Below are 72,089 nucleotides of genomic sequence, written 5' to 3'. Positions count from 1 at the left end.
AGAAAATCTACTTAATGAACACTGCAAGGAGTTATAGCTACAAGACAATATATAACTCCAAATGTAACACTAAAGCTTATTTAAGAAATACAAAAGAAGTCAAGAAAAGAGAAATAAAGGACGGGGGGGAAAAAAAAAAGCCAGCATGGACAAAGAGAAAACAAATAATAAAAAGGGGCACCAAAATCCAACCATATCAACAATTACATTAAATGTTATTGGATAAGTCATTTCAAGCCAGAATGAATAAAAAAGCAAGTCCTAACTATATGCTTCTGTAAGAGATATATTTTAAGTTTGAAAACACAGAAGAAAGTAAGTTAATGGAAAAAGATATACCATGGAAAGAGTAAACAAAAGGTGGCTGGAATGGCTATATTAGTATCACATGAAATAAACTCTACTCTCTCAGTAATTGATAGAAATTGTAATTGATAGTAATTGATAGAAAGACCAAAAATCAGTAAAGATACAGAGGATCTGAAAAACACTATCAGCCACTTTCACCTAATTGTTATTTATAGAAGAAAAACTGCAGAAAGCACATTCCTTACAAATACCATATACTAGCCATCAAAGAAGTCTCAGTAAATCTACAAGGACTCAAATCACAGTGTCTTCTCTGACTACAATGTAATTCAATTTAAAATCAATAATAGGATGTTTAAGGGAAACTCGGATATTTAGGAATTAAAGAATACATTACTAAATAATCTGTAGGTTAAAGTGGAACAAAAGTATTACAGAAAAAACACAAAAAACCAAACCCACTGCTGTCCGGTTGACTCTGACTCATACAGACCCTATAAGGACAGAGTAGAATTGCCTCGTAGGGTTTCCAAGGAGGGCCTGGTGGATTCGAACAGTCGACCTTTTGGTTAGCAGCCGAACTCAACCGCTACGCCACCAGGGCTTCCCAAAAGTATTACAGAATATGTTTAACTCAAGGCTAATGAAACTACAATATACCGCAATTTGTGGGATACAGCTAAAGCAATGCTTAGAGAAAATTTTTATGGCTTTATATGGTTATACTGAATAAAAAAATATATATATTTAAAATCAACGACCTGTAAGAAGCTAGAAAAAGAAGAGGAAAGTAAATCCAAGGAAAAGGAAGGAAATGATAAATATAAAATGAGACATTAATAAAATGGAAAACAGATAGACAATAGAGAAAACTAATAAAGTCAATGCTGGTTCTTTGAAATGATCAACAAAACTGGTAAACCTCTAGATAGGCTGACCAAGACAGAAAAAGAGATAGACAAATTATCAATTTTAGGAATGAAAAGGGATTATTACTACATATCATATAGGCATTAAAAAGATAATATGAAAATATTATGAAAATCTTATTCCAACAATTTTGACAACTTAGATGAAATGGAAAAATATCCTTAAAAACACAACTTAACAAAATAGACACCAGATGAAATGGAAAATCTGTATAGTTCTGTATCTATTAAATAAATTGAATTCTGTATCAAAAGTCCACCAAGAAAATCCCAGGCCCATATTTTCAATTAGTAAATTATATCAAATACGGAAGAAAAATAACACCAATCTTATACAAATACTTCCAGGAAACAGTAGAGGAGGAAACACTTGCCATCCATTTTATAAGGCCAGCATAACTCTAATACCAATACTTGATAAAGATATTATGAAAAGAGAAAATTCCAGATAAATAATCTAAACAAATGTTACAAATCAAATCTTGCAATGTATAAAAGGAATAATACATAATGATCACATAGCGTTTACTCCAGAAATGTAAGGTCAATTTAACATTCAAAGGTCAATCAAAGTAATTCACCATAGTTACAGAATAAAAGAGAAAAATTAGATGATTATTTCAATACATTCAGAAAAAGCACCTGAAAAAATTCAATGCCCATTCATAATAAAAATGGTACATACATTCAAAATAAAAAGGGTCAGCAAACTAGAAATAGAAGGAAACTTTCTCAATCTGATAAAGGGAATCTCAAAAACTCTACAGCTAAAATCTTATTAAATGGTGAGATATTGAATGCCTTCTGCCTAAGATCAAAAACAAGGTAGACATGCCCATTCTCACCCTTCTATTTAACATTGTACTTAAGGTTCCAGCCAGATGTCTATCTGCCAATTACATAACTGCTGAGTTACAAAATCTTAAGAAATCCATAAAACCACTATCAAAGCTCATGAGTGTACTTATCAAGGTCATAGAATACAAGGTCAATAAACAGCAATGAATTAATTGTATTTTTATATACTAGCAGTGAACTGAAAAATGAATTTTAAAAAATTCCATTGCTAGTTTTAAATACAAAGAAAGCAATCACAAAGACATGTCAATCAAACTGTAATCTACTACCTCAAAACAAATTTAAAGAGATTAAGAAAATGATAAATCCCAAAACGGACTGCCATCAAGTTGATTCTAACTCATAGTGGCCCTACAGAACAGAGTAGAACTGCCCCACAGGGTTTCCAAGGCTATAATCTTTATGGAAGCAGACTACCACATTTTTCTCTCACATTGCCACTGGGTGGGCTTAAACTGACGACCTTTCAGATAGCAGCTGAGCACTTAGCCACTGTGCCACCAGGGCTCCTTAAGAAAATAATATAAGGCATGAAGTAACAACGAAAATCAGATTTAAAAACTCCTAAATAGGTGACAGAACTCAAAAAAGTTAGAAATTAAAAAAAATTAATTCAGAAATAAAGACTACACAATGAAAAATGGAAGAATAAATAAAAACAGATACTGCCTTAAAAGAAAAAGAAGTGACTAGGAAGAATATTTTTTTAATCAAAAGAAATTTTAAAGTAGAAATAAAAAGTTCAAAATAAACTGGCAAATACTGAGAAGAGGCAAAGAAGATCCAACAAAAAGGCAAGAGGAAAACCTGAAGAAGAAAAGCAAAGCAAGGAAACAGAACAAATTCATATTATTGATTAGAAGGCTTGAACATTGTAGATTTGCTTTAAAAGTTAAACATAATCTCAATTTCAGGATTCAGAAAATCAACTTGAAGAGGATCCCACTGGCCAAAGATAGAAAAAATTCAGCTGTAATAAGACAACAATTTCAACATTGAAACCTATGAGATATGTTTAAATGCATGAGTTCTCAATGATAATTTTTTTTAAAAAAACTGATTACCTACAGAGGATGACTGGAACCAATTCATTATCTTGAAAATTAATAAAGGGTAAAAATCAAGCATTTGTCTGCATTTCCTATATGAACTGTACCAAAAAACAAAAACAAAAACCAAACCTGTTGCCATTGAGTTGATTCCAACTCATAGTGACTCTATAGGACAGAACAGAACTGCCCCATTGGGTTTCCAAGGAGTGGCCAGTGGATTCCAACTGCCTACCTTTTGGTTAACAACCAAGTTCTTAACAACTGCACCACCACTGGGTAAGAAAACAGTAGATAAATGGAAGGTCTCTTTATTGATGTATTCCAGTTAATAAATGAAAAACAAATTACAGACTGAAAACGTTACCATTTTGCAACCTCCAAAGTATTACTGCATCTAGGCATCAAGCATCAGTAGCCGCTAACATCAGAAAAGGAGACACCATCAGATACTAAGGGCATCCTGACAAAAACAACACAGCATCACTTACATCTTATCAAAAAGATTCCACCTGAATCTGATCAAGCATCTTGTCCCAGTTATCTAGTGCTGCTATAACAGAAATACCACAAGTGTATGGCTTTAACAAACAGAAATTTATTCTCTCACGATCTAAAACCAAAACCAAAACCAAACCAAACCTGTTGCCGTCGAGTCGATTCCAACTCATAGTGACCCTAAAGGACAGAGTAGAACTGCCCCACAGGGTTTCCAAGGAGCAACTGGTGGATCTGAACTGCTGACCTTTTGGTTAGCAGATGTAGCTCTTAACCACCACGCCATCAGGGTTCCCAGTCTCAAGGTCTAGGAGGCTAAAAGTCTGAATTCAGGATGCCAGCTCTAGGGGAAGGCTTTCTCTCTCTGTCAGCTCTGGGGGAAGGTCCTTGTCATCAGTCCTCCCCTGGTCTAGTAGCTTCTCAGTGCAGGGACCTCGGGTCCAAAGGACGCATGATCCTGTCTATACTTTCTCGGTGGTATGAAGTCCCCATGTCTCTCTTCTCACTTCTCTCTTTAAAAGAGATTGGCTCAAGACACAATCCAATCTTGTAGATTGAGTCCTGCCTCATTAACGTAACTGTCACTAGTCTCATCTCATCAACAACATAGAGAGATGGTTTACAACACACAGGAAAATCACATCAGATGACCAAATGGTGAACAATCACACAATACTGGGAATCATGGCTTAGCCAAATTGATACACACATTTTTGAAGGGACACAATTCAATCCATGATAATTTCATCCTCTGGCCCCACCAAATTCATGTCCTTGCCACATGTAAAGCATATTCACCTCACTGTATCACAGCAAAAGTCTTAAATCAGCTCCAAGTCCAAAATCCAAAAAATTCCTCTTCATCTGTGAAATCCAGAATACAAGTTATCTGCTTCCAAAGTACAATAGTGGAACAGGCACTACACATTTCCATTACAAATGGAAAAAACTGAACTGAAAGAAGGGATAACAGGCACCAAGCAAGTCAGCAGAACACATTACATCAGCGCTCAAGACTTTGAAAATAATTCTCTGTTCTCTGAGACCATTCACACAACGGCCCCGCCCCACAGACTCTATGTATTGGCCACACTCTCCGGATTCTGAGTGGAGGCCCCACAGTCCTGGGCTTCAGCTCCGCCTTCCAGGCCCACTGGGACAGCAACCCTGCTCCCTCAGCTTTAGGGAGCGTTCTCTTAGTCCATCCAAATAGTGACTCCACCCTTCAAACACCAGAAGCCATGGCTCCAGCCTTTGAGACCCCAGAGGTCGTGGCCATACCCTTTGAGACTGAGGCAACTCGGCTTCCTGTGTTCCTTGTCTCTTAAGCTTCTGCTTCCTTGGCCTCTCGGTGGCTTGGGCCTCGCCACTTGCATCTGCTGGCTCAGGTAAGTGTTCCAAAGCTCTTCAGCTCCACCAATAAGTGCCTGGAGGCACCCCACTCTGCCAGTAAACTGCAGCCAGAAGGCACTCAACTCTCTTGCTCCGTGAGTCAGCAAGCCTAGTTCCACTGCTAAGTGCCTGGAGGCAGCCCACTCTGCCAGGAAGCCTCCTGTGCAAAGGCATTCAGCTCTCTAGCTCCGTGGGTCGGCTCCAGAATCATCCCACGATGGTCTCCTGGTTCTGCTGCTGCCAGTTCTTGCCGTTTGCACCACCTCCAGTGTAATAGCTTTGTAACACTTGACTGTGCAGGGCAGAAGCCAGGCCAGAGCGGGGGATGAGGGCTGAGAAAGGCGCCTGTCCTGAGGGTGTCTGAGAGGAGCCCTGCACAGCCGATGAGCTGAGAGAGCTGTCCTGCACTGAAGAAGGGAGATTTTGCCTACGTGCTTCCCAATCCTGATTCCAGTGTAGCCTGTTGATCCTGATCCCAAGTTGTAACCTGGTACTTCCCTGATAAACCCCATAATTGTAAGTATTGTCTGTGAGTTCTGTGTGGGCACTGCAATGAATTATCAAACCCAACGGAGAAGTAGAGAGCACCATGAGAGGGACAGCTGATGTCAGGCTTGGTAAAAAGTAAAGAGAGAAGAGGTATGTCTGACCTCAACCTCAGGGCAATCATCAGCCTTGGGCTGATGATGGTGATTCCCTCTCCTTCCCCATGTGAAGGTAGACTGATGCCACCACCATTCTTACAGCCATAGAGTGGGAGAAGACATCTGCAACCAACCATAACCACAAATAACTAAGATCCAAAACATATAAAGAACACCTATAAATAATCAGTTGAAAAAAAACACAGACACAATGGAGCAAGAAAATAGGTACAAGACTTGAAAGGCACTTCACAAAAGGCCAACAAATATTTTTTAAGTGCTCAATCTCATTAGTAACCAGCTAAAGGCAATTTAAATCACAGTGGAATACCATTACACACTTACTGGATTGGTCAAAATGGAAAAGTGCTGATGAGATGCGGAGCAACAATTCTCATACTCAATGGTGGCGGAGAACAGCTTAGTAGTAAAGTAAGGTAAATGACCCAACAATTTCCACTATTAGGTATATTCCCCGCTGAAACTCTTTCACATATACATCAGGTACAGTAATAACAATAACTAATACACTGAATTGTGATGTTGGCGAAGTATATCGAATATATCATGGACTACCAAAAGAACAAACAAATCTGTCCAGGAAGAAGTACAACCAGAACGTTCCTTAGAAGCAAGGATGGCGAGACTACGTCTCATACTTTGGACATGTTATTGGGATTGCTCAGTCTCTGGAGAAGGACATCATGCTTGTAAAGTAGAGGAATCAAGGAAGATCCTCCATGAGATGGATTGATACAGTGGCTCTGACAGTGGGCTCAAGCATAACAGCGATTGTGAGGATGGCGGAGGACTAGGCAATGTTTTGTTCTGTTGTACCTAGGGTTGCTGTGAGTCACAACTGACTCGGTGGCACCTAACAACAACACAGGGTGCTTACTTTGTGTCAGGCACTGTTCTAAATGCTTTATATTTTTTATATTTCTTCTCACAGCAGACCTATGAGGTAGGTACTATTGTGATCCGCATTTTACAGGTAAAAAAAATCAAAACAAAAAAAAATTACACAGCTTTCCTAAGATTACACTGCTAAAAGGTGGTAGAGTCAGGATTTAACACAATCTAGTTTCAGAAACAGAGCTTTTAACCAACTACATTATTTTACCTCTCACAAAATGGTCTCAGCATTATTATTTATAATTGCCAAAAAGACAAAAACACAAATGTCCATCAACAGTAAAATGAATAAATTGTAATCAAGCAAAGGAATACTTAACAGATGTGAAGAAAATAAAGGAGCTAAATTAAAGCTACACTCAACAACATAACTTAATCTCACAAACAATGCTAAGTAAAAGAATCTAGGCAAAATGTTCCATACAGAGTGAGTCCACATATTTAAGTTCAAAAAGAAACAAAACTAAGCTATGCGGTTTAGGGATGTATACATACATGGTAAAACTATAAAGAAAAGCACAGAAATGATTATTACAGAAGTCAGACTAGAGGTTACCTCTGTGTTATGGATTGAATTGTATCCCCTAAAAAATGTGTGTCAACTTGGCTAGGCTATGATTCCCAGCACTGTGTGTGGTTGTCCCCTGATTTGTGATCTGATGTGTTGTAAATCCTAACCTCCATGATGCTAATGAGGCAGGATTAGAGGCAGTTATGTTAATGAGGACACATTCTATAGAATAAGACTGTATCTTGAGTCAATCTCTTTTGAGACATAAAAGAATGAAGCAAGAAGAGAGGAGAGGGATTTCATTAACACCAAGTAAGAAGAGCCAGGAGCAAAGCATGTCCTTTGGACCCGGGATCCCCGTGCTGATAAACTCACCCACCCAGGGGAAGATGGATGACAAGGGCCTTCCTCCAGAGCTGACAGAGAGAGAAAGCCTTTACCTGGAACTGGGACCCTCAATTCAAACTTTTAGCCTTTTACACTGTGAGAGAATAAATTTGTTTGTTAAAGCCATCTACTTGTGGTATTTCTGTTATAGCAGCACTAAATAACTAAGATACTTTGGATGGAGAAAGGGGTACTAATCATGAAGTGATAATGAGACAAGGTCTTCTAGTGATGGTAATGCTCTATTTCTTCAACTGGGTGGCCACTACACAGATACAAGCTTTATAATTATTCACTAAAAACTCAATTTATATGTTTCATTACCTTTTCTAGATACACATTATATTTCACAGTTTAATCTGTTAAAAATAAAATATATCAAGGCCTGAGCCTCTATCACCCCAGGGTCTCTCTGTTTCTTGTTCAAACACCCCACTGTCTGTGTTTCTTAACCAAACTCCCCCATGCTCCTTGCTTAACTACTTTGTTAGCTTGTTTTGCAAAAAATACCAGGTGTTTCAAGAAACCAAGGCCAGAGTGGTAGACAACAACAAGCTTGAAATAGATGTGGCCTGCAGAACACACGCAGTCCAGCCAAGCCACACCTGAATTACCTATGAATGAGATTTCCCAGAAAATTTATAAATATGTATAACTTCCTAAATTAGAATCCCAATACAAACTGTAATCTAACCCCTGCTCAGGGAGTCAGATCTGGGCAAGCCCCCTGGCTCTTTGCATTGCTGCTCTGCAATAAACTGCTTTCTCTTTCCTCAAAAACAAAATATAAAATACTGGGCAAAAGAAATCAGAAACACACACACATACAATACACTGTTGTTGCCAACTCAATTTTCTACTTATACTGATCCCATGTGACAGAGCAGAACTGCCCATGATATTTTCAAGGCTGTAATCTTTATTGTTTTTTAATCTTTACTGGAGCAAATTGCCAGGTCTTTCTCCCAGGGAGGTTTCAAACTGCTGACGTTTTGGTTAGCAGCTGACTCTTAACCCTTGCTCTCTCTATAAAGACCACCTACAAATATATGAAATTGCCAGGGAATTAGAGGAAAGCCAGAAGAAAACAGCGTCACAAAAGCTAAAGACAGAAAACGTAATCAAGGGCCTCAGTTTATCAACACAAAATCACTTAGATAAACTCTAAGTCTTTATAGTGACTTAGGGTTTTGATTTTCTTTTTCTGTGTGTGTGTGTGAAGGGGAAGGTGCCATGAGCAAAAAACAGCTCAATTTGTTGAAGAGTTTAACGACGACGTTGAAGAGTCATCAGCTTACCTAAGGAAGCACAAATCTATACTCCTACTGGATATCTTGCCAGCAACTGACATGTAACGTATGTCAAAATAAAAACACTTTTCTGATTCTCATGCTTCACATTCTGAATATTGACCCTTCCCCTCTGTGTTCTACTAAAAAAAAAAAAAAAGAAAAATTGTATTTATGAAAAATATAGTCACCTTTCCTGAACACATTCAGTAATATTTCTTAACACATGCTTTCTGGTAAAAAGGTAAATCTGGTCCACTGTTGTCAGATCCCAGTTTTGGCAAAGAGATTCTGTGAAGTGGCCACCTCTGACTCCTACAAGGCCCTTAGACAGCTCATTGCCTTCCTCCCAGGCCAGGAGTGCTGGTGGGGGCCCACCTTGGGAAGCCAGCACCTTCATTCCCCAGCAACGCCTCTCCTGGGCTCACACCTCCTGGGGCTCCCAGAAAGGTCCGTTCTTCTCTGTTTACCTCCTTCCCTGGAACTGGGGTCCAGATCCTCCAGGACCGGGCACAGCTGTCCCTAAAAGGCTGGAGAGGAGTCCCCGCCGACAGGGAGCTAACGCCTGTTTTCCCCAACGGCAGGGGCTGAAGGCTGGGTCCCTGTGAGAGCCGGGCTGACAGACTTGTTCAAAGTCAGATTCGGTGGATGAAGGGACTGGAGCCAGTTTCCAGGATCCTAAAGCAAAAAACCGGAAGGACCCCGAAGACCTATTTGATCCCTCAGCTCCACGGCGCTGGCGGCCTGAAGCCTCGGGCTACCCGGTATGCCGCCCAGCCTCACACGCCGCAGATTTGTTAACACTCTGGGCTCCTAACCCTGCACTCGAGGGCTCTTCAGTCTGGTCAGTCAGGCGAAGAGGTGGGTGAAGAAGCCTCAGTTGAGAACGATACGAACCGCCGTGAGCCCCTTTAGGCCTCGTCAGGCATCAGCGACACTCCTTGCCCTGCCTCTAGCTCTGCCCTGCCAGCTGTTTCTCTGCGCATGCGCAGCTACTACCCCTGGCTGCCCTCTACCGACCAAGCAGGCATTTGCCCACGCTCCCCTCCCAACCTCCCCACCCTTCCCCACAGACACACGCACTTGCTCCAACGAACCCTACTGCGCATGCACCATTGCATCCTCTATGTTCTGACCATGCCCATTGTGGAAAATATAATCAATATGACAGTCATTGAGAGGACCAAGTTGAGAAGAGTCACAGCAAAGGCATCACTGAGAAAGTTGTCGGGCAGATGGATGTATGAGCTGCTTGAGGCGAAGCTGCCAAAGCCTAGGCCTAAGGCATGAAGGAGGCGGTTCCCTGCCCCACACCATGCTTCCACAGAGAGCAGAGATAGCACTTGAGGAGGGAGAAGCACCATACAAACGGGAGATGAAGTAAACCATGACAAAGATGGAAGAAAAGAAGACGGAAACGGAGAGATGGGGGCTTCTGTCAGATTGTCAACCGTACTGTCCCTAACACCCCCATTTGGATTTGAGGATTAAAGGAAAGAGTGACCCCCATCTTGGCATCCGACAAATGCTCCAGACCAAAACATGTACGTTCCAGAAGGAGACTCTGGATAAGGAGCTATACAAGGATGAAGCAGGTAGGAGTTCTGAGACATACACCATCTGAGTAGGAAGTATGATTGAGAAATAGAGTTCAGCAAAAACAAGTTGAGCGGAATATATCAAAGGCTGTTTGGAATGAGAGGTCATGTTAGAAGGCATGAGAAGTTGGAGACCAATAGGCATCAGAGTTAGCAGAATATTAGAGGGTTTTGGATAGAAGGGATTCCATCAGCTTGGTAAGTTAAAAGTGGCTCACCTTTGAAGTGGATTTGAGCCCTTGGATCATGGGGTGCATATAATTAACCAGATTGCAAAGAGAGACACAATGAGATGCAAGACTGGTAGCCCACCCCTCTCAATTCCTTCTGTGGCCCTCAATATTTTACAGTACCAGCAGTATGTGGTGGAAGTTGTCCATTTACATTCAGGATCTGGAGTGAACTGGCCATGGGAGAAACTGCAAGGGCAATGCCTCCCCCTTCCTCACATCCACCCCATCATTCCAGTCCCATTTCATCATCTTCCTTCTTATCCATCTTCTCTCAATGATCCTGCGTTTTTCACTCCCCTGTCCTTTTCTCAGCCCTCCCACTGTCCCTTTACTTCCTTCCTTCTCACATGAAGCATTGGAGTTCTCCAGTGAAGGGCACGCTGTCCAAGGCAGTGGGGACTGGAAAGTCTGAACAAAACAGAAGGAATTTCAGGACGTGACCACACTATAGTACAAACCCACCATGAAGACGGAGGCAGGAGAAGAAAGGTGAGCCAGCAGAAGGGAGGGAATTTGACTTGAGTATTGGGGAACTGAAGGGACCTAACTCATGGAAGTGAAGTCATAGGACCCATTCCAGGAGAAGGGTTGGATGTAAAGTATAAACTAGAGCAGCCCAGGACTCCTTCCATTGGCAAGAGTGTGGAAAAATTGGATTCCTTGTCCATTCCTGGTGGGAATGCAAGATAGTACAGCTGCTGTGAAAAAGTTTTGTAGTTCCTCAAAAAGTTAAACATAGAACTACCATATTACCTAACAATTCTACTCCTAGGTATATGCCCAAGACAATTGAAAGCAGCGACAGAGACACATGTATGTACACCAGTGTTCACTGCAGCACTCTTCACAATAGGCAAATTGTGGAAACAAACTAAATGTCCATCAACAGAAGAATGGATAAAAAAATAGTATATACATACAAGGGAATATTTCTTAGCTATAAAGACAAATGAAGTGCTGATACATGCTATAACATGGATCAACAATGAAAGCATTATGCTGAATGAAATAAGTCAATCACAAAAGGATACATATTGTATGATCTCACTTTATGAAATATCTAGAATAGGCAAAAGTATAGAGACCAAAGTTTAGTAGTAGTTACCAAGTGCGGGAGGGGGAAAGAGGGGAGCATTGTTCAGGAAGCACTGAGTTTCTGATTATGGTGATGGAAAATTTGCCAGCGAATATCAGTGATGATTGCACAACATGATGAACGTAATTAGTGTCACTAAATTGTTCATGTGAAAAACATTGAATTGGAAAATGTCTTAAATATATCTTTACAATAATAAAAAAGGAACAAGTAGAAGCAAATACTGAAATGGTAGATCTAAACCCGACCATATCAATAATTATATTAAATGTAAATTATCTAAATATATTAATGAAAAATCAGTGGTTGTCAGATTTCAGGGAGGAGGGAGAAAAAAATCTATACAAAATGGATTAAGGACTTAGGTGTTAAAAGCAAAAATTTAAAACTTTCAGACAACATATAGAGTATCATTTGAGAAAACATGCAGTGTGCGTGTGTGCACAAGTGTATGAGAGAATGTAGGGAGAGAGATCTCAGAACAGGTAAAGGTAAACTATATAGGGATACATAAATCATAAAACTGTAAAAATTCAAGGAAGTGATTACCTTAAAAATCAGGACAGTGACTACTTCTAGAGGGGAGGGAAGTAGTAGTGAGGGGAAGTGACCACATGGGACCTTGTGGGATGCTGATGATGTTCTATTTCTTTACCAGGGCGCTGGTGACAAGAATGCCTGAATTTCCTGTGGGTCATTAGGCACCATAGGAAGTAGCTTGGCTTACATCCCTTAGTAGGTACATTACCTAAGAAGGCTGGCTGCTGGACCTGGGAGCCTGGCAGGAAAATGTCGTCAGATATATCACCATGAATAAATAGGAGGGGGCTCAGAAGAGATTAAGGTGGAGTCAAGTCTCCCATATCAGGGAACTCTGCTGTCAGGAGAACTCACACATGAGCCTCCGCAAGAAAACCACCATTCAGACACTGCCTACACATTAGGGCATACAAGGCCAGTCTGCGTTAGCCAGAGAAGCAGCAACCACCCATGGAGAGATAGTTGCTGCCATGTTCCCAGAAAAGTTGGAGAAGATTGTCCCCTATTCCCCTGCATGGAGCCTTTGGCCTGAAAAAAGGAAGGAGATTTTAAGCTAGAAAAGGGTAGAGAACCTGGGGTTGGAACCACGGGCTGGAAAAGGGGAGGGGATGAGTCAAAGGGGAAGAAAGAATAAAAGCACAGGCTACCCCTGCTCCACTCCAGGTCTCTTGCACCACAAGCTTATCCAGAAATAGGAATGGGAAAACTTTGAATCAGATTAGAGTTTTAAAATGGATGTTAGATGGATTTTTTTAATGAATGACAATGACCATGACAATGACCAAGAGTTAAGGGATCTAGAATCCAGCACAAAAAAGAGAGTCAACACTATATAGATGGGCATTGTTGCTGTTAGGTGGCATTGTGTCGGTTCCAACTCATAGTGACCCTATGCACAACAGAACAAAACACTGCTTGGTCCTGTGCCATCCTTACAATCATTGTTATGCTTGAGCCCATTGTTGCAGATACTGCGTCAATCCATCTCACAGATGGGCATAGTGCTAGGGAAAAATCAAAACCTTTTTTGTATTTGTAACATCACTTCAGATTATTAATAGCGTTTTTTTTTTCTTTTTAACAAGGAGAGAAATAATACATGACATGGAAAAGTCTCATATATAGACTGAAAACTATTTAAAATATTAACTTCTGAGTCTTATCAAAAGGTGCCTCGTGCACAAATGGTTTGCACTGAATTGCTAACCTGAAGATTGGCAGTTCAAACCCACCTGGTAGCACCACAAAAGAAAGACCTAGCAAACTGCTTCAATAAAAATTAGAGCCAAGAAAACAGTATGGAGTAGTTCTACTCTGTAACACGTGGGGATTCCACGAGTTGGAATCAACTCAATGGCAACAGGTTTTGCTTTGGAGCTTCTCTATTCACTTAACAAATATTTTATTACTTACTTGGGCTTGCAACCATGTGTATGAGACACTGTCTAGGCATTTTGGATATAGCAGTGAACCATCAAAATTCCTGCGTAAGTGCTAGTAAAGCTTATATTCTAGTAACTTAAAACATATAATGGGGAAAAGGCAACCGTCTTCTCTCTCCAGTCCCCAACTTATCCGACTCAATAACACAAGTTTTCAAGAAGACAGATCATTGATTCAGGTGTTGTTGTTAGGTGCCTTAGAGTCGGCTCCAACTCATAGTGATATTATGTAAAGCTGAACTAAAGTTGCCCTATCCTGCCCAATTCTCAAATAGTAGGTATGTTTGAGCCCCTTGTCGCAAGCACTGTGTTAATCCATCTCATTGAGGGTCTTCTTTTTTGCTTACCCTCTACTTTACCAAGCATGATGTCCTTCTTGAGATATTGGTCCCTCCTGATAACATGTCCAAAGTAAGCGACAAGATACAAGAGCCAGTGGACGTGGGGGTTCACGCTCATTCCAGTCTCCTATTTTCGAGCTTGAGGAGCTTGAGACTTCAGTGGTGTGAAGACTTTAGGATCCACCATCTTTCCATTTTCCAGACCCACACCCCATGCCCCAAACGCAGATGGCTGGGGGTATCTTCTTTTCCTTCTTTTTTCACAGAAACTTACACAGGGGCAGCCTCCCCGTGGGCCCCAAGCAATCCAAAATCCTGGCATCTCCAAGCATTAAATGAAAACCCAACCCACAGCCCACAGCCCCAGTGGAAAACTGGCTGGCCTTATCCCCTGTTGGGCTTCAGCTCTATCGTAGAGCCGCCCAGCCCACAAGTTGCAAGTTCCACTCAGTCATCACCTACAAGGCAAATTCATTTCATTTAGCCCTGTGGTAAAATTAGTGATGGCTCTTACCAAGAAGATATCGACCTTTGATCAGCTCAGCAATATAACTTGGTAGTTCCCCAAACTAGTTGATTTATAGATGCACTTAGTCCACAAAACAGTCTTGGAACCACTGATGCAACATCTTTATAAAAATCATGTTTACATTAATGACAGGATTGCCATAGCCCATTAGCAAGCACATTTATATTTTTTCTACCTTTCATGAAGCCACTTAATTCCTTGGTAAGCCTTCTCCAACTTGGCTGAAGGCCAGGCCTTGGATAAGGCAAATCTAGGCATCTAGCATGGTGTGATGGTTAAGATTGTGTTATCAGCTTGGCTGGGCCATGATTCTCAGTGTTTATGTGTGATCACTCCCATGATGGACTCTGCTGTGAGTAGCCAATCAGTTGAAAGGGCGTTTCCTTGGGGGTGTGGCCTGTATCTGAATATAAGCAAACCTTCTGTTTTTTCTCTCTCTTTGGATCCTGCAGCTGCCTCCTGTTCATCTGACCTCCAGTTCTTGGGACTGGAGCTATCAGCTTTACTGGTTTTGCTTCTCTAGAGAACCCAACCTAAGACATTTGGTACCAGGGATGGTTCTAGAGAAACAAAATTGTAAGGATGAGTTTTCTAAATTGGTTCTGAAGTCTGGCTAGTCTTAAAGATGTTGATGACCCTGCTTCCAGCAGTAAAGAGAGCACTGGTAATCCATGGCATGAGGTGGCAATACAAATACGCAATATATCACCACCAATAGATCAGGTATTGGTGAAAAGGGAGGCTCTGGGTGAACACACGTGTGATATCTTTCTATAGTTTTGTTAGAATGAGAAATATAAGGAAGCTGGTTTGTTGGTCCTACGTTCACTAGACAAACTGGTGAAAGAAAGAGATGCACTCAAGGCTTCAGAGTCAAAGCTCAAGTGCTGCATAAATGACCTCAAAGTTTCCACTTGTGCTTTGAAAGAAAGTCTTATTTCTTGTAGTAATAGAGCTGATATTGCTGAAAGCCAAACTCAGAGTCTTATTGTAAGAGTGGCTGAATTACAATGCCAGCTCGATTGCCAATCTCAAGAGGTGTCTGAAGTTAAAATAAGGGCATTGATTGGGAAGAAATGGGATCCTGAAACTTGGGATGGGGACATATGGACAGATAATCAGGAAGCTGGAGACACCGAGCCCCTAAATTCCATTGAATCACTCCTGCCAGCAGAACCACTCCCATCTGAAGAGATTACTTCATGTTTGTCTGCTAAACCACCCTGTCTAGAAGAACCATTAGTCCCTCAACTCCAATCTAATGAGATTAGCCCTAGCCCAGCTGCCTCTAAAGAGCCCTTGCCTGAGTCATTGCCTGGGGCACTGCCTGAGGCAGATGCTTTACAAGACAATGCTGAATGTTCTCAAAACAATTCCACACTACTGATTCTGGCTTCTAGACCAATAGCTAAAGTCCTAGCAAGCCCCAAAAGGTAAAGTACAAAGTGTGACCCAGGAGAAGGTATGCTACACTCCAGAAGAATTGCTTTCCTTTTCTAATATGTACAAACAGAAACTTGGGGACTATGTGTGGGAATGGCTATTAAGGGTGGTGCAAGGAATATAAAGATGGATCAGTCTGAGCTTATTGACATGGGTCCAGTAAGCACAGATTCTTTTTGTTGTTGTTTTTACTATGCTTTAAGTGAAAGTTTATAGTTTGTCAGTTTCTTATACAAAAACTTATACACACATTGTTATGTGACACTAGTTGCCCTCCCTATAATGTGACAGCAAACTCTTCCTCTCCACCCTGTATTTCCCGTGTCCATGCAATCAGCTTCTGTCCCTCTCTGCCTTTTCATCTTGCCCCCGGGCAGGAGCTGCCCACAGAGTCTCATGTGTGTACTTGAACTAGGAAGCACACTCCTACCAGTATCATTTTATGTCTTATAGTCCAGTCTAACCTTTGTCTGAAGAGTTGGCTTCGAGAATGGTTTTAGTTTTGGGCTAACAGAGAGTCTGGGGGCCATGTGCCCTGGGTTCCCTCCAGTCTCAGTCAGACCACTAAGTCTGGTCTTTTTACTAGAATTTGAGCACTGCATCCAGCTTTTCTCCTGCTCCATCAGAAATTCTCTGTTGTGTTCCCTGTCAGGGCAGTCATTGGTAGTAGCCAGGCACCATCTAGTTCTTCCAGTCTCAGGCTGATGGAATCTCTGGTTTATGTGGCCCTTCCTGTCTCTTTGGCTCATATTTCCCTTGTGTCTTTGGTGTTCTTCACTTTCCTTTGCTCCAGGTGGGTTGAGACCAACTGATGCATCTTAGATGGGCACTTGCTAGCTTTTAAGACTCCAAATGCCACTCACCAAAGTGGGATCCATAACGTTTTCTTAATACACTTTGTTATGCCAATTGACCTAGATGTCACCTGAAACCATGGTCCCCAGACCTCTGATGCTGCTACTCTGTCCCTTGAGGTGTTTGGTTGCATTCAGGAAACTTCTTAGCTTTTGGTTTAGTCCAGTTGTGCTGACCTCCCCTGTATTGTGTGTTGCCCTTCCCTTCACCTAAAATAATTCTTGTCTACTATCTAGTTTTTTTTTTTTAATGAATACCTCTCTCCCTCCCTCCCCACCCTTGTAACCATCAAAGAATGTTTTCTCCTGTGTTTAAACCTTTTCATGAGTTCTTATAATAGTGGTCTTATACAGTATTTGTCCTTTTGTGACTGACTAATTTCACCCAGCATAATGTCTTCCAGATTCATCCATGTTATGAGATGTTTCATGGTTTCATCATTGTTCTTTATCATTGTGTAGTATTCCATTGTGTGAATACACCATAATTTGTTTATCCATTTGTCCGTCGATAGGCACCCTGGTTGTTTCCACCCTTGTGCTATCGTAAACGGTGCTACAATGAACATGGGTGTGCATTTATCTATTCGTGTGATGGCTCTTATTTCTCTAGGATATTTTCCAAGGAGTGGGATTGCTGGATCATATGGTAGTTCTTTCTATTTCTAGCTTTTTAAGGAAGTGCCAAATCGACTTCCAAAGTGGTTGTACCATTTTACATTCCCACCAGCAGTGTAGAAGTGTTTCAGTCTCTCCACAACCTCTCCAAAATTTATTTTGTGTTTTTTTTGATTAATGCTAGCCTTGTTGGGGTGAGATGGCATCTCATTGTAGTTTTGATTTGCATTTCTCTAATGGCTAATGATCTTTTTTTTCTCATTAAACAGCTAGTACACATATTGTTTTATGACATTGGTTAACAACCCCACAACATGTCAACATTCTCCCTTCTCAACCTTGGGTTCCCTGTTACCAGCTTTCCTGTTCCCTCCTGCCTTCAAGTCCTTGCCCCTGGGCTGGTGTGCCCCTTTAGTCTTGTTTTGTTTTATGGGCCTGTCCAATCTTTGCCTGAAGGGTGAACCTCAGGAGTGACTTCATGAAAGGGTGTCCAGGGGCCGTATTCTCAGGGTTTCTCCAGTCTCCGATAGGCCAGCAAGTCTGGTCTCTCTTTTTGAGTTAGAATTTTGTTCTACATTTTCCCCAGCTCTGTCTGGGACCTTCTATTGTGATCCTTGTCAGAGCAGTCAGTGGTGGTAGCCAGGCAACATCTAGTTGTACTGGATGGACTCAGTCTGGTGGAGGCAGTGGTAGATGTGGTCCATTAGTCCTTTGGACTAACCATTCCCTTGGGGCTTTAGTTTTCTTCATTCTTCCTTGCTCGCGGAGGGGTGAGAACAGTGGAGTGTCCTAGATGGCTACTCACAGGCTTTTAAGACCCCAGATGCTACTCACCAAAGTAGAATGTGGAATATTTTTTTTTATAAACTATATTATGCCAGTTGAGCTAGATGTTCCCCATGACTATGGTTCCCATAGCCTTCAGCCCAGTAATTCAGTCCCTTAGGGAGTTTGGATGTATCTGTGGAGCTTCCGTGACCTTGCCTCATACAAGTTGTGCTGCCTTCCCCAGTATTCTGTACTGTCTCACCTTTCACCAAAGTTACCACTTATCTGTTGTCTATTTAGTGCTTTTTTCCATCTCTACCCCTCCCCTCCCTGGTAACCATCAAAGATTATTTCTTTTTGTGTGTAAACATTTTCATGAGTTTTTACCGTAATGGCCTCATACAATATTTGTCCTCTTGTGATTGACTTATTTCACTCAGCATAATATCCTCCAAAGTCATCCATCTTATGAGATGCTTCACAGTTTCATTGTTGTTCTTTCTCATTGTGTAATACTCCATTGTGTGTATGTACCACAGTTTGTTTATCCATTCTTCTGTTGATGGGCATCTAAGTTGTTTTCAGCTTTTTGCTATCGTGAACAATGCTGCAGTGAACATGGGTGTGTGGATGTCTATTCGTGTGATGACTCTTATTTCTCTAGGATATATTCTTAGGAGTGAGATTGCTGGATCGTATGGTTATTCTATTTCTAGCTTTCTAAGGAAGCACCGTATAGTTTTCCAAAATGGTTGTATCATTTTGCATTCCCACCAGCACTGCATAAGGGTTCTGATCTCCCCACAGCCTCTCCAACATTTGTTATTTCCTGTTTTTTTGATTTGTACCAGTAATGCCGGGGTGGGATGGTATCTCATTATGGTTTTGATTTGCATTTCTCTAAGGGCTAGTAATCGAGAGCATTGCCTCATGTGTCTGTTGGCTGTTTCAGTGTCTTCTTTGCTGGAGTGTCTATTCATTTCCTTTGCTTATTTTTTAATTCAATTATTTGTCTTTTTGTTGTAGAAGTGTTGGATTTTCTTGTAGATTTTAGAGATTAGACCTTTGTCTGATTTGTAGTAGCCAAATTTATTCTTCCAGTCTGTAGGTTCTCTTTTTACTCTCTTGGTGAAGTCTTCTGGTGAGCATTAAGTGTTTAATTTTTAGAAGATTCCAGTTATCTAGCTTATCTCCTGGAGTTTGTGTGTTGTTGGTTGTGGTTTGTATCTTGTTAATGCCATGGATTAGGAACTCTAGAGTCGATCCTATTTTTTCTTCTATGAATTTCATAGTTTTTTGGCTTTATATATAGGTCTTTCATCCATTTTGAGTTAGTTTTGTATATGGTATGGGTCCTGTTCATTTTTTGTAAATGGACATCCAGTTTTACCAGCACCATTTGTTAAAAAGACTGTCTCTTCCCCATTTGATGGGCTTTGGGCCCTTGTTGAAAATCAGGTGACCATAGGTGGATGGATTTACATCTAGGTTCTCAATTCTGTTCCATTGGTCAATGTATCGGTCATTGTACCAATACAGGATGTTTTGACTACTGTAACTGTATAGTAGGTTCTGAGGTCAGGAAGTATGAATCCTCCTACTTTCTTCAATAGTGCTTTACTTATGTGGGGATCCTTCCTTTTCCATATAAAGTTAGTGATTACTTTTTCCATCCCTTTAAAGAATGTTGTTGGTATTTGGATCGGGATTGCTTTGTATTTGTAAATCACTTTGGGTAGAATTGTCATTTTCACAAGTTGAGTCTACCTATCCATGAGCATGGTATGTTTTTCCATTTATATAGATCTGTTTTGGTTTCTTGCAGTAGTGTTTTGTAGTTTTCTCTGAATAGGTCCTTTACATCCCTGGTTAGATTTATTCCTAAGTATTTTATTTTTTTAGGGGCTATTATAAATGGTATTGTTTTCCTGATTTCCTTTTTGTCATTCTCATTTTCATCCAACTGATTTCTGTATGTTTATCCTGTATCCTGCTGCTCTGCTGAATCTTTCTATTAGTTCCAGTAGTGTTTTCGAGGAGTCTTTTGGGTTTTCTATGTATTGTATCATCTGCAAATAGGGACAGTTTAACTTCATTAGCAATTTGATGCCCTTTATTTCTTTTTCTTGCCTTACTGCTCTAGCTAGAACTTCCAGCACAATGTTAAATAGGAGTGGTGATAAAGGACATCCTTGTCTTGTTTCTGTTCTCAAGGGGGATGTTTTCAGCCTCTCTCCATTAAGAATGATGTTGGCTGTTGGTTTTGCATAGATGCCCTTTATTATGTTGAGGAATTTCCCTTCTATACCTATTTTATTGAGAGTTTTTATCAGGAATGGGTGTTGGACTTGGTCTAACTCTAATGACTAATGACCTTTAGCATTTTCTCATGTATCGGGTAGTTGCCTGAATGCCTTCTCTGGTGAAGTGCCTGTTTATATCCTTTGCCCATTTTTTAACTGGATTGTCTTTTTGTTGTTGAGGTTTTGCAGTACCTTGTAGATTTTAGGATTAGGTGCTGATTGGATTTGTTGTAGTCAAAAATTTTTTTGCAGCCTGTAGATTGTCTTTTTACTCTTTTGATGAAGTCTTTTGATGAGCATATAAGTGTTTGATTTTTGGGAGCTCCCAGTTATCTGGTTTCTTTTCTGATGTTTGTGCATTGTTAGTGATGTTTTGTATACTGTTTATGCCATGTATTAGGGCTCCTATTTTTTCTTCCGTGATCTTTATCATTTTAGATTTTATATTTAGGTCTTTGATCCATTTTGAGTTAGTTTCTGTGCATGGTGTGAGGTACGGGTCTTGTTTCATTTTTTTACAGATGGATATCCAGTTATGCCAGCACCATTTGTTAACGAGTCAGTCTTTTCCACAATTAATGGATTTTGGGCCTTTGTCAAATATCAGCTGCTCATAAGTGGATGAATTTATGTCTGGATTCTCAATTCTGTCCCATTGGTCCATGTGTCTGTTGTTGTACCAGTATCAAGCTGTTTCGACTACCATGGCAGTATAATAGGTTCTAAAACCAGGTGTCCCATTTTGTTCATCTTTTTTAGTAATGCTTTACTTATCTGGGGTCTCTTCCTTTTCCATATGAAGTTGGTGATTTATTTCTCCATCTCATTAAAAAATGCCATTGGCATTTGGATCGGGATTGCATTGTATATACAGATTGCTTTGGGTAGAAAAGACATTTTCACAATGTTAGGTCTTCCTATCTGTGAGCAAGATATGTTTTCCCACTTACATAGGTCTCTCTTAGTTTCTTGCAGTAGTGCCTTGTAGTTTTCTTTGTATACGTCTTTTATGTCTCTGGTTAGATTTCTTCCTAAGTATTTTATCTTCTTGGGGGGCTATTGTAAATGGTATTGATTTGGTGATTTCCTCTTTGGTGCAGAAGAACCCAACTGATTTTTGTATGTTTATCTTGTATCCCGATACTCTGCTGAACTCTTCTATTAGTTCCAGTAGTTTTCTTGTGGATTCTTTAGGGTTTTCTGTGTATAAAATCATGTCATCTGCAGATAGAGATACTTTTACTTCTTCCTTAGCAATTTGGATGCGCTTTATTTCTTTTTCTAGCCTAATTGTTCTGGCTAGGACCTCCAGCACAATGTTGAATAAGAGTGGTGGTAAAGGGCATCCTTGTCTGGTTCCCGTTCTCAAGGAGAATGCTTTCAGACTCTCTCCATTTAGGACGATGTTGGCTGTTTGGCTGTGTATAAATTCCTTTTATTATGTTGAGGAATTTTCCTTCTATTCCTATTTTGCTGAGAGTTTTTATCATGAATGGGTGTTGGACTTTGTCAAATGTCTTCTCTGCATCAATTGATAAGATCATGTGGTTCTTGTCTTTTGTTTTATTTATGTCATGGATTATGTTGATTGTTTTTTCTAATGTTAAACCATCCCTGCATACCTGGTATGAATCCCACTTGGTTATGGTGAATTCTTTCTTTGATATGTTGTTGAATTCTATTGGCTAGAATTTTGTTGAGGATTTTTGTGTCTAAATTCATGAGGGATATAGGTCTGTAATTTTCTTTTTTGTGGTGTCTTAACCTGGTTTTGGTATCAGGGTTATGCTGGCTTCATAGAATGAGTTTGGGAGTATTCCATCCTTTTCTATGGTCTGAAATACCTTTAGTAGTAGTGGTGTTAACCTTTCTCTGAAAGTTTGGTAGAATTCTCCATTGAAGCCATCAGGGCCAGGGCTTTTTTTGTTGTTGTTGGAAGATTTTAAATTCCCTTCTTTAATCTCTTCTTTTGATATAGGTTTATTTATTTGTTCTACCTCTGTTCATGTTAGTTTAGTAGGTAATGTATTTCTAGAAATTTGTCCATTTCCTCTAGGTTTCCAAATTTGTAAGAATACAATTTTTCATAATATTCTGTTATGATTCTTTTAATTTCAGTTGGGTCTGTTGTGATATTGCCCGTCTCATTTCTTATTTGGGTTATTTGCTTCCTCTTCTATTTTTCTTTTGTCAGTTTGGCCAGTGGTTTTTCAATTTTGTTGATCTTTTCAAAGAACCAGATTTTGGTCTTGTTAACTTTTTCAATTGCTTTTCTGTTCTCTATTTCATTTAACTCTTCTCTAATTTTTATTATTTCCTTTCTCTGGTGCACAAGAGCTTCTTTTGCTGCTCTCTATTTGTTCTAGTTGTAGGGATAATTTTCTGATTTTGGCCCTTTCTTCTTTTTGGATGTGTGCATTTATTGCTATAAATTGACCTCTCAGCACTGCTTTTGCTGTATCCCAAAGGTTCTGGTAGGAAGTGTTTTCATTCTCATTTGATTCTATGAATGTCTTTATTCCATTCTTAATTTCTTCTATAACCCAGCAGCTTTTGAGCAAGGTGTTCAGTTTCCATGGGTTTGATTTTTTTCCTTGCTTTTTCTGTTATTGATTTCTACTTTTATGGCTTTATGGTCAGAAAGGATGCTCTGTAACATTTTGATGTTTTGGATTCTCTTAGGGCTTGCTTTATGGCCTAATATGTGGTCGGTTCTGGAGAATGTTCCATGTAAGCACAGATTCTTTATTCAATCTTTCATCTCAAGAAGCTAGGAAAGGATCTAATAGTTTATTTGGTTGGGCTGCTGAAGCATGGATTATGAGGTATTGTTGTGTTGCTGTTTTTAGGTGTGGTGAAGTTTGTTCTGACTCATAGTGACCCTATGTACCACAAATGAAACACTGCCCCGTCCTGGGCCATCCTCACAATCATTGTTATGCTTGAGTCCATTGTTGCAGCCATTGTGTCAGTCCATCTTGTTAAGGGTCTTCCTCTTCTTCACTGACCCTGTACTTTACCAAGCATGATGCCTGTCTCCAGGGACCAATCTTTCTTGACAGCATCCAAAGTATGTAAGACGTAGTCTCACCATCCTTGCTTCCGAGGAGCACTCTGGTTGTACTTCTTCCAAGACAGATTTGTCCATTCTTTTGGCAGTCCATGGTATATTTGATATTCTTTGCCAGCACCACAATTCAAAGGAATTCATTCTTCTTCAGTCTTCCTTATTCACCATCCAGCTTTCACATGCATATGATGCAATAGAAAATACCATAGCTTGGGTCAGGTGCACCTTAGTCTTCAAGGTGACATCTTTGCTTTTCAACAGTTAAAGCGCTCTTTTGCAGCTGATTTGCCCAGTGCAATGCATCTTTTGGTTTCTTGACTGCTGTTCCATGCGTGTTGATTGTGGATTCAAATAAAATGAAATCTTTGACAACTTCAGTTTTTTCTCCGTCTATCATGATGTTGCTTATTAGTCCAGTTGTGAGGATTTTTGTTTTCTTTATGTTGAGGTGTAATCCATACTGAAGGCTGTGGTCTTTGATCTTCATCAGTAAGTGCTTCAAGTCCTTTTCACTTTCAGCAAGCAAGGTGTGTCATCTGCATAAAGAATGTTGTTAACGATCTTGCAATCCTGATGCCCTGTTCTTCTTCATGTAGTCCAGCTTCTTGGATTATTTGCTCAGCATACAGATTGAATAGGTATGGTGAAAGGATACAACCCTGACACACACCTTTCCTGATTTTCAACCATGCGGTATCCCCTGGTTCTGTTTGAATGACTGCCTCTTGATCTATGTACAGGTTCTTCGTGGGCACAATTAAGTGTTCTGGAATTTCCATTCTTCACAATGTTATCCATAATTTATGATTCACACAGTCGAATGCCTTAGCATAGTCAATAAAACACAGGTAACATCTTTCTGGTATCCTTTGCTTTCAGCCAGGATCCATATGACATCAGCAATGATATCTCTGATTCCATGTCTTTTCTGTACCTGACCTGAATTTCTGGCAGTTCCCTGTCGATATACTGCTGCAGCCACTGTTGAATGATCTTCAGCAAAATTTTACTTGTGTGTGATATTAATGATATTGTTCAATAATTTCTGCATTTCTTTGGATCACCTTTCTTGGGAATAGGCATAAATATGGATCTCTTCCAGTCGGTTGGCCAGGTTGCTGTCTTCCAAATTTCTTGGCATAGATGAGCGAGCACTTCCAGTGCTGCATCTAATTGTTGAAACATCTCAGTTGGTGTTCCATCAATTCCCAGAGCCTTGTTTTCACCAATGCCTTCACTGCAGCTTGCACTTCTTCCTTCGGTACCATCGTTTCTGATCATATGTTACCTCCTGAAATGGCTGAATGTCGACCAGTTCTTTTTGGTATAGTGACTCTGTGTATTCCTTCCATCTTCTTTTGATGCTTCCTGGATCATTTAATATTGTTCCCATAGAATCCTTCAGTATTGTAACTCAAGGCTTGAATATTTAATTCAGTTCTTTCAGCTTCAGGAATGCTGGGCTTGTTTTTCCCTTTTTTTTTTCTATCTCCAGCTCTTTACACATGTCATCATTATACTTTGTCTTTTCAAGCTGCCCTTTGAAATCTTCAGCTCTTTTATTTCATCATTTCTCCCTTTTGCTTTAGCTACTCAGTGTTCAAGAGCAGGTTTCAGAGTCTCTTCTGACATTCATTTTGTTTTTGTAGATTTTGTTTTTGAGACTCTGTGTTTTTCTTCTTTATTTTGATGAGTAGGTTTGTTAACTTTCTTCGTGGTTACCTTGAAATTTACCCTTATCTTCCTAGGTTTGAACCAGTCTATTATTGCTTGGTATCACCTTGCCTTCCTCTCCATTAGAAAGTTCTATACCTATACTGCTTAATCCCTCTTTTATTGTTCTGACATTGTTGCCATTTACAGATTAACCTCTCTGGTTTCTGTGGGAATTGTTTTGGTTTTGGATAATCCTTGAGTGTTCATTGCCTAGGTTGGTATCTGGCTAGTACGATCTTGTGTCCTAGATTCAGGCTGTGTTCTGATGTTGTTTGTCCTCAGACCAAAGGACTCCCTTTAATAATTCTTGTAAGTTTGGTTTGGTTTTTACATATTCCCTTAATTTCTGTTTATCTGGAAATGTCCTAATTTCACCATCATATTTGAATGAAAGTTTTGCAGGATATATTATTCTTGGTTGGCAATTTTTTTCTTTCAAGGTTTTATACATGTCATTCTATTGCCTTCTTGCCTGCATGGTTTCTGCCGAATAATCAGAGCTTAGTCTTTTTGTTTCTCCTCTGTATGTGACTTTTTGTTTTTCTCGAGCTGCTTGCAGGATTTTTTCTTTAGTTTTAGGGAGTGTGATTATGATATGCCTTGGTGTTTTTCTTTTGGGGTCTATCCTATATGGGGTTCATTGAGCTTCTTGGATCATCAGCTTTTCATCATTCATGATATTAGGGAAGTTTTCTGTTAGCAATTCTTCAGTGATCTTCTCTGTGTTTTCCATTTGCTCTCCCTGTTCTGGAACTCCAGTCATTCCCAGATTTTTGCTTTTGATTGTATCCCACATAATTCTCAGGGTTTCTTGATTTTTCTTTGCCTTTTTTTTCTGATTTTTCCTCACACAGAGCTGTATCCAAGTGTTTTTCTTTAATTTTGCTGATTCTGTCTTCCATCGTTTCAAACCTGCTGCCCAGCCATTCAACGACACTGTCCATTTCTGAAGTCTTCTTGCTTATCTTTTGGATTTTCTAATTGTTGTTTTTGTATGATTTCTAGTTGTGAGCTTATTTTGGCATTTTGTTCCTGTATTACTTTCCTGAATTGTTCCATTTTTTTTGTCTGTATTTTCCATGATTTTGTCTGCCTTTTCCATAAATTTGTCTATTTTTTCATCATTTTTGTCTGCTTTTTTGCTTCAACTCTTGGATTGCTCTGAATATTAGAGATTTGAATTCCCTGTCAGGTAGTTCTAGTGCCTTTTCTTCTACTGGAAAGTCATCTGGTGTTTTATTTTGGATGCCTACTGCAACCATCCTGTCTTTTTTTTATATATATGTTTTGATACTGTCTGCTGTCTTCAGGACATTCAGTAGTTATTTTTCTTCATTTCTTAATTATAGATTTGTTTGTTTCATCCTGCTTTTTTGTTTTATTTGGTTAATGTCTGAGCAGGTGGGCTGTGTGTTCTTTGTTGTTTGCTCATCTATAGTCACAATTCTTTTCAACTTGTCCAATGGGTAGGGCCAGTCAATAAGCTATGGTGCAGCAGGGCAAGTCCAGCTGAAGTGGAGGGGCTGGGATGGGTTGTTTGTGGCACTACTAGGGGCAACAGGGTGGGCCAGGAATCAGTACTGGGCAGGTTCCAGTAGACCATGCCTTTGCTGCTTGGGGGTGTGATGTTCACTGCATGGTGCAGGTAGGCAGGAAAGGGGGGGAGTTTGTGATGTGTGGAGCTAATAGGGGTATGGGAAAGAGGAGAGAGAAACAGGAGCTAAAAACAAACAAGCAAAGAAAGAAAGAAAAAAAGAGTGCTAAGGGAGCTTACTGTTGGAGTGGAGAGAAAAGAAACTGAGAAATGGTGAAAAGCAAAAAGAAAAAAAAAAAGAAAGAAAGCAAAAAGGAAACAGAAAGAAAAAATAACTAGATAAAAATTTGGAAAAGCCCCCAGGAGTCCAGGAGTCCCACTGGTGGGGCTGCTAAGACCAGGGAAGCGGCTCCCAGGCTGCACGGTATAGCCTGGCTAGAGGGGCTAGAGATGTCACACATCACCAAGTATTCAGGAGACAGGAAAAGAAGATAAGCGCAGAGAGACAAGAACTGAGAAATAAGGAAAGACAGAAAGGGAAAAAGAGAGAGAAAAGAAAGAAAAAAAGAAATGGCTCTAGGGATTCCACCTACACAGCTGTCCAGATTGGCGGAGTGGCTCCTAAGCTGTGCAGCGCAGACCGGCTAGAAGGGGCTCCCAAGCTGCAAAAAGAAAAAGAAAACAAACAAAACACAACGCAAAACAAGGCAAAAAAAAAAAAAAAAAGCCCTAGGCATCCCACCAGCATGGTGTTGCGGGCCAGGGAAGTGGTTCCCCAGTCAAGCATGGCCTCACAACCTTTCAAGAAGCAAGGATGGCACACGGAACCAGGTGTTCCAGAGAAAGAAGAGAGAGGTGGTAGGAGGCACAGAAGAAACTAAAAGAGACAGAAAGCACCAAAACCAGCTCAGGAGCCCAGCCAGTGTAGGCAAGGCAAATCCAAGCAGCCTGAGGCCAAAGCAGTTGCCTTCTAGCCAAAAGACTGCAGGTGGCAGGAAGCAGAGGAGGCCAAAGACGGGAGGAAGAAGGGGGGATTAAGAAAGCATATATTGCTCCTTACTGGGTTCTCTGTCTCCTGCTGGGAACTTCGTGAAGGTGCTTTCCTGTACTCCCTGTCCACCGATCACCAGTGTCGGTGGGGCGAATCCAAGCAGCACAGACGCCGCACTTCCTGGCTGGCCGAGCCACTGCCGCCAGCCAGCAAGCTCAGAGGTAGAGCAGCGGGGAGAGAATGGGGGTGGGAAAGCGTGTATCGTTGGTTACCAGGTGTTCTGTTTCCTACTGGGAGTTCTGTAGAGCTGCTTTCCCATGCTCTCTGTCTGCCGATTCCTGACAGGAGTCCAAGATGGCAGATCCATGCTGCTTTAGTGATGGGGCTCTCCGTAGGTATCTTTCCTTGGCCTCTGTCCTCTTTCAGTTTCTTATTCCATTCCGTGCTTGGCTGAGCTCTTGATCTCTTCATTTGACACTTCAGCTTCCAGGAATGAGGTTTGTCTCTGTTTTACTTAGTTTTTCTGGTCTTTGTTGTAGAGGGACAGCGTGGTGCTTTTGTCTATGGTGCCATTTTGGCCAGAAGTCCTCCTGACATCCATTTTGGTCTCTTCTTCCTTTCCTTTCTTTTTAAGAACCTCTTTCTTTCTTCATGTATGATGTCCTTGGTGTCATTGCACAACTTGTCTGGTCTTCAGTCATTAGTGTTCAACATTGTCTCTAAATTCAGGTAGGATATACTCAAGGTTGTATTTGGGCTCTCGTAGACTTGTTCTAGTTTTCTTCAGTTTCAACAAACTGACAGTCTGATGAACTCATCTTCTGGCACTATAGGAGACAGTGTTCTGCTATTATTCATGAAGTTTTCACTGGCCAGTTTTTCAGTTTGTCATGCTGTGGGAGCTTGTGTGTTGCTGTGATGCTGGAAGCTATGCCACCAGTGTTCAGAAACCAGCAGGGTCACCCATAGTGGACAGGTTTCAGCTGAGCTTTCAGACTAAGACAGACTAGGAAGGACCTGTATTACGAGGTGGCCTACGCTAAATCAAGTTGAAGTACCAGACCTCCCTTGGTATACTGTAGAAGAAGTTATCCAAAGGCTTAGGGAAATTGGCATGCTAGACTGTGTTAGACCCACAGACCCACACATGGAGTGCCCAGAGGACACACCTTTTACCACAACTGTGAAGAACACATTTGTGAAGGGAGCCCCAGCATCCTTGAAGACTGCTGTGATTGCTATTTTATGTAAATCAGATTTGACAGTGAGAACTGCCCTGAGTTAAGACACCTAACTACAATGAGGCTGATTGGAACCTGTGGTAGTAGGGGCCAAGTGGCTGCACTCAGTTGACAAAGACAAGGTGGGCATGGTTACAGTAATGGACAGCACAGTCAAAGCAATAATCAGAATAGTCTGACTCATATGGACTTTGGCATAGTGAAGATATTTGTGTCTCATGTGAATGCTCACCAAAGGGTGACCTCAGCAGAGGATAATTTTAACAATCAAGGGGTTAGGATGATGCATTCTGTGGAAACCAGTTATCCTCTTTCCCTAGCTGCTCCTGTCATTGCTCAATTAGATCATGAACAAAGTGGCTGTCTTAGTCATCTAGTGCTGCCATAACAGAAATACCACAGGTGGATGGCTTTAACAAAGAGAAATTTATTTCCTCGTGGTAAAGTAGGCTAAACATCCAAATTCAAGGCGTCAGCTCCAGGGGAAGGCTTTCTGTCTCTGACGGCTCTGGAAGAAGGTCCTTGTCCTCAATCTTCCCATGGTCAAGGAGCTTCTCCGGCACAGGGACCCTGGGTCCCAAGGACATGCTCTGCTCCTGGTGCTGCTTTCTTGGTGTATGAGGTCCCCCACTCTCTGCTTGCTTCCATTTACTTTTATCTCTTCAGAGATAAAAGGTGGCACAGCCCACACCCCAGGGAAATTCCCTTTACATTGGATCAGGGAGGTGACCTGAGAAAGGGTGGTATTACAATCCTACCCTAATCCTCTTAACATAAAATTACAGTCACAAAATGGAGGACAACCACACATGGCCTAACCAAGTTGATACACAGATTTTTGGGGGGACAAAATTCAATCCATGACGGTGGCCATGGTGGCAGTGATGGAGGTTATGTATGGGTCCAGCAACATGGACTTCCACTCACCAAAGCTGACTTGGCTACAGCCGCTGCTGAGTGCCCAATCTGCCAACAGCAGAGACCAACACTGAGTCCCTGATATGGCACCATCCCTCAAGGTGATCAGCCAGCAACCTGGTGGCAAGTTGATTACATTGGACCACTTCCATCACGGAAAGGGCAGCATTTTGTCCTTGTTGGAATAGACAGTCTGAATTTGGATTTGCCTTCCCTGCACGCAATGTTTCTGCCAAAACTAAAATCCATGGACTTACAGAATGCCTTATTCACCATCATGGTATCCCACACAGCATTGCCTCAGATCAAGGGACTCACTTCATAGCAAATGAAGTGTGGCAGTGAGCCCATCCTCATGGAATTCACTGGTCTTACCATGTTCCCCATCATCCTGAAGCAGCTGGCTTGGTAGATCAAGGGAATGGCCTTCTAAAGACACAATTATGGTTCCAGCTAGGTAGCAATGCCTTGCAGGTTTGGGGTACTGTTCTCCAGAAAGCTGTATATGCTGTAAACCAGCGTCCAATATATGGTGCTGTTTCTCCCATAGCCAGGATTCAGAGGTCCAGGAATCAAAGGGTGGAAATGGGAGTGGCACCACTCACTATTACCCGTAGTGACCCACTCACAAGATTTTTGCTTCTCCCCATGATCTTATGCTCTGCAGGTCTAGAGGTCTTAGTTCCAAAGGGAGGAATGCTCCCACCTGGAGACACATCACTGATTCCATTGAACTGGAAGCTAAGAATGCCACCTGGCCACTTTGGGCTCCTTATACCTCTGGATCAACAGGCAAAGAAGGGAGTTACCATACTGGGTGGTGTGACTGATCCCGATTACCAAGAGGAAATCAGATTGATACTATATAATAGAGGTAAAGAAAAGTATGTCTTTAATGCAGGAGATCCCTTAGGGCATCTCTTAGTGCTACCATGCCCTGTGATTAAAGTCAATGGAAAATGACAGCAACCCAATTCTGACATGACTGTTAATGACCCAGACCCTTCAGGAATAAAGGTTTCGGTCACCCCATCAAGCAAAGAACCACAACTAGCTGAGGTGCTTGCTGAGGGCAAAGGGAACACAGAATGGGTGATGGAGGAAGGCAGTTCTAAATACCAGTTAAGGCCATGTGACCAGTTGCAGAAACGAGGACTGCAATTGTTATGAGTATTTCTGCTTTGCATGTCTGCATCAAATATTTTTGTTCTCTTCACTTATAAAATATAAGACATAAATGGGGCTAGTGCGTTTTTGGGTTGTAGGCATGTTAGTTGTATCATGTTAGGTGCAAGTATGACTTCATAATTGTCTTTATTCAGAGATTGTGTATGGTTTAAGGAGATGTATACATGTGACAAGCTGAGAGGGTGTGGTCCAAAGCAAGAGATAGGTAGGAAATCAGGATTGGACATTTGGCTCTTGAAAGAATAGATGCCTAGTGAGAAAAAGACTGAACGCCTCAGAAACTTATTTAAAAAAAAAAGGTCTGCACACACTCAGAGCTCTAGGTCCCAGTGGACTGATTTATTTACCAACAGTGTGACTCCTCCAGTCCCATTCTAGGACGTGGACGGATCAGAAGAAGCCAGGTGTGATAGTCATCACCAATAGTGTATATAGAGAGAGTTCTACATGTGAATATACTGACAAGGGAAATGGAGAAAACACAATCACAGTGGTAACCAGGGAGGATGGGGCTGCAGAGCCAGGCTCCATGAAGCCCCCACCCTCCAAAAAAATGCCCCTACCCCTGGGAATAAAATGGATTCTAGGTACAGGGATATCAACAGTTGGAAGTTGATGTAAAGAATTGCCTGTTAGGAGTGGAGGGAGAGAGCAGGCTGTCTCATTAGGGGGAGAGTAATTGGGAGTGTGTAGCAAGGTGTATATGGGTTTTTGTGTGAGAGACTGACTTGATTTGTAAACTTTCACTTAAAGCACAATAAAAATTATTAAAAAAAAGAAAAAGAATTGCCTGTTAGATAAGCTTTGAACTCTGTGACGTCAAGTCAAATGAATGCAGTCACTGCCACTTTTTAGGAAATCACACAACAAGTCAATCAGCAATTTCTTTTATTATTCTTGCAGGGTTTCCTGCTTATGAACATCTTTACTGGGCCTCAGCTAGTGCTTTAGGTTTTGGGATTTGGAGACTATAACAGACCCAACCCAGTTCATGGAGCTGAAGAGGATCCTATGGATGAGGCAGTAGACAAAGCATATAAGGATGGGTAGGAAGACAACGACACCTAAGATGATTATCAAGTTGAGTGCCCACGATGGGAATTCTCGAGACACTTCTTTTGACTGTGGAGAGATAAGAAAGGGGTTCAGAACATGGAAGTTCCCAGAAGAAGAAGGACTGTGGAAGAGCAGGGGAACCAGGACAGAAAACTGATGAGCCTTCAGGGAGTCAGAGAATGAGATACCTGGGTCCTTAGGCCAAGAGTGGATTGAAAGGGCAAGTCCCTGCTCCCTAGGAGGTTCTGGGACCTGGGGAAGGAGGCTCACAGTGCTTGAGTCCCAGGCCAGGTAGATGAAGTCCTGCACATATACGTAAATCGGGGTGATCACAGACAGGGCTAGCAGCACAAATGGACACAGACAGCACAACAGGAAACGATAGATGCGAGAGATGGGGCGGCCCATCAGGATCATCACCTCTGCAAGGAACCTGGGAGGAAAAGCCACGAGACTGTGTGAGGCCAGTCAGGCCTTACGTAGCTTTCAGGTAAGGGCCAGTTTGGCCTTAATATCTCTCAAACATTCTATCTTACATCCAAACCCCTGCCCCACCTCAAGCCTTAATTTATCTCATCTTCTCCGTAGTCCTACATCCAACCGAAGAAGGTTTTTTCAAACATTCCCTTACTGTTCAGTAATAGTCCTTGGTTACCCAATGCCCTCAGGTTACAGCCCAAGTTCATATCAGGGACTCTTCTGGGGGCTAAGTATTCAACACTGAGCAACAGTGACAAAAACAAATGGCACTCTGCCTTCAGAGAGCTTATCTTAGTTTTTTCAAGCTGAGATATGCAGCCTTTTAAGTACACTTTCTCAAGCTCAATAAATATATAAGTACAGTTCTTTGGCTGAGAATGTCCTCCTTCCCCCTTTCTCTCTCTTTCTCTGCCTGAGTATGTTCTAGCATGCCTCCTCTAAGATGCCTTCCCTGACTCTCCATTCTTCCTTAGATAAGCATCTGTACCCCCACACTGCCCCCAGATACCTCTATTATATACTGACCACTCTGCACTGGAACTTTCTGCTTACGCAGGTCTTCCTCTTTGGACTCTGCTCTTGGAGAAGAAGAACTAAATCTAATTCAGTCCTATCCCAGTACCGCAAAGTTTTCCTGACACAGAAAAAGTCTCAAGAAATGTTTGTTGAGTAACTGAAATGAATGAACTGACTCCAAGAACCACTATCACCTGAAAATGCTGCCCCCTGAGCCTTCCCCCCTTGAATTATACCACTTGGATGTTCACATACCAGCCTGCTAAAAAACTAGGCCAGGGAGTCCCTTGTGTTTGATTTGGATTCTCCCATCATTCCATTTCTGTTATCTTCTCTATTCCCCAGTCCCTGATTATCTTGTTCCCTCTTCCCTGTTAGCTCTGCCTTCATAATATATACAGAATTGGAACACTTCTCTCTACCTTGTTAGCTTTCACTTGGAATATTACAATATTCCCAACTATTTCCCCTGCTTCACTCTTGATGCCTTATAGTCTATTCTCCATACAGAAGACATAGGAATCTTTTTTAAAAAATACATCTAATATCTCACCCCTATTCAAAACCCTCCAGTGCTTCTATCTCATTCTGCATAAAAAGCTTACAAAGACCTACATGATCTGACCCCATTATCTCTCTGGCCTCATCTCCTAACATTCTTCTCCCCACTCACTCTATTTCAGCCTCTCTGACTTCCTTGTTCCTCAAAAGCTCCAAGCATGATGCATGGGCTTTAATATTTGTTGCCTCCTCTTCTTGGAGCCCCGTTTCTCAAAAATCTTCTCATGGCTCCCTCCCTCATTTCATTCAAGAGTCCCCTCGGCAGCTCCTGTCTGGAGGCGAGACGAGAAGGCAGAGGAGGACAGGAGCTGGTTGACGGACACAAGAAATGTAGGGTGGAGGGGAGGAGTGTGCTGTCACGTTATAGGGAGACTAACTAGGGTCACATAACAATGTGCATATAAGCTTTTGTATGAGAAACTGACTTGAATTGTATCTTTTACTTAAAGCACAATAAAAAAGAGTCCCCTCAAATGTTAACTTATCAGAGATTTTCCCTATAATCCTATCTAAATTAGCACCCACACATACTCCCACTCTTGATCATCTTACCTTATCCTTCTATTTCCTTCTGTCACCTATGACTGCCAGGCACTGTTTTTATTTTTTTCTTTTGGTTATTATCTATCTCCACCACTAGAATGTAAGCCCCTGAGAGCACGGATGCTTGTTTTATTTAATGTTGCATCCTCAGTGACTAAAACAGTGCTTGGCATATATTAAGCACTCAATGAATATGTTAAATAAATGAATATACACAAAGGTTTCCCAGAAGACCCTGAAGTCAAGGGTCTATGTCACTCTACTTGTGTTAGAATAGAGACAACGAGAAAGGAGTCAACCTTCCCTGTAGACCCAAGCTGTGTTAAAACCTAGACCCAGGACATCACCTCTTGGCCCCATAGACCCAGGCTATAGTCACATTTTCCAAAGTGATGAGGAGGAGGAGCAGAAAGTTTATCCAATAGTCATTCAGCAGTCTGAAGAAGTAGAAGCCTGAAGGTCGAGCGAAGAAGAGGCTGCACAGGAACATGAGCACAGAGACACTCACTGGAGAAAACATTGGTTTTGGATAAAGGTCAAAGGTCTGCATGGTCACAGGGCTAAGCAGAAGTCATAGAATCTTGGTGGAATCAGGGCTGTTGGGAGCAGGATGATAGGTCAGAATACCTGTGAGCAGCTTTGGATGCTTCCTGAAGAAAGAGCAGGTGTCCTGAAGTGGGGTAATGATACCCTGCATGATCCCTACCATGGTGGTTAGCCCCAAGGACAGGAACATCAGGAAGAAGAGGATGGACCAGTAGGCAGACCCAGGAATGAATGACATTGCTTCAGTGAAGGGCAGGAATACAAAGCTTGGGCCCCCCTTAACCTGTAAAGGGAAAAAGTGCAAAAGAATACAGAAAAAGATATATTCTATCTTTCTTGGAAAACTCCCTGAAAGCCCCAAGTCACTGAGAAAATCAGTTCTCCAAGCTGACCCCCTGCCATGGAAAACTCATATATGTAGCATTATCCATGAAAGGGCATTCTGCAAATTGTACCTATTTGCACTACCAGGACTGCAGATTACTGTGGTGCTTCTGGGATGTCTTCTGGTGGTAATAAAAACTGAAGTTTCTGTGTATAGAAAACTCTGAGGAACTCTAGCCCCACCCCCCTGGCTACTGTTACTGACCTTCAAAATCTGATCCTGTATTTTGCATTCAGACACCTTATTGAGGACCATCTTCTTGATAGGATGGGGAAGGTTGTCGAGCCAACTGGTGAACATGGAGGCTGCATTAGCAAGCATGTTTTCAGGGGGCTGGGCCTCAGGAGGCAGTTCCCCCAAGGATACCAGATTCGTAAGTATTTCAAAATTCCTGGGGATAAGAGGTTGAATCACATCAAACCATGTGACCCCTTAAGAGACTGGCACTTTTTCCCTTATCTTCCAGATAAAAAAGGATATCACTTGCCTAGCATTACTGATCTGGGTAAGACAGAATCTGAAATGAAACCTGGAAGGGCCATGAACTTGTTCGTGTAAGTCTGAAGCATTTGTGACTATGGAGGACCTCAACAGAATTCTTCTCTAGAGTCTTCCTGGGGACTCTGGGATCCCTGCTCTAGTAATGGGGTCTTTTATTCACCATCAACCTTCTCCTTCCCTCCCTTCTTAGACCAGTGGATAAAAGTCAACCTTCTAAGCTTCACCTTGTAGAACACCAAGGAGCATTATTAAGTTAGACTACAATGCGCATAGTGCTCCCATTGACTTGTGCTATGCGAGAGAAACTGTTTCTTGGACTTTTGATCTGAGCCCTGCTGACCTCTAGAGCCTCATCTTCCCCCATGATCTCTTTGGTTTCCATACTCTGGCCAGGCTTAGTTTCAGGGCCTGTCATACTCTCTTATGCTCAATACGTACTCCACTCCACCACCATTCTTCGCTTGACTAACTAGTACAAATCTTAAAAAATTCAGCGCATTGTGCTATAATAACTACAATGGAAAACTTGCCAAGATTTACTGATAAGATCAAAATTCCAGCTGCAGAAAAATAAGTAGAATTTGATCACATTTTAGTATATAAGATATTATATGCTCAACTGGCAATAGGCAAGTTAGATATCTGCACCAACCTTCTCACTGGAAATATTTAAAAGTCTGGAAAATATTTGTAATATTCTTAAAAGAATAAAACTGCTGACAAGATAATAAAGAATTATCAGAGAAAAATTGAAGTACAGACAACATAGTGGCAAAAGGGAACTTCCAAAGCCACTTTGCCCAAAAGGTGCATGCCGAATACAGCAAACTGTACCTGCAGTTTCCAATTTCATGACTAGATATAAAACACCAGAACCTGACCAAAGTAAGGATCTGAATATAAGGCCTGCCCCTTTACCTCTGACACTTCAAAAAGCTACAACTTCAGTATAAAAATGAACCAGAGACTTGTACCCAATCCAACTGAAAGGAAAAAGACAAATCAACACTTACCAGGTGGAGACTTTAACATTCTTTTCAGTAATTGATAGAAAAAGTAGACAGGAAACAAGTGTGTAGATCTGAACAACAATATCAACCAACTTGACCTAATTGACATTTATAGGACACTCCATCCAACAATAGCAGAAGACACTATTTTAAAGCACACATGGAATATTCTCCAAGACTGATCATATGGTGAGCCATAAGAGAAGTCTTAATAAAATAAAAGGATTGCAATTGTACAAAGTATGTTCTCTGATCACAATGGAATTGAATTTTAAATCATTAGCAATAACAATAAAAAGGCTAGTGAAAACCAAAATACTAGGAAATATAAAAATATCTAAAAACCTAGAGGCCAAAAAAGAAACCACAGGAAAATTATGTATTATTTTGAATTGAAATAAAATGAGATACTATATATGGTGCTGGAAAAACTGATATCTACTTGCAAAAGGATGAATTAGATCTTTACCTTACACCATACACAAAAACTAGCTCAAAATGGATCAAAGACCTAAATTCATAAAACTCTTAGACGAAAGCTTAGGGAATAATCTTCATGATTTGGATTTGGCAATGGTTTCTTAAATACAACACCAAAGCACAGGTAACAAGAGAAAAAATTGAAAATATTAAAATTAAAAACTTTTGCACATCAAAGGACATTATCAAGAGAGTTAAGGGAGTATATGGCAAGATGTGTATAAGTTTTTGTATGAAAGACTGACTTGGTTTGTAAACTTTCACTTAAAGCACAATAAAAAAAAAATTTTTGACCTTTAAAAAAAAAGTTAAAAGACAACCCCAAAAATGGGAGAAAACATTTGCAATGAATATGCCTGGGAAGTGTTTAATATCCAGATTAAGTATTGCTACAATTCTACAACAAAAAAACAAACAACTAATAAAAAAAAAAGGGGGGGCAGAGAACTTGGACATTTCCCCATAGAAGATATACATGGGGCCAACAAACACATGAAAAGATACTCAACATCATTAGTCATTAGGGAAATATAAATCAATAGCACAAAGAGACACCATTTCACATCTACTGCAATGACTATAATAAAAAAAATTTTTTAAACAGAAAATAAAATGTTGAAGACATAGAGAAATTGAAACCTTTGTACAGTGCTGATGGGAATGTGAAATGGTGCAGCCACCATGGAAAACACTTTGGCTGTTCCTCAAAAAGTTAAGCATAGAATTACCAAGAGACCCAGCAATTTCACGTCTAGGTAACTATCCAAAAGACTTGAAGCAGGGACTCAAACAGATACTTGTACAAGAACATTCATAGCAACATTATTCACAATAGCCAAAAGGTAGAACAACCTAAGTATTCATCAATAGATGAACGGATAAACAAAATGTAGTATATACATGTAATGAAATATTATTCAGCCATAAAAAGGAATGACATTCTGATGCAAGATATAACATGAATGAACCTAGAAAACATTACGTTAAGTGAAATAAGCTACGTACACAAAGACAAATATTGCATGAGTCCACTTATGTGAAATGTCTAGAACAGGCAAATTCACAAACATAGAAAGGAGATTAGAGGTTGCCAGTGCTGGAGGGAGGGAGAAGGGGGAGTTATTGCTTAATGAGGATGAAACGTCTGCTTGGGGTGATGAAAGCTTTTGGAAATAGTGATGACAATTAGACAACACTGTGAATATAATTCATGCCACTGACTTGTACATTTACAAATGGTTAAAATGGCAAACTCTATGTTAAATATATTTTCCTACGAAAAGAAACTTTACATATGTGAAAAGATTTATAGTAATATACTGTTACTCATTTATCAAAAGAAAAAAACAGAAAATTTTGACACCCCATTTTACTGGCTGGGCTATGAGGGAACAGGCACTCTCAAACATTTCCGGTGGGAATGCAACCTGATACAACCTTATGGAGGGGAACTTGGATAGAGCTAACAAAACTACTTATGCATATGCACTCATCTTTTTCACCCAGCAATTCTGGAATTTTTTCCTGAAAATATACCTCCAACATTACAAAAATACATAAGTGCAAGATTATTCAATGCAACATTGTTGGTAACTGTAAGATATTGGAAACACCCTCATTCCTATACATATGAGACTGGTTGAATAAACTATGGTATTAGTACCATATACACTCCACATAATGAAATAGTATGCAGCTATAAAAGATGAGGAAGTCTCCATAAATTGATAGTGAGTGATATCCACGATATTTTGTTAATGAAAAAAAGTAAAAAACCCAAAAGAGTACATACAGTTTGCTGTCTTATGTGTAAGAAAGAAGGGTAAATAAGAAAAAAAAATACATCTTTCTGCTTATTTTTCCTAACAGAGGAAGGGTAATCCAAAAAATGATGATTTATTACTTATAGGGAGTGGGTGGGAATTGGGCTGAAGTAATGGTAAAGACCCCCACGTATCTGTCAGTTTGTCACACTGTGCACCTTCCTTGACCCTCTCAAAGCCAAGGAACCAAAGGACTCACAGGGACCACATAATGGTGTGCTGTACGTCATAATACCCCCACGTGTCTGTCAATTTATTGTACTTTGGGGGCTTGCGTGTTGCTGTGATGCTGGAAGCTATGCCAGCAGTATTCAGATACCAGCAGGGTCACCCATGGAGGACAGGTTGCAGCTGAGCTTCTAGACTAAGACTAAGTACCCGGCAGTCTACTTCTGAAAAGCATTAGCCAGTTTATGAATAGCAGCGGAACATTGCCTGATATAGTGCTGGAAAATGAGCAGGTTGGAAGGCACTCAGAAGACTGGGGAAGAGCTGCCTCCTCAAAGTAGAGTCGACCTTAATGACGTGGATGGAGTAAAGCTTTCGAGACCTTCATCTGCTGATGTGGCACGATTCAAAATGAGAATAAACAGCTGCAAACATCCATTAATAATCACAAACTGGGATGTATCAAGTATGAGTCTAGGAAAGTTGGAAATCATCAAAAATGAAATGGAACACACAAACATTGATATCCTAGGCATTAGTGAGCTGAAATGAACTGGTATTGGCCATTTTGAATCAGACCATCATGTAGTCTACTATGCTGGGAATGACAGCTTGAAGAGGAATGGTGTTGCACTCATCATCAAAAAGAACATTTCAAGATCTATCCTAAAGTACAACACTGTCAGTGATAGGATAATATCCATACGCCTACAAGAAAGACCAGTTAATAAAAGTATTATTCAAATTTATGCACCAACCACTAAGGCCAAAGATGAAGAAATAGAAGATTTTTATCAGCTGCTACAGTCTGAATTGATCGAACATGCAATCAGAACGCATTGATAAATACTGGTGATTGGAATGCGAAAGTTGGAAACAAAGAAGAAGGATCGGTTGTTGGAGAATATGGCCTTGGTCATAGAAACAATACCAGAGATCAAATGACAGAATTTTGCAAGACCATGACTTCTTCATTGCAAATACCTTTTTCAACCACATAAACGGCGACTGTACACATGGACCTCACCAGATGGAATACACAGGAATCAAATCAACTGTATCTTTGGAAAGAGATGATGGAAAAGCTCAATATCATCAGTCAGAACAAGGCCAGGGGCCGACTCTGGAACAGACCACCAATTGCTCATATGCAAGTTCAAGCTGAAACTGAAGAAAATCAGAGCAAGTCCACGAGAGCCAAAATACGACCTTGAGTATATCCCACCTGAATTTAGAGACCATCTCAAGAATGGATTTGACAGGTTGAACACTAATGACCGAAGACCAGATGAGCTGTGGAATGACATTAAGGACCTCATACATGAAAAAAACAAGAGGTCACTGAAAAGACAGGAAAGAAAGAAAAGAACAAGATGGATGGCAGAAGAGACTCTGAAACTTGCTCTTGAACGTCGAGGAACTAAAGCAAAAGGAAGAAATGATGAAGTAAAAGAACTGAACAGAAGATTTCAAAGGGCTTCTGGAGAAGACAAAGTATTATTATCACATATGCAAAGAGCTAGAGATGGAAAACCAAAAGGGAAGAACACGCTTGGCGTTTCTCAAGCTGAAAGAACTGAAGAAAAAATTCAAGCCTCGAGTTGAAGGATTCTATGAGGAAAATATTAAACGACTCAGGAAGCATCAAAAGAAGATGGAAGGAATACACAGAGTCATTATACCAAAAAGAATTAGTCGATGTTCAACCATTTCCAGAGGTAGCATATAATCGGGAACCGATGGTACTGAAGGAAGAAGTCCAAACTGCACTGAGGGCACTGGTGAAAAACCAGGCTGTAGGAATTGGTGGAATATCAACTGAGATGTTTCAATAAACGGATGCAGCACTGGAAGTGCTCACTTGTCTATGCCAAGAAATATGGAAGACAGCTTCCTGGCTGACTGACTGGAAGAGATCCATATTTATGCCTATTCTCAAGAAAGGTGATCCAACGGAATGTGGAAATTATCAAACAATATCATTAATATCACACGCAAGCAAAATTCTGCTGAAGATCATTGAAAAGCTCCTGAGCAGTATACTGACAGGGAACTGGCAGAAATTCAGGCCAGATTCAGAAGAGGACATGGAACCAGGGATATCATTGCTGACGTCAGATGGATCCTGGCTGAAAGCAGAGAATACCGGAAGGATGTTTAAAAAAAAAAAAATGTTTACCTGTGTTTTATTGACTATGCAGAGGCATTCGACTGTGTGGATCATAACAAATTATGGATAACATCGTGAAGAATGGGAATTCCAGAACACTTAATTGTGCTCATGAGGAACCTGTACATAGGTCAAGAGTCAGTTGTTCGGACAGAACAAGGGGACACTGAGTGGTTTGAAGTCAGGAAAGGTGTGCATCAGGGTTGTATCATTTCACCATACTTATTCAATCTGTATGCTTAGCAAATAATCTGAGAAGCTGGACTATATGAAGAACGGGGCATCAGGATTGGAGGAGGACTCATTAACAACCTGCATTCTGCAGATGACATACCTTGCTTGCTGAAAGTGAAGAGGACTTACTAATGAAGGACTTACTAATGAAGATCAAAGACCACAGCCTTCAGTCTGGGTTATACCTCAACATAAAGAAAACAAAAATTCTCACAACTGGACCAATAAGCAACATCATGATAAATGGAGAAAAGATTGAAGTTGTCAAGGATTTCATTTTACTTGGATCCACAATCAACAGCCACGGAAACAGCAGTCAAGAAATCAAAAGACGCATTGCATGGGGCAAATCGGCTGCAAAGGACCTCTTTAAAGTGTTGAAAAGCAAAGACGTCACCTTGAAGACCAAGGTGTGCCTGACCCAAGCCATGGTATTTTCAATTGCATCATATGCATGTGAAAGCTGGACAATGAATAAGGAAGACCAAAGAAGAACTGGTGCCTTTGAATTGTGGTGTTGGTGAAGAATATTAAATATACCATGGACTGCCAAAAGAAGGAACAAATCTGACTTGGAAGAAGTACAGCCAGAATGCTCCTTAGAAGCAAGGAGTATTAAGGTCCACTTTTTTTTTTACTCTACTTTGAAGAGGCAGCTCATAGGTATATACCCTAGAAAAATGTGTTCATATATTGGGAGCGACAGATTGGAAAAGTGCCAGTGGTTGACTGTCCTCACAAAGCAGCCAGAATGTACTGAACCTTGTTGGACCAGAGTAGATGGCTAAGAAGGTCCTCATCAGGGACACTTACAAAAATGTTTAGAGCAGCATTGCTTACAAAAGCCAAAAACTGGAAAGAACCCAAATATCCATCAATAACTAATGGATAAATCCACTGTGATGTATTTATATACTGAAACATTAAACAGCATGAAAAAAATCACAAACTAAAGCTCACACATCTTACAAATATATGTTGAATGAAAGAAGTAAAAGAAAAGAATACAAAGAGAATTTATATATAAATGACCAAACTATAAAAAAGGACATACTAAACTATAAAACCAAAACTAGTTGCCATCAAGCTGATTCCAACTCATGGTTATCATGTGTGTCAGAGGAGAACTGTGCTCCATAGAGTTTGCAATGGCTGATTTTTCAAAAAGTAGATCATTAGGCTTTTCTTCCTACTAAACTATATTGCTTCATATGAATGGACAAACTAAAATATATTGCTTAGATATGCATACACTGATGATAAAAATATTAAGAAAAACAAATAATTATCATAAAAGTCAGGAGGGAGAAAAGAAGTTATGATTAGAAAGGGATACATGGAGACCTTCTATGGTACATTCTAGTTCTTAACCTGAGTGGTATTTATAGTATTTTACACTTATGAGGTGTGGAACCTCTTTGCAGAAAACAGCTTGGCCTTTTGGTCCTGGTTTCTGAGAGCAGGACAACCCCTGAGGCCAGTGAATGGGGTCCAACTCAACAAAGAGGGATAAGCAGGGAGCCCAATGCTACTAAGCCTCATGAGGCCAAGTGGTGAGGACAATAAAAGCCTTGGAAGACAGAGGTTCACTGGAGCTTCCAAGTTGGAGAGAGTGTGAAAGTTCTACTCTTGAGAGGGTACGCACATCCCCTGGGGACATGGAAGCTCTGTAATGAAGATACCTCCCAGATGCCATACTTCCTGTTTGCATCCTTTTTCCTCTCCCCTCCTCCTGTCCAAAACCAAAAATTCAGTGAAGGCAAGGGCTGTGGTCTGATTCATCTGTCTAAGTCTCCATGATACATAGAGAATATTTGCTAAATGTGTGATAAATGCTTTTAAAATTAATGCCTAAATAATACAAATTAGAGATAAGCATATGATAAAAGCTCTAGTACTGAAGGTCCTTTTGGGGTTTAAATATGCTTGACTGATAGGAACATCAAAATTTAGGAGTTGACAGTGGAACGGAATTGAGAATCCAGACATAAATCCATCCACATATGAGCAGCTGATATTTGACAAAGGCCCAAAGTCAGCTAAATAGGGAAAAGACAGTCTCTTTAACAAATGGTGCTGGCATACCTGGATATCCATCTGCAAAAAAATGAAACAAGATCCATACCTCACACCATGCACAAAAACCAACTCAAAATGGATCAAAGACCTAAATATAAAATCCAAAACGATAAAGATCATAGGAGAAAAAATAGGGACAATGCTAGGAGCCCTAATACATGCCATAAACGCTATACGAAACATTACTAGAACTGTACAAACTCCAGAAGAGAAATTAGATAACTGGGAGCTCCTAGAAGTCAAACACCTATGCTCATCCGAAGACTTCACCAAAAAAGATTACCTACGTATTGGGAAAAAGTTTTTAGCTATGACATTTCTGATCGGTGGCTGATCTCTAAAATCTACATACTATTGCAAAAACTCAACAACAAAAAGATACAAATAACCCAATTAAAAAATGGGCAAAGGATATGAACAGGCACTTCACTAAAGAAGACATTCAGGTAGCTAACAGATACATGAGGAAATGCTCACGATCATTAGCCATTAGAGAAATGCAAGTCAAAACTACAATGAGGTAGGGCCAAGATGGCAGAATAGACAGACACTTCCGGTGAGCCCTCTTACAACACAGACCCAAAAAAACAAGTGAAACGAGTATATTTTTTTTTAGGAGCCCTGAATTTCAAAGGCAAAGTTAGAAAATGACCTGAGCGGCATGGGGAGGAAGAGATGGTTCAGAAGAGGAGAGGAGTTCCTGGACCTGACTCGCCAGGAGCCCTCAGGCACCATTCCCAGGAGCAGCTGCAGTGGGCTGATGCTAGTGTTCAGCTGCAGTTTCCTCAGGGAGAAGCAGTGAGCCACACAGCCTACTCAAGCCTCTGGAACCAGAGAAGAACAGCGCCCTCGGCAAAAGCTAAGGACTTGCATATATTTTAAAGTGCCTCCAACCCCCAGGCTGGCTTCAGCAGCTGTTGATTTCCCTGGGCCTGAGATAGGCCCTGTTGAGCACCTAAAGCCATCCTCCCGGCTCTGGAGAAGGAATAAATTCGCAACTGGGGGAAAAGATAATTTTCCAGCACCACTAACTGGGAAAGCTCAGGATAGAAGTGGCTCCTGTCCAGGCATAAATGATCCATGGACTTTGAGTACATTTCCCCCCTGCATGGACCTGTTTGGGCCTATTTCAGGAGAACAGGCTCTTGTTGGCAGACAACTGTTTCAGCTGTGCGGTAGAGAGGTGGGTGTTTGATGTTTGACACCACTTTGCCTATTAAACAGGGTCCACACCTACCCACATCAGGGGCCTAAGGACTGGTGGCTCCACTCAGGTCACCCAGCCACCTGAGACTCGGGTCCAAGGGTAACTGGTACCTCCTAGTCCTTACAACCAAAAACATTGGGTGCCCATGGTCCATCTGCAGAACCCACCCACCTGTATGCTCTAGAGAAGAGGAACACGCTTTCCTCAGAGACACTTGGGGGACAAATCTCAGCCTCCTGCCTTGTTCAGAGCATGACCCCCTGCTGCAACGAGATACTGGTACCTACAGCAATCACCCATGCCTCTCTAAGACTGTAGGACAGAGCCTGTACCACACATTGGATGATCAGCTACCTGGACACCTGAGCTGAATTCATACAAGAAAAGTGAATGGACTCCTAGACTGATATACCTGGTAATAGTTCTAGCCATCTGGGGACAGGTCGTCAGAGCTCCAAAGGTGAAAATAATCAAGCTAGCTCACTCAAGCAACCCATTTGGGCATATCAAAACAAAACAAAGCAAGAAGCTACGATACAGTAAGCAAACAAAATAAACTAATACAATAACTTATAGATGGCTGAGAGACAACAGTCAATATCAAGTCACATAAAGAAACACACCATAATCACCTCAACAAGCTCTCAAAACAGAGAATCAAGGGATCTTCCAGATGAAAGTCCCTTCCTGGAATTACCAGATGCAGAAAACAAAAGATTAATATACAGAGCCCTTCAAGACATCAGGAAGGAAATCAGGCAATATGCAGAACAAGCCAAGGAACATACAGATAAAGCAATTGAAGAAATTAAAAAGGTTATCCAGGAACATAATGAAAAATTTAATAAGCTGGAAAAATCCACAGACAGCAATCAAATTCAGAAGATTAACAATAAAATTACAAAATTAGACAACTCAGTAGAAACTCAGAGGAGCAGAACTGAGCAAGTGGAAGGCATAATTTGTGAACTTGAAGACAAAGCACTTGGCACCAATATATTTGAAGAAAAATCAGATAAAAGAATTTTAAAAAATGAAGAAATCTTAAGAATCATGTGGGACTCTATCAAAACAAATAAACTACGAGTGATTGGAGTACCAGAACAGGGAGGGATAACAGAAAATACAGGCAGAATTGTTGAAGGTTTGTTGGCAGAAAACTTCCTTGATATCATGAAAGATGAGAAGATACCTATCCAAGATGCTCATTGAACTCCACATAAGGTAGATGTTAAAAGAAAGTCATCAAGACGTATTATAATCAAACTTGCCAAAACCAAAGATAAAGAGAGAATTTTAAGAGCAGCTAGGGATAAACAAAAAGTCACCTACAAAGGAGAGTCAATAAGAATAAGCTCGGACTACTCGGCAGAAGCCATGCAGGCAAGAAGGCAATGGGATGACTTATATAAAGCATTGATGGAAAAAAACTGCCAGCCAAGAATCATATATCCAGGAAAACTGCCTCTCAAACATGAAGGTGAAATTAGGACTTTTTCATATAAACAGAAGTTTAGGGAATTTGTAAAAACCAAACCAAAACTACAAGAAAAACTAAAGGGAGTTCTTTGGTTAGAAAACCAATAATATCAGGTACTAACCCAAGACTAGAACACCAGACAGAACAATCAGGTGTCAACCCAGACAGGAAAATCACAAAAATAAATCAAGATAAACTGCTCAAAACAGGGAAACAGCCATGTTATCATGTAAAAGAAGACAACATTAAAACAATAAAGTTGTTGTCGTCAGGTGCTGTTGAGTCGGTTCCGACTCATAGCGACCCTATGCACAACAGAATGAAACACTGCCCGGTCCTGAGCCATCCTTACAATCGTTGTTATGCTTGAGCTCACTGTTGCAGCCGCTGTGTCTTCCTCTTTTCCGCTGACCCTGTACTCTGCCATGCATGATGTCCTTCTCCAGGGACTGATCCCTCCTGACAACGTGTCCAAAGTATGTAAGACGCAGTCTCGCCATCCTTGCTTCTAAGGAGCATTCTAGTTGAACTTCTTCTAAGACAGATTTGTTCTTTTGGCAGTCCACGGTACATTCAATATTCTTCACCAACACAATTCAAAGGCGTCAATTCTTCTTCAGTCTTCCTTATTCATTGTCCAGCTTTCACATGCATATGATGCAATTGAAAATATCATGGCTTGGGTCAGGCACACCTTAGTCTTCAAGGTGACATCTTTCTTCTTCAACACTTTAAAGAGGTCCTTTGCAGCAGATTTACCCAATGCAATGGGTCTTTTGATTTCTTGACTGCTGCTTCCATGGCTGTTGATTGTGGGTCCAAGTAAAATGAAATCCTTGACAACTTCAGTCTTTTCTCCATTTATCATGATGTTGCTCATTCGTCCAGTTGTGAGGATTTTTGTTTTCTTTATGCTGAGATGCAATCCATACTGAAGGCTGTGGTCTTTGATCTTCATTAGAAGTCCTTTTCATTTTCAGCAAGCAAGGTTGTGTCACCTGCATAACGCAGGCTGTTAATGAGTCTTCCACCAATCCTGATGCCCCATTCTTCTTCATATAGTCCAGCTTCTTGGATTATTTGCTCAGCATACAGATTGAATAGGTATGGTGAAAGAATACAACCCTGACACACATCTTTCCTGATTTTAAACCAATCAGCATCCCCTTGTTTTGTCCGAACAACTGCCTGTTGGTCTATGTAAAGGTTCCTCATGAGCACAATTAAGTGTTCTGGAATTCCCATTCTTCACAATGTTATCCATAATTTTTTATGATTCACACAGTCGAATATCTTTGCATAGTCAATAAAACACAGGTATACATCCTTCTGGTATTCTCTGCTTTCAGCCAGGATCCATCTGAGGTCAGCAATGGTATCCCTGGTTCCACGTCCTCTTCTGAAACCGGCCTGAATTTCTGGCAGTTCCCTGTCGATATACTGCTGCAGCCATTTTTGAATGATCTTCAGCAAAATTTTACTTGCTTGTGATATTAATGATATTGTTCTATAATTTTCACATTTGGTTGGATCACCTTTCTTGGGAATAGGCATAAATATGGATCTCTTCCACTCAGTTGGCCAGGAAGCTCTCTTCCATATTTCTTGGCATAGACGAGTGAGCACCTCTAGTGCTGCATCTGTTTGTTGAAACAACTGATATTCCATCAATTCCTGGAGCCTGTTTTTCACCGATGCCTTCAGAGCAGCTTGGACTTCTTCCTTCAGTACCATCGGTTCCTGATCATATGCCACCTCTTGAAATGGTTGAGCACTGACTAATTCTTTTTGGTATAATGACTGTGTGTATTCCTTCCATCTTCTTTTGATGCTTCCTGCGTCATTTAATATTTTCCCCACAGAATCCTTCACTATTGTAACTTGTGTCTTGAATTTTTTCTTCAGTTCTTTCAGCTTGAGAAAAGCTGAGCATGTTCTTCCCTTTTTGTTTTCCATCTCCAGCTCTTTGCACATGTCATTATAATACTTTACTTTCTCTTCTCAAGCAGCCCTTTGAAATCTTCAGTTCTTTTACTTCATCAGTTCTTCCTTTTGCTTTCTTTAGCTGCTCAGCATTCGAAACCAAGTTTCAGAGTCTCCTCTGACATCCATCTTGGTCTTTTCTTTCTTTCCTGTCTTTTCAATGACTTCTTGCTTTCTTCATGTTTGGTGTCCTTGATGTCATTCCACAACTCGTCTGGTCTTGGGTCACCAGCATTTAATGTATCAAATCTATTCTTCAGATGGTCTCTAAATTCGGGTGGAATATACTCAAGGTCATATTTCGGCTCTCGTGGACTTGCTCTGATTTTCTTCAGTTTCAGCTTGAACTTGCATATGAGCAATGGATAGTCTCTTCCACAGTCAGCCCCTGACCTTGTTCTGACTGATGATATTGAGCTTTTCCATCGTCTCTTTCAACAGATGTAGTCAATTTAATTTCTGTGTGTTCCATCTGGCGAGGTCCATGTGTATAGTCGCCATTTATGTTGGTGAAAGAAGGTATTTGCAATGCAGTCATTGGTCTTGCAAAATTCTATCGTTCGATCTCTGGCATTGTTTCTATCACCAAGGCCGTATTTTCCAACTACTGACCCTTCTTCTCTGTTTCCAACTTTTACATTCCAATCACCAGTATTATCAATGCATCTTGATTGCATGTTCGATCAATTTCAGACTGCAGCAAAACCCAAAAAAATCAAACCTGTTACCGTTGATTTGATTCCAACTCATAGCGACCCTATAGGACAGAGTAGCACTATCCCATAGAGTTTCCAAGGAGCACCTGGTGGATTCAAACTGCCGACCTTTTGGATAGCAGCCATAGCTCTTAACCATTACACCACCAGGATTTCCCAGACTGCAGCAGCTGGTAAGAATCTTCTATTTCTTCATCTTTAACCCTAGCAGTTGGTACGTAAATTTGAATAATAGTTGTATTAACTCGTCTTCCTTGTAGGCGTATGGATATTATCCTATCACTGACAGTGTTGTACTTCAGGATAGATCTTGAAATGTTCTTTTTGACGATGAATGCAACACCATTCCTCTTCAATTTGTCATTCCCAGCACAGTAGACTATATGATTGTCCAGTTACCCACGTGTCTGTCAGTTTGTCGTACTGTGGAGGCTTGCGTGTTGCTGTGATGCTGGAAGCTTTGCCACTGGTATTCAGATGCCAGCACAGTCACCCATGGAGGATTGGTTTCAGCTGAGCTTCCAGGCTAAGACAGACTAAGAAGGACCCAGCAGTCTACTTTTGAAAAGCATTAGCCAGTGAAAACCTTATGAATAGCAGTGGAACATTGTCTGATATAGTGCTGCAAAATGAGCCCCCCAGGTTGGAAAGCACTAAAAAGATGACTGGGGAAGAGCTGCCTCCTCAAGGTAGAGTCGATCTTAATGACGTGGATGAAGTAAAGCTTTCGAGACCTTCATCTGCTGAAGTGGATGACTCAAAATGAGGAGGAACAGCTGCAAACATCCATTAATAATCAGAACCTGGAATGTACGAAGTATGAACCTAGGAAAATTGGAAACAGTCAAAAATGAAATGGAGCCCATAAACATCAATAACCTAGGCATTAGTGAGCTGAAATGGACTGGTATTGACCATTTTGAATCAGACAATCATATAGTCTACTAAAATAGTAAAGAGAGACTAAGAAATGTAGTCATAGATCTTTCATATGGAGAGGAAGACAAGGTGATATAAAGAAATTATGTTTAAATTTAGAATAGGAGTAAATATTAAGGTAACCACAAAGGAGACAAGCTATCCTACACATCAAAATAAAATAAAAGAAACAAAATAGAGACTCAGCAGAAACAAAATCAACAACAATGAATATGAGGAAAAGACAATATATATAGACAAACTACTCAGCACAAAAAATTAGTGGGAAAAAAAACTATCAACAACACACAAAAAGAGACATGAAAATGATAGCACTAAATTCATACCTATCCATAATTACATTGAATGTAAATGGACTATGCACCAATAAAGAGACAGAGTGTGGCAGAATGGATTAAAAAACGTGATCTGTCTATATGCTGCCTACAAGAGACACACCTTAGACCTAGAGACACAAACAAACTAAAACTCAAAGGATGGAAAAAATATATCACGCAAACAATCAAAAAAGAGCAGGAGTGGCAATATTAGTTTCTGACAAAATAGACTTCAAAGTTAAGACTGTCATAAAGTATAAAGAAGGACATTATATAATGATAAAAGGGACAATACACCAAGAAGATATAACCGTATTAAATATTTATGCACCCAATGACAGGGCTATATCCCTCATAAAACAAACCTTATCAGCACTGAAAAGTGAGACAGACAGCTCCACAATAATAGTAGGAGACTTCAACACACCACTTTCGGTGAAGGACAGGACATCCAGAAAGAAGCTCAATAAAGACACGGAAGATCTAAATGCCACAATCAACCAACTTGACCTTGTAGACATATACAGAACACTCCACCCAACAGCAGTCAAGTATATTTTCTTTTCTAGTGCACATGGAGCATTCTCTAGAATAGGCCAAATATTAGGTCATAAAGCAAGCCTTAGCAGAATCCAAAACATGGAAATATTACAAAGCATCTTCTCTGACCGTAAGGCCATAAAAGTAGAAATCAATAACGGAAAAGGCAGGGAAAAGAAATCAAACACCTGGAAACTGAACAATACCCTGCTCAAAAAAGACTGGATTAGAGAAGACATTAAGGATGAAATAAAGAAATTAATAGAATCCAATGAGAATGAAAACACTTCCCAGCAGAACCTTTGGGACACAGCAAAAACAGCGCTCAGAGGTCAATTTATATCAATAAATGCACACATACAAAAAGAAGAAAGGGCCAAAATCAAAGAATTATCCCTACAACTTGAACAAATAGAAAGAGAGCAAAAAAAAAAAAAAAAAAGGGAAACCCTCAGTCACCAGAAGAAAGCAAATAATAAAAATTAGAGCAGAATTAAATGAAATAGAAAACAGAAAAACAATTGAAAGAATTAACAAGACCAAAAGCTGGTTATTTGAAAAAAATGAACAAAATTGATAAACCATTGGCCAAACTGACAAAAGAAAAACAGGAGAGGAACCAAATAACCTGAATAAGATATGAGATGAGCGATATAACAGCAGACCCAGTTGAAATTAAAAGAATCATATCAGATTACTATAAAAAATTGTACTCTAACAAATGTGAAAACCTAGAAGAAATGGATGAATTCCTAGAAACATACTACCTACCTAAACTAACACAAACAGAGGTAGAACAATAGATCCATAACAAAACAAGAGATTGAAAAGGTAATTAAAAAAAACTCTCAACAAAAAAAAAAAGCCCTGGCTCTGACGGCTTCACTGCAGAGTTCTACCAAACTTTCAGAGAAGAGTTAACACCACTACTACTAAAGGTATTTCAAACATAGAAAAGGATGGAATACTCCCAAACTCATTCTATGAAGCCAGCACATCCCTGATACCAAAACCAGGTAAAGATACCACAAAAAAAGAAAATTACAGACCTATATCCCTCATGAACTTAGATGCAAAAATCCTCAACAAAATTCTAGCCAATAGAATTCAACAACATATCAAAAAAATAATTCACCATGACCAAGTGGGATTTATACCAGGTATGCAGGGATGGTTCAACATTAGAAAAATGATTAATGTAATCCATCATATAAATAAAACAAAAGACAAGAACCACATGATTTCATCAATTGATGCAGAAAAGGCATTTGACAATGTTCAACACCCATCCATGATAAAAACTCTCAGCAAAATAGGAATAGAAGGAAATTCCTCAACATAATAAAGGGCATTTATACAAAGCCAACAGCCAACATCACCCTAAATGGAGAGAGCCTGAAAACATTCCCTTTGAGATGGGGAACCAGACAAGGATGCCCTTTATCACCACTCTTTTTCAGCATTGTGCTGGAGGTCCTAGTCAGAACAATTAGGTTAGATAGAGAAATAAAGTGCACCCAGGTTGGCAAGGAAGAAGTAGAAGTATCTCTATTTGCAGATGACCTGATTTTATACACAGAAAACCCTAAGGAATCCTCAAGAAAACCACTGAAACTAGTAGAAGAGTTCAGCAGAGTATCAGGATACAAGATAAACATATAAAAATCAGTTGGATTCCTCTATACCAATAAAAAGAACATGGAAGAGGAAATCACCAAAGCAATAACATTTACAGTAGCCCCCAGGAAGATAAAATACTTAGGATTAAATCTTACCAGAGATGTAAAAGACTTATACAAAGAAAACTACAAAACACTTCTGCAAGAAACCAAAAGAGACCTACATAAGTGGAAAAACATATCTTGCTCATGGATAGGAAGACTTAACATTGTAAAAATGTCTATTCTACCAAAAACAATCTATAGATTTAATGCCATTCCAATCCAAATTCCAATGACATTCTTTAATGAGATGGAGAAACAAATCACCAACTTCATATGGAAGGGAAAGAGGCCTCGGGTAAGTAAAGCATTACTGAAAAAGATGAACAAAGTGGGACGCCTCACACTACCTGAGTTTAGAACCTACTATACTGCCACAGTAGTCAAAACAGCCTGGTACTGGTACAACAACAGATACATAGACCAATGGAATAGAATTGAGAATCCAGAAATAAATCCATCCACATATGAGCAGCTGGTATTTGACAAAGGCCCAAAGTCAGTTAAATGGGGAAAAGACAGTCTCTTTAACAAATGCTGCTGGCATAACTGGATATAAAAAAATCTGCAAAAAAATGAAACAAGACACATACCTCACACCACACACAAAAACTAACTCAAAATGGATCAAAGACCTAAATATAAAATCTAAAACAACAAAGATCATGGAAGAAAAAATAGGGACAATGCTAGGAGCCCTAATACATGGCATAAACAGTATACAAAACATTACTAACAATGCAGAAGAAAAACTAGGTAACTGGGAGCTCCTAAAATTCAAACACCTATGCTCATCCAAAGACTTCACCAAAAGAGTAAAAAGATTACATATAGACTGGGAAAAGGTTTTTAGCTATGACATTTCCGATCAGTGTCTAATCTCTAAAATCTACATGATACTGCAAAACCTCAACTCAAAAATGGGCAAAAGGCATGAACAGACACTTCACTGAAGAAGACATTCAGGTAGCTAACAGATACATGAGGAAATGCTCATGATCATTAGCCATTAGAGAAATGCAAATCAAAACTAAAATGAGATTTCATCTCACTCCAACAAGGCTGGCAGTAATCCCCAAAACACCAAATAATAAATTTGGAGAGGCTGTAGAGAGATTGGAACACCTAAACACTGCTGGCAGGAATGTAAAATGGTACAACCACTTTGGAAATCAATTTGGCGCTTCCTTGAAAAGCTAGAAATAGAACTACCACACAATCCAGCAATCCCATTCCTTAGAATATATCCTAGAGAAGTAAGAGCTGTCACACGAACAGATATATGTACACCCATGTTCATTGAAGCACTGTTTACAATAGCAAAAAGTTGGGAGAAACCAAGGTGCCCATCAACAGAGGAATGGATAAATAAATTATGGCATATTCACATAATGGAATACTACGCATCGATAAAGAACAGCGATGAATCTGTGAAACATTTCATAACATGGAGGAATCTGGAAGGCATTATGCTGAGTGAAATTAGTCAGCTGCAAAAGGACAAATATTGTATAAGGCCACTATTATAAGAACTCAAGAAATAGTTTAAACAGAAAAGAAAATATTCTTTGATGGCTGTGAGAAGGGGGAGGGAGGCAGGGAGGGAGGGGGGATTCACTAATTAGATAGTAGACAAGAACTAATTAAGGTGAAGGGAGGGACAACACACAATACAGGAGAGGTCAGCACAGCTGGACTAAATCAAAAGCAAAAAAGTTTGCTGAATAAACCGAATGCTTCAAAGGCTAACGTAGCAGGGGCAGGTGTCTGGGGACCATGGTTTCAGGGGACATCTAGGTCAACTGGCATAATAAAATCTATTAAGAAAATATTCTGCATCCCACTTTGGAGAGCGGCGTCTGGGGTCTTTAACACTAGCAAGTGGCCATATAAGATGCATCAATTGGTCTAAACCTACTGGGAGCAAAGGAGAATGAAGAACACCAAAGACACAAGGTAAGTATGAGCCCAAGAGTCAGAATGGGCCACATAAATCAGAGACTACATCAGCCTGAGACCAGAAGAACTAGATGATGCCCAGCAACAGGAAATGACTGCCATGATAGGGAACACAACAGAGAACCCCTGACAGAGCAGGAGAGCACTGGGATAAAAAAAATTTTTTTTTTTTTTATCCCAGTGCTCTCCTGCTCTGTCAGGGGTTCTCTGTTGTGTTCCCTATCACGGACCCCAAATTCTCGTAAAAAGACCAGACATAACGGTCTGACTAAGACTAGAAGGACCCGAGAGGTCATGGTCCCCAGACCTTCTGTTAGCCCAAGACAGGAACCATTCCCAAAGCCAACTCTTCAGACAGGGATTGGATTGGACTATAAGACAGAAAATGATACTGGTGAGGAGTGCGCTTCCTGGATCAAGTAGACATATCAGACTGTGTGCAGCTGGTGTCCGGAAGGGAGATGTGAAGGCCAAGGGGGATAGAAGCTGGCTGAATGGACACGGAAATACAGGGTGGAGAGAAGGAGTGTGATGTCTCATTGGGGGAAAGCTACTAGGAATATATTTAAAAAAAAAAAAACCCGTGCCGTCAAGTCGATTTCGACTCATAGCAACCCTATAGGACAGAGTAGAACTGCCCCACAGAGTTTCCAAAGAGCACCTGGTGGATTTGAACTGCCGACCCTTTGGTTAGTAGCCATAGCACTTAACCACTACACCACCCAGGAATATATGGCAAGGTGTATATAAGGTTTTTTATGAGGGACTGACCTAATTTGTAAACTTTTACTTAAAGCACAATAAAAATTAAAAAACAAAAATTTAGGAGTCGATAGTTAAGAATGGGGTGTTTAGGGAGTGACAGGCCCTGAAAGGTTCTCCATAGGGACAGGGTTTTAGATCCTAATTTTCTGTCTATCTAGGACTAGAGTAACCTTGAATATTTTCTACCTTTGGCACATCTCTCGTGATTTTGTGAGGTGGATACTCAGAAATTTCAGAGTTTGCAGATTTCCAGGGCTAGGAAAGGGCTCTGAAAAGACATATATGACAGAGGATTCTATTGTTCCAGATTTTGGCTAAGGGAGGAGGAGTAGTGGCTTGCAAATGCACCTGAAGTTGAGATGTGTGAATGTGGCTCCTTCCAGCACCTTTATGACTACGGTTTCTGGATCTGATTGTTGCCTGAAGCAGCGATCCTCAATGAAAGGACTAGCCTTACTTCTCACTGCAGCCCAATGCTACTAAGGCTCAGGAAGCCAAGTGGTGAGGACAATAAAGGCCGTAGAAGACAGATGTACGCTGGAGCTTCTGGTTTGAGGATAGGCATGTGCCCTGAGGAAATGGAAGCTCTGTACTGAAGACCCCTCGAAGACGTCATCCTTCCTGTTTGCATCCTTTTTCTGTGCATATCCCTCTCCGTCTAAAGTTGTTATTACAGGTATGGTGTTTCTGTGAGTTCTGTGTGACTACTGCAATGAGTTAAACCTAGTAGAGAAAGAGTGCCTGGGGTGCGGGGTGGCTCATGACAGAAATAATGGATAAGTTGGGAAGTTAGGATATATTTGACCTCCACCTCATATGAATCAGCTGATTCTTATACTCAGTTATTGATTCAACACTGCACATTCTATTTAATGCATTTTTCTGTATATATGTAATGTTAAAAAAAATACCATTACACACCCACTAGAATGACAAACCATACCAACTGTTATACAGAAAGTGAAACAAATACAATTCTCACTCATTATTGGCAAATTAGAAAGGTAACTGACTGAATCACCTTGAAAATTAAATGGCAAAACTGAAGATTACAGGGTAGATACTCTATCCAGCAATTCCATTCCTGAGTATACACCCTAGATATCTATAGCACATATGCACCAGAAGACATATATATGTCCAGGCTGCATCTGGAAAAAACTGGTGGTTATTGTGGGGATATCAATCCTGGGAACAAATTCAGCTTTTTAGGTTTGCCTTCTCTAGGAAGTCTTCAATGACTAGCCCAGGCAGAATTAATCAGTCTGTCCTCTGTCCTACCCCTTCATTCCTGCTACAGTTATCACAAACTTATGACTGTCTGATACCATGTCTAATTCCTTTCTCCTCCTCCTTTCCTAAGCTGAAAATTCAGTGAAGGCAAGAACAGTGGTCTGTTTCATCTGTCCAAGTCTCTGTGGTACATAAACAGTATTTTCTAAATGTGTGATGAATGCTTTTGAAATTAATGCCTGAAGAATACAAATTAGGAATGGACATATGATAAAAGCCCTAGTAATGAAGGTCTTATTGGGGTACAAGTATGCTAGATTGACAGAAACATTGCAATTTAGGAGTCAACAGTTAAGAATGGGGCATTCAGGTAGTCGAGGGCCTTAGAAGGTTCTCTATACTGTCTATGTAGAACTAGGATAACCTTGAACATTTTTTACCTTTTCCACATCTCTGTGGGGATTCTCTGAAGTGAATACATAGTAATATATGAATCTCAAGATTTCTAGGGTTAAAAACGGGCTCTGAGAAGGATAATATATAACAGGGGATTCTACTTGCCCGATTTTAGCTATATGGGGGAATACAGGCTTGCAAGTGCACCTGAAGTTCAGATGTATGAATGTGGGTCTTTCCAGCACCTTTATGGCTAGGGTTTCTGGGTCTTATAGCTGCCTGAAGCTGGAATCCTCAGCGAAGGGGCTGGCCTTACTTCTCATTGCAGCGATGTGAGACAACTGTGGCCCAGAAGCCCATGACAGCGAAGATGACCAGTGTGGCAAGCAGCAAGGTGCCCAGGTTGACCAGAGCCACGACAAAGGCATCGATGAGACAATTGTTGGACGGGGGCATGTATGTCGCGAAGGAGGCAACGATGCCAAGGCCTAGGCCCAGGGAAAACAAAAGGTGTGTCCCTACTTGGAACAAAATACTTATGGAGTTCTCAATCGATACCTAAAATGGAGAAGACAAGTATAAGGGAATATATAAATGAAGAAGGAGAATAAACTAGGACAGAATGTACAGGGCAGGGGGACACAGAGGGAGATAATGGATAATGGGAAAAGGAAGCCCTAAGATTAGGCAGCTATGGTGTCTTCCAAGGGCTGATGGAGGAGTGGGAAAGGTATACCTTCTTGAAAACCAACATATAGTGAAGGCCAAATGATGCACCTTCCAGCAGTGGACTCCAAATCAGGAAACACAAGAGGATGAGATAGGGAAGCAGCACCAAGACATATAATGCCTAAATTGAGAGTGGGACATATTAGCAACCTTATATTAGTAGGCATCAACTGTCAGCAAGAATCGGAAGCTCTGAGTCAGAAATTGGCAGAAGTTGGAAGACAGCTTTCAGCAGGGGTTGGGGCTAGTGGGAGTAAAAGGCTAGAGGTAGTGAGAAATTAGGAGATCAATGACTAACAGAGTCAGGTGAGGGCCAGAGCATCTGAGAATGTCAAGGAAAAAAAAAGTAGAGGCTCACCTTCCCAGTGGACTTGAGCCCATTGATCATGATAAGACCAGTAAGAAACCAGATCAGTAAGAGGGACAGGGTCACACTGGGGATTAATACCCCACCATCCTCGATTGTGTCTGAGGCCTTCAAGGTCTTCCGGTACCAGAAGTACATGGAGGGTGTCGTCCGGGCACACTCAGGATCTAGAGATACCTGGCTTTGAACACGTCTGCTAAACAGGGTTACCCCTCCCCTCTTCTTTATTCCCTTCACTACCTCTTCTCTCTTCTTTCCACCTCCCATTTCTTCTTCCTTCTACTACCCTCCTCTTCCTTATCCCTTCACACCCCCTCCTCCTCCTCCTAATTCCCTTCCACCTTTCAGTTTTCCCCTTCTCCTCCTCTTTCTCTTCCATCTCACCAAATTCACTGGAGTTCTTCACTAAGGGACATGTCTCCCATGGAACAGGAAACTGGAAGGACTGGCTCAAATAGAGGAGGCTCCAGCAATTGACCAAATTGAAGACTAAGCCCTCGATGAAGCACACCTGGGGGCCAAGGAGGAGGCAGCTGGGGAGGAATAAAGTGGGCAGGAAAAAGGAAGGTATTTGACAGAGGATGGGGAACTGAAGGGACTTGACCCATGGAAGAAAAGTTATAGGACCCATTCCAGGAAAAGGGTTGGGATGGGGTTAGGTGTAAAGGGTAGGGCTGGGCAGCTCAGAGCTCCTTACCAAGAAGGTGGTATAACCCAAACCAGTCATCCAGGGGCTGGTGAGCTTCCATACACCAAAGCTACCCTGACGCAGCCTCTGACCAGATGCCATCTCCATGAAGAGGAGAGGAATTCCAATCAGGAACAGCATGAAGATGTAGAAGACGAGAAAAACGCCTGTGCAGGGGATTCGGGGAGGGGTTCTGAGAACCATCTTGCCTTTCAGAGTCTGGACTTCTCAGGGGTCCAGGAAAACATGTTTCCCACCAGTTACCTCCCTCAGGGCCACAGACATCAGAGTTCAACTGCTTCCTCATCCCTCACAGTCCTAGGTGTCCAGTCCCCTGGCCCCCAATTCCTAGAAGACACATATTCCTACTTTCCACCCCTGCCCCTGACTTAGGCCTCCAGCCCCACCACCTCATAAATATAAGTGTTCGGATACCCTGTTCCTAAGTGTTCAAGCACCTGGCTCCTTTCCTGCTCCAAGTACCAAGTCCAGCCTTGACATTTCTCAGAGGTCTTAGAGTTTGAACATGGACACGCTTCTAGCCTGCTATCTCCTTGCGGACCCATGAGTACTGGCGCCCAGCATTAATACCTCCATTTTGAAGCCACAGGTTGGGAAAGCTCCAGAGGTTGATCGACCCCACAGAATAGCCCACCTGGGCCAGGATGTACTCAACCTTGTTGGACCAGAGTGGACGTGTACTGTCTTCATTCTCTTTCTTCTTTGTCACCTGCACGTTCAGAGCTGAGGTACTGTGTTTCGGGATTGAGACAGCCTCAATCTCTGACAGAGTAGCTTTCTTGTGTTGTCCATCCCTGGACTGAACTTCCCAAGCCGGGGTCTCCCAGGCCTGAGTCTTTACATTCTGGTCCAAAGACATTGCAGACCAGCTCTGTCTTGGACTTTTCAATCCTCAAGTCTGAATTTCTGAGACACTCTTAGAAGGTTTTGTCTCAATAAATGAGGTTTTTTCCAGCGAGGATTTCAAAGCCTGAGCCTCTGTATTTTTCCCAGGCCAACTCTTTCAAGTAGCTCCAGTTTTTTCAAGGGAGAGGTCATCTTTCTGGATAGACCTTAAAGACATTAAAAAAAAAAAAAAACTATAGATTTTAGTGGTTAGAGCCAATGAATGACTGAGTTCCAGAACAATCCCCAGCACCTCCTTAAAGCAAACCTTCTGTCCCTACCACCACTGAAATTCAAACACAGAAAAATCTCTTACTTCTTAAAAATGCTTTGATACAAGGGATGGGGTAAAGGTAGACAAAGCCTGTTAACATGTCAGGAATCCCACTTGCTGAGAGCGTTGAGGTATACTCCCTAGGGAGAGAGGTACCATTAATAGTGGGCTTTTGAATCAAAGGAACTCCTTTAATCCTGAATCTGCCTTGTAACCTTGGGGAAGGTGTTTTACCTCTCTGAGCTTCAGTTTCTCTTCTATAAAACATTCAGCTCTCTACTCAAGTACTGTCTCATCAGAAATGCCTTCCTTCCCACTTATTCAACATAGCAGCTACCAACCAACCACTCTTTCCATCCTACCCACATTTTTCTTCATAGAAATTTCTCACTATTATTTCTCACCATTTGACATTATTATCTATTGTGTTTTCATTTATTCATTGCCTCTCTCCCCCCACTGCTCTATCCCCAGCAGGAGGACAGTACTCTACCTCATATCTGGGCCGCTGTTTACTCTCTGTGTGCCCAACACTCCAATCTTTTGTTGGATCCTCAAATGCTCTACAAAAAAAGTGCAAGGAGTGTGCTCAAAAAGAAGAGAGGAGAAGAAATATCTGAGTGCGGAAGACAGGAAGAGACAGAGAACTGGAGTTTTCTTTCAGAGGGGGGCAGGCTATTTAAAAGTAACAGCAGCAGGTTGGCCTCAATGCAGCATTGCCACACCTGGGTCACATGTGGCCACACAGTGTGAAACACACTGTTTCCAAAGAGTTCTTAAAGCTCAGGAAAATGATCATAATTCAATGATACGTTCAAAAAAAACTAAGATGAAACACGCTATCTATAGTTCTATCCCCACTACATTTAAAAATGTAATGAAAGAAAAGGCTGAAAGGGAATAAATCAATCTACAGAAAATAATATGATTATATGTATTTTTATATCCTCTCTGCTTTTTAAATTAGTTTTGAAAATTGTCTACAAAAATAAATGTATTACGTTAATAAAAAAAAGTATAAGAAAAAAATAATAAAAATAAAAGGATGATACTGGACACAGAGTCAGATTTAATGGATCCCATTAGCCAAATATGGGATAATTAGAGCATCAAAATAAATAATAATAGTAACATATGAGAACACATAGAATAAAATAAGAATCCATGAATTCATGCTGATATAAATAAGAAGGAAAAGATCTTCTCTATAAAAAAAAAAAAAAGTTTTAGAATGCAAACTAGTAAATGTACAAAGATTGACAGAAACAGAAAATCATCATTTAGAAACCATCAGTAATAACTGATTCAGGCAAAAATCATCAATGGTTGCTAACACAGTATTAATGTGTCTCCCCACTAGACACTTATTAATCACAAATGGAAAAATAGTATCTTTATCATATTATACACTATATTACCCAAATAATACAAGTCAATCCGTATCAAGTGCTTCCGGATATGAACAGAGAAGAACATAACATCACTCTGTGGTCCTCCTGCCATAAATGTATAACCAGAATCTAATTATGAGGAAATATCAAACAAAAATTGAGGAACATTCTATAAAATAACTGGCCTCCACTCATTAAAAATGACATAGTCATGAACATAAAGAAAGATGGAAAAATTGTGAGTCTGAAACAATAATCGTAATTCTGAATCATACAAAAATAAACAGTTAAAAAATATTGGAACACTTCCTGGCACGCCTACCATTCACCATCAAAACATCAAAAAAGTGTCAACTAGGAAACATGGCCACATGAAAATTGATGTCCAAACTTACCGACAATCTCCCTTCCCCCACAAAGAAAAAAATGATTTTAAAATATTAAAAAGATGAAATGTATGTTTTTGTAAATGTCCACTAAGCTCCATGTTAGGTTCAAAACTGGGTGACATGGGCTTACATTTATAGAAATGTAAAACTTAATCTCAAAAATATAATGAAAATGTTCAGAAAAAAAAAAAGATGAAGATATTGGCATGATTTCTGAAAAATAGGTTTCATTCTCAGGTCAAAACCAGAAAATTCTACTACATACACAGTAATGCCCCCACACATCTGTCAGTTGTTCATACTGTGGGGGCTTGCGTGTTGCTGTGATGCTGGAAGCTATGCCACCAGTACTCAACTGCCAGAAGGGTCACCCATGGCGGACAGTTTTCAGCTGAGCTTCCAGACTAAGACAGACTAGGAAAAAGGACCTCGCAGTGTACTCTGAAAAGCATTAGCCAGTGAAAACCTTATGAAAAGCAGCAGAACATCGTTTGATATAGTGCCAGAAGATGAGTCCATCAGGTTGAAAGAAGAGCTGCCTCCGCAAAGTAAAGTCAACCTTAATGACGTAGATGAAGTCAAGCTTTTGGGACCTTCATTTGCTGATATGCCTTGACTCAAAACGAGAAGAAACAGCTGCAAACATCCATTAATAATCAAAAGGTGGAATCTATGAAGCATGAATCTGGGAAAATTGGAAATCATTAAAATGAAATGGAACTCATTAACATCAGTATCCTAGTCATCAGCGAGCTGAAATGGATTGGTATTGGCCATTATGAATAGGACAATAATATGGTCTACTATGCCAGGAATGACAACTTGAGGAGGAATGGTGTTACATCATCGTCAAAAAGAACATTTCAAGATCTATCCTGAATTACAACACTCTCAGTAATAGGATCCATATGTCTACAAGGAAGACCAGTTAATACGACTATTATTCAAATTTATGCACCAAACATTAAGGCCAAAGGTGAAGAAACTAAAGATTTTTTTAATCAAATTCTGAGTCTGAAATTGATCAAACACGCAATCAGGATGCACTGAAAATTACTGGTGATTGGAATATGGAAACCCTGATAGTGTAGTGGTTAAGAGCAATAGCTGCTAACCAAAAAGTCGGTGGTTCAAATCCACCAGGCGCTCCTTGGAAACTCTATGGGGCAGTTCTACTCTGTCCTATAGGATCACTATGAGTCAGAATCGACTTGACAGCAATGGCTTTTTTGGGGGGGTGATTGGAATGCAAAAGTTGGAAACAAAGGAGAAAGATCTATAGTTGGAAAATATCGCCTTGGTGATAGAAAAGATGCCGGAGATAGCACAATAGAATTTTGCAAGACCAACAACTTCCTCATTGCAAATACCTTTTTTCAACAATATAAATGGCAACATGGACCCCCCCCCCATTGGATGGAATGCGCAGGAATCAAATCAACTTCATCTGTGGAAGGAGACAATGGAAAAGCTCAATATCATCAGTCAGAACAAGGGCAGGGGCCAACTGTGGAACAGAATATCAACTACTCCTATGCAAGTTCAAGTGGAAGTATACAATTCTGTATACTAAGGTCCCATTATCATGTCAAAAATCAAGGAAGTTCTGATAGAACCAAACTGAAGTCTTAACTCAAGTCACTGAGGGAACAATTCACAATTCCCATTGCTGATAGTATAGTTCGGTGTTTCAAAAAATAAATTTTAAAATTTTAGGCAGAACTGTATTAAAATTCGCTGGATAGTCTTAATGGCATAATGGAGATGACAGAGCAAAGAGGTAGTGAACTTGAAGATGGATGGATAAATATTATGCAGTTTCTGAAAGAAAAAAAGATGAGAAAAGTGAACAGAGACTTAAGGACCTGGGAAACAATAGGTTTAACAATGGAATAACTGGAATATCAGAAGGAAAGGAAAGAAAATAAGGCAGAAAAATATATTTGAAGAAACAATGACGGAAACCCTCCAAATTTGGTGAAAGGCATAGATTTACAAGTTAAAGACACTCAGAGAATACCAAACAGGTTAAATACAAACAGAAATATGTCTACACATAATACAGTCAATCTGCGAAAAATCAAAGAGGAAAATCTTGAAAGCAGAGCAATAAAAACAATATATACAGAAGGGAATAAGGAATAATACCACATATTGCATACTTCTCATCAGAAACTATGGAGGCTAGAAGACAGTGGTACAACATAGTTAAAGTGCTGAAAAAAAAATTTTCATCAAAAATTCTATAATTGATAATATCTTTCAATAAAGATGGTGAAATAAAGACATTTTCATAAAAGATAAACTAAGAAAATTTATCAACAGCAGACTCACACTACAAGAAATTATGAAGGAAGTTCTTGATACTGAAGAGTAATAATATTAGAAGGAAATTGAGATTTTCAGAAAAAAATGAGGAGTATCAGAAATAGTAAACATGTAGGTAGATGTAAAAAACTATATCTTCCTTTTAATTTCTTCAAAATACATATGAATGTTTAAAGCAAAAGTTGTAATATTTAATTGCAGATTTTATAATGTATTTAGATGTAATACATAAGAAATGTATATTATAAAGGACAGTGGGAGGGCACAAACATTGGAACCATAAGGTTGCAAAATTTCTAAATTTTATATGAAATAATAATGATCCCTCGTGATTCAACGATTAAGTGCTAAGCTGCTAGCCAAAAGGTTGGTGGTTTGATCCCATCCAGAGGCTTCACAGGAAAAAGATCTGGTGAGCTGTATCCATAAAGATTATAACCAAGAAAACCCTATGGAACAGTTCTACACTGTCACATGGGTTGCTATGAGTTGAAAATTATCAGTGACACCTAACAAGAACAACAGCAATGACATCTGAAAGGATAAAATATTAACTGTAAGCAGACTGTAAAAAGTAAAAAAAAAAAAACCACAACAAGAAACCACTTAACCCCCACTAGGATGGCTTAGTTTTGTTTTTTTAATGGAAATAACAGATGTTGGCAAGAATATGGGGAAACTGGAACCCTTATCCATTGTGAAAAACAGTTTGGTGACTCCTCAAAAAAATTAAACACAGAACTACCATATGACCCAGCAATCCCACTCCTAGGTATACACCCAAGGGATCTGAAAGCAGTAATACAAACAGACACATGTACACCAATATTCATTGCAGGACTATTCACAATAGTGGAAACAAACCAAATGCCTGTTAAGGATTAAACTGTGTCCCCCCAAAATGTGTGTCAACTTGGTTAGGCCATGACTTCCAGCATTATGTGATTGTCTACCATTTTGTCATCTGATGTGATTTTCCTATATGCTGTTAAGTCTTACCTCTATAATGTTAATGAGGCAGGATTAGAGCACTTATGTTAATGAGGCAGGGCTCAAATTTATAAGATTACGTTTTGTCTTAAGTCAATTTCTTTTTTTTTTGTTTTAACTTTTATTAAGCTTCAAGTGAACGTTTACAAATCCAATCAGTCTGTCACATATAAGTTTACATACATCTTAATCCGTACTCCCACTTGCTCTCCCCCTAATGAGTCAGCCCTTTCAGTCTCTCCTTTCGTGAGAATTTTGCCGGCTTCCCTCTCTCTCTATCCTCCCATCCCCTCTCCAGACAAGAGTTGCCAACACAATCTCAAGTGTCCACCTGATATAATTAGCTCACTCTTCATCAGCGTCTCTCTCCCACCCGCTGACCAGTCCCTTTCATGTCTGATGAGTTGTCTTCGGGGATGGTTCCTGTCCTGTGCCAACAGAAGGTCTGGGGACCATGGCCGCCGGGATTCCTCTAGTCTCAGTCAGACCATTAAGTTTGGTCTTTTTATGAGAATTTGGGGTCTGTATCCCACTGATCTCCTGTTCCCTCAGGGGTCCTCTGCTGTGCTCCCTGTCAGGGCAGTCATCGATTGTGGCCGGGCACCAACTAGTTCTTCTGCTCTCAGGGTGATGTAGGTCTCTGGTTCATGTGGCCCTTTCTGTCTCATGGGCTCTTAGTTGTCGTGTGGCCTTGGTGTTCTTCATTTTCCTTTGCTCCACGTGGGTTGAGACCAATTGATGCATCTTAGATGGCCGCTTGTTAGCATTTAAGACCCCAGACGCCACATTTCAAAGTGAGATGCAGAATGATTTCATAATAGAATTATTTTGCCAATTGACTTAGAAGTCCCCGCAAACCATGTTGCCCAGACCCCCGCCCCTGCTCCGCTGACCTTTGCAGGATTCATTTTATCCCGGAAACTTCTTTGTTTTTGGTCCAGTCCAATTGAGCTGACCTTCCATGTATTGAGTGTTGTCTTTCCCTTCACCTAAAGCAGTTCTTATCTACTGATTAATCAATAAAAAACCCTCTCCCACCCTCCCTCCCTCCCCCCCTCATAACCACAAAAGTATGTGTTCTTCTCAGGTTTACTATTTCTCAAGATCTTATAATAGTGGTCTTATACAATATTTGTCCTTTTGCCTCTGACTAATTTCGCTCAGCATAGTGCCTTCCAGGTTCCTCCATGTTATGAAATGTTTCACAGATTTGTCACTGTTCTTTATCGATGCGTAGTATTCCATTGTGTGAGTATACCACAATTTATTTACCCATTCATCCGTTGACGGACACCTTGGTTGCTTCCAGCTTTTTGCTATTGTAAACAGAGCTGCAATAAACATGGGTGTGCATATATCTGTTTGTGTGAAGGCTCTTGTATCTCTAGGGTATATTCCAAGGAGTGGGATTTCTGGGTTGTATGGTAGTTCTATTTCTAACTGTTTAAGATAACGCCAGATAGATTTCCAAAGTGGTTGTACCAAGTCAATTTCTTTTAAGATATAAAATAGAGAAGCAAGCAGAGAGACATGGGGACCTCATACCACCAAGAAAGCAGCACCCAGAGCAGAGCGCATCCTTTGGACCCATGAGCCCTGCACTTGAGAAGCTTCTAGATCAGGGGAAGATTGATGATAAGGACTATCCCCCAGAGCCAACAGACAGAGAAAACCTTCCCCTGGTGCTGGTGCCCTGAATCTGGACTTCTAGCCTACTACACTGTGAGAGAATACATTTCTCTTTGTTAAAGCCATTCACTTGTGGTATTTCTGTTATAGCAGTACCAGATAACTAAGATAATGCCCATCAGTGGATGAATGGATACACAAAATACAGCAATACATACAGTCAGATACTACTCAGCCATAAAGATAAATGAAATCTTGATACTTGATACAACATAGATCAACCTTGAAAACACTGTGCTGAGTAAATAAATCAATCCCGAAAGGATAAATATTGTATGATCTCACTTATATGAAATTATAAGAATAAACAAGTGTTTAGAGACCAAAGCATATTCTTGGTTACCAGGGACTGGAGGGAAGGGGAGAGGAGGAACCATTGCTGGGAAGCACTGAGTTTCTGTTCGTGGTGACAGAAAATCTGGCGTTGATAAAGGGTAGCTGTTGCACAACATGATTAATGTAACTGACATCATTAACTTGTACATCTAAAAACGCTGAACTGGCAAATGTTGTGTTATTAATATATTTACAACAATTTTAAAAAACTTTTAAAAAGGTTGAGGAAATGAATTGTAATCCCTAGAAAAACTGCTAAATAAATGATTCAAGGAATTATAGTGACAAAGGCAATAGATAAATCAAAATGTAATATTAAACTTATTCAAGCAATCCAAAAGAGGGCAGGGGTAGAGAAATAAAAGAAGAAGAAGAAGAAAAAAAAAGCCAAATGGACAAACAGAAAACAAATAATAAAATAGGGCACCAAAACCCAACCATATCAACCATTACATTAAATGTTATTGGATTAGTCATTTCAGTTAAAAGGCAAATACTGCCAAAGTAAGTAATAAAGCAAGATCCAAGCGCACGCTTTTCTAAGAGACACACTTTAAATTCAAAGACACAGGTAGATGAGAGTAAATTAATGGAAAAAGATATACCATGCAAACACTAAGCATAAGAAAGTTGGAGTGGCTATATCAATATCACATACAATAAACACCACTCTCTCAGTAACTGATTAAAAAAAAAGACCAAAAAGCAATAAAGATATAGAAGATGCAAAGAACAGTATCAGATACTTTGACCTAACCAATATTTATAGAATGAAAATCTCCAGAAAACACATTCTTTACAAACGTCATGTGCTAGGCCATCAAACAAGTCTCAATAAATCTACAAGGATTTAAATCATACAGTATCTTCTCTGACTACAATCAATTAAATTTAATATCAATAATAGCATATTTAAGGGAAACTCAGATATTTGGGAATTATACTACTAAATCCATAGGTCAAAGTGAAAGGAAGGTATTATAAATATATTAAACTTAAGGATAATGAAACTACGATACATCACAATTTGTAGAATAAAGCTAAAGCAATGTTTACAGAAAATGCTGTGGCTTTACATGCTTATATTGGGGCGGGGGGAAGAAAGGTTTAAAATCAATGACCTTTAAGAAGCCAGAAAAAGAAGAGCAAAGCAAATCCAAAGTAAAAGGAAGGAAATAATAAATATCAAACCAGAAGTTAATGAAATGGAAAACAGACAGACAATAGAGAAAACTAACAAAACCAAAGCCAGTTCTTTGAAATGATCAACAAAACTGGTAAACCTCTAAAAAGATTGATCAAGACAAACATAAAGATAGACAAGTCATCAATATCAAGAATGCCAAACACAACTATAAATGCAGGAACAGCAGAAGACAAATTAGGTAACTGGGAACTCATAAAAATTAAATACCTGTGCTCATCAAAAGACTAAAAAGTAAAATACAACCTCCAACTGGGAAAAAATATTTGGGAACAACATATACAATAAGGGCCTGATCTCTAAAATATACAGTAAATTTCAACAACTCAACAACAAAAAGAAAAACAATCCAATTAAAAAATGGAGAAACAACATGAACAAACACTTCACCAGAGAGGACATCTGAGTGGCCAACAAACACATGAATCTCGTGATCATTAGCGAGCGGTTAAAGAAAAACCAAACCTGTTGCTGTCCATTCTGACTCATAGTGACCCTACAGGACAGAGTAGAACCGCCCCAAAGGGTTTCCAAGCCTGTAATCTTTATGGAAGCAGACAGCCACATCTTTCTCCCATGGAGCAGCAGGTGGGTTCAAACCGCCAAATATTCTGTTACCACCCTAGTGCTTAACCACTGCTCCACCAGGGCTCCTTTTAAATAACAGACTGGCTCATAAAGTAAAAAATATCACCTGTGAATATGGTGCTCCTTTAAAAAATCATCTTTATGAAACCAAATGGTTAACATTTATTCCAAAGGAAAGATGAGAAGGCAATGAGGCAGGGAAACTACATTACTGAAAACAGAACCACCGGAATGAAAATAATGAGAATGTTGACACACCGTGAAAAATGTAACCAATGTCACAGAAAAATCTGTGTAGGAAATTTTTAATGGGAACCTAATTTGCTGTGTAAACTTCACCGAAACACAATAAAATATTACATTAAAAAAATCAGGGACGAAAGAGGAATTATACATACAGACCTTTTAAAAAGTCAAAAAGAAATCGCTCATACTTTGGACATGTTATCAGTAGGGACCAGTTCCTGGAGGACATCACGCTTGGCAGAGGGTCAGTAAGAAAGAGGAAGAGCCTCAATGAGATGGATTGACATGTTGGCTTCAACAATGTGCTCAGACATAGCAATGATTGTGAGGATGGTGCAGGACTGGCCAGTGTTTAGGTCTTTTGTGCACAGGGTCGCTATAATTCGGAACCAACTGGCCAGCATCTAAAAACAGCAGCATCAGTGAAGATTTGTGCTTCTTACGTAGGCTGACAACTATTAGATACATGCCTCCACCTTCCTCAATATGGTTAACTCTCAAACGAATTGAACTAAGATTCCTGCTCATGATACCTTCCCCCTCTCCCACCAAAAAAAGGAAATCAAATCTCAAAGTTACTACGGAGACTTTGCAGAGTTTATCTAATTGATTTTGTATTGATAAACTGAGGCTCTTGATTACAGTTTCTATCTTTAACTTTTGTGATACTATTTTCTTCCTGCTTTTCTCTAATTCCCTGGCCATTTCTTACATCTGTCTGTCTGTGGTCGATTCCAACTCATAATGACCCTATGGGACAGAGTAGAATTGCTCCATAGGGTTTTTTAGGCTATAATCTTTACAAAGTCTCACATCCTCCCTTCTAAGGAGCATTCTGGCTGTACTTCTTCCAAAACAGATTTGTTCCTTCTTCTGGCAGTCCCTAGTATATTAAATATTCTTTGCCAACACCATAATTTAAAGGCATCAATTCTTCTTTGGTCTTCCTTATTCACTGTCCAGCTTTCACATACATATCAGGTAATTGAAAATACCATAGTTGGGGTCAGGCGCACCTTAGTCCTCAAAGTGGACTTTGCATTTTAACACTTTAAAGGTGTCTTTTGCAGATTTGCCCAACAGACATTGGTTGTGAATCCAAGTAAAATGAAATCCTTGACAACCTCAATATTTTCTCCATTTATCATAATGTTGCTTATTGGTCCAGTTCTGAGGATTTTTGTTTTCTTTATGTTGAGGTGCAATCCCTACTGATGGCTGAAGTCTTTGACCTTCACAGAAGAGCTTTCAGTGCTCTTCACTTTCAGCAAGCAAGGCTGTGTCACCTGCATATTGAAAGTTGTTAATGAGTCTTCCTCCAATCCTGATGCCACATTCTTCTTTCATATAGTCCAGCTTCTTAGATTATTTGTTCAGTACACAGATTGAATAAGTGAGGTGAAAGGATACAACACTGATGCACACCTTTCCTGATTTCAACCCACGCAGTATCTCCTCAATCTGTTTGAACAAACGCTTCTTGGTCTATGTGCAAATCTCAAAACAGCACAATTAAGTGTTCTAAAATTCTCATTCTTCACAAAATTATCCATAATTTGTTATGATCCACACAGTCGAATGCCTTTGCATAGTCAATAAAACACAGGTAAACATCTTTCTGATATTCCCTTCTTTCAGCTAGGATCCACCTGACGTCAATGATGTCCCTTGTTCCACGTCCTCTCCTGAAACCAGCTTGGCTTTCTGGCAGTTCCCTGTTGATGTACTGGTGCAAACATTTTTTAATTATTTTCAGCAAAATTTTACTTTCCTGTGATATTAATGATATTGTTCAATAATTTCTGCATTCAGTTGGATCACCTTTCTCTACAATGGCACAAATATGGATCTCTTCCAGCCAGTTGGCCAGGAAGCTGTCTTCCAAATTTTTTGGCACAGACGAGTGAGCGTCTCCAGCATTGCATCCGTTTCTTGAAACATCTCAACTGGTATTCTGATAACTCCTGAAGCTTTGTTCTTCATCAATGCCTTCAGTCAAGCTTGGACTTCTTCTTTCGGTACTATTGGTTCTTGATGATATGCTACCTCCTGAAATGGTTAAACATCAACCAATTCTTTTTGGCACAGTGACTCTGTTTATCCCCTCCATCTCCTTTTGATGCTTCCTGTGTTGCTCAATGTTTTGCCCATAGAATCCTTCAATATCGCAATTTGAAGCTTGATTTTTTTCTTCAGTTGTTTCAGCTTGAGAAATGCTGAGAGTATTCTTCCGTTTTGGTTTTCTAACTCTAGGTCTTTGCATATTTCATTATAATATTTTATTTTGTCTTCTCGAGCCACCCTTTGAAATCTGTTCACCACTTTGACTTCATCATTTCTTGCTTTTGCTTTAGCTACCTGATGTTCAAAAGCAAGTTTCAGAGTCTCTTCTGACATCCATTTTGGTCTTTTCTTTCTTTCCTGTCTTTTTAATGACATCTTGCTTTCTTCATGTATGATGTCCTTGATGTCATCCCACAACTTGTCTGGTCTTTGGTCATTAATATTCAATGAGTCACATTTGTTCTTGAGATTGTCTCCAAATTCAGGTGCGATATACTCAAGGTCATACTTTGGCTTTCATGGATTTGCTTCAGTTCTCTTCAGCTTCAACGTGAACGTGCACATGAGCACTTGATGGTCTGTTCCACAGTTGGACCCTGGCCCTGTTCCAACTGATGATATTGAGCTTCTCCATCATCTCTTTCCACAGATATAGTCGCTTTGATTCCTAAGTGTTCCAACCAGTGAGGTCCACAGGTATAGTTACCGTTTATATTGCTGAAAAAGGTATTTACAATGAAAAAGCCATTGGTCTTGCAAAATTCGACCATGCGGCCTCTGGCATTGTTTTTCTATCACCAAGGCTATATTCTCCAAATACTGATCCTTCTTTGTTCCCAACTTTCCTGTTCCAATCACCAGTAATTATCAAAGCATTTTGATTGTATA

At 40.3% G+C, this 72,089-nt stretch overlaps 1 protein-coding gene across 1 annotated transcript; it reads right to left on the bottom strand.

Annotated features, from left to right (window-relative positions):
- Positions 1-32,118: 32,118 nt before the first annotated feature.
- On the bottom strand, positions 32,119-59,676 carry SLC6A16 (solute carrier family 6 member 16). The gene is made up of 10 exons (XM_023543251.2): positions 59,388-59,676; positions 58,806-58,963; positions 58,493-58,619; positions 58,100-58,275; positions 57,749-57,862; positions 57,329-57,570; positions 35,496-35,682; positions 34,988-35,189; positions 34,708-34,867; positions 32,119-32,693 (listed from the first exon to the last, which is right to left on the bottom strand). Exons 1-10 carry the CDS (start codon positions 59,674-59,676, stop codon positions 32,144-32,146), a joined length of 2,205 nt encoding a protein of 734 aa, XP_023399019.2. The 3' UTR covers positions 32,119-32,143.
- Positions 59,677-72,089: the final 12,413 nt, after the last annotated feature.

This window comes from Loxodonta africana, chromosome 11, assembly GCF_030014295.1.
Source record: "Loxodonta africana isolate mLoxAfr1 chromosome 11, mLoxAfr1.hap2, whole genome shotgun sequence".
NCBI lineage: Eukaryota > Metazoa > Chordata > Mammalia > Proboscidea > Elephantidae > Loxodonta > Loxodonta africana.
The sequence above is the reverse complement of the archived record's forward strand: the minus strand, read 5'-3'. Positions and strand labels throughout refer to the sequence as shown.

What these genes read in the sequence shown, in the direction of transcription:
- SLC6A16 (XM_023543251.2), bottom strand. Translation starts at nt 59,676, where the DNA reads ATGTCTTTGGACCAGAATGTAAAGACTCAGGCCTGGGAGACCCCGGCT. An exon ending in TGGGTTATACCACCTTCTTG is followed by an intron (nt 58,620 to 58,805) that starts GTAAGGAGCTCT and finishes CTTGGCCCCCAG; the next exon opens with GTGTGCTTCATCGAGGGCTT. An exon ending in TCACATCGCTGCAATGAGAA is followed by an intron (nt 35,683 to 57,328) that starts GTAAGGCCAGCC and finishes TCTTATCCCCAG; the next exon opens with GAATTTTGAAATACTTACGA.